Genomic DNA, 72,089 nt, shown 5'->3' on the forward strand with positions numbered 1-72,089 from the left:
TGTGCCATCAGTGCCCACCAGTGTCACTACAGTGCCCATCTGAGCCACCACAGTGTGTTAATGCCACCTATGCCCATCAGTGCCACTACAGTGCTCCTCTGTACCATCAGTGCCACTACAGTGCCCATCAGTGCCACACCTGTGCCACATCAGTGTAACTACAGAACTCATCTATGCCCTACAGTGCCATATGTGCCACTACACTGCCTATCAGTGCTACATTAGTGCAACTACAGTGCTCATCTGTGCCACCCTATTCGTGGATCCTCATCAGCGCCTGTCAGTCCTGCCTCATCATTGCACATCAGTGGCAGCTATTCAGTGCAGCCGCAATGCATTAGTGCACATCAGTAAACCCTCATCAACACCCAGCAGTGCACCTCATCAGCACCCAGTAGTGCACCCTCATCAGCACCCAGTAGTGCACCCTCATCAGCACCCAGTAGTGCACCCTCATCAGCACCCAGGAGTTAGAAGAGACACTGCGTATTATTGTCCCCAATGTCCTTCCCAACTAGGCCTTTGTATAGGTGACTGTTTCCACCATTACCATACTTCTCTACACTATTAAGCCTCATACACACAATCTGATTTTCCAACGGGAATTGTCCCCTCAGGGCACAGCCTTCTTTTTCAGAGGAATCCAAATGTAATAAATCAAAGAGAATGTCAGATGAAAAAATGATAAGGAGTCTTTCTTGTTTGTTACAGCAAACAGGGCAGAGGTCAGCCAATGCGTTTTGGGGGTCACACAATCTCCCTTCATCAGGACTGGAGGAAGAGTTTCACAATAACACACATAAAAATGATGGTAAAACAAAATTGCTATTAAAAATACACATGTATAAAATAAAAATAAACAAAAATATTATATGTCCATTGAGGGAAAAAAAGTGCAGTTTAGTTCTAGTTCTAAGCGACAGTTGGATGCCATCTGTGCCAACTCCAGTATGGACAAGAAGTTGTGAAAAATCATCATTACGGGCACGGACCAATAGCGTGGAAGGGATAAAATGTCTGATAGCTTGTTTTTGCTGTATGTATCTTCCTGTTCCAGCAACAACTATTTACCCAGGAACTTGTACAGGTATTAGCCCCTGTACACACGGTCGGAGATTTCGACAACCAAATCCGTCGGATTTTGTCTGTCAGATTTTGTCCGTCGGATCTTGTCCGAAACTGTTGCATACACACGGTCGGACTAAGTTGTTGAAAAATCCGATCATTCAGAACGTGATGACGTAATTTCGTTACGATGGGACTACTTTCAGGCTAGTAGCCAATAGCTTTGATGTAGGAATTTGATCTGAGCATGCGTGGCACTTGGTCCGATCAAAATTCTCTACACATGATCGGAGTATGTCCGATCGAACCAGTTGGTCGGAAAATATTTCCAACAAGTTGGAAAATTGGGTCCAACGGATATTACGACGGAATCAGTCCGATGCATACCACACACAGTCGGATTATCCGACAACACGGTCCGATAGGACACATTCCGACTGATTCTCCGACCGTGTGTACAAGGGCTAAGAGGGAAAGAAAATACAAAAAAAATCCCCCAACTTTGTTAACAGAACAAAATATAAATTTTGATCTCCAGTCGTCCATTTATTATGTTTTTCATCAGCTTATAATTTTGTCGATACCCTCACTGAGTTCCCTGACTATACTTTCCGTCTACTATATATAGGATGCATGTTACAGTATCCAATAAATTGCTTATTGTATTTCTCAGCTAACAGCAACATGTGGTCTGTATGTTAGGCCTTCAGATTTCTCAGCTGCATACCTGCACTGCATCTAGATCATGGGTCTCAAACTGGTGGCCCTCCAGATGTTGTGAAACTACAAGTCCCATCATGCCTCTACCTGTGGGAGTCATGCTTGTAACCATCAGCCTTGCAATGCCTCGTGAGGCTTGTCGTTTTGTAACAGCTGGAGGGCCATCAGTTTGAGACCCCTGATCTAGATAAACCATTCTTTATTGCGCATGTGAGGGAGTGAGCTGTGACCATGGTAACTAGGCACCTTATGATTTTAAAGTGTTGTTTATAAAGCTTTCAACCTCTTATAACTAACATTTGCATTTAAAAGTGAATGTCATGGTGTGACATACAAAGTATTTACTGTATATAAAATCAGACACAGAAAATGTAAAATGTGACTGTGATATGCCCTATATTGTCAAAAGTATTGTGACACCGGATTTTACGCACATTAACTTTAATGGCATCCCAGTCTTAGTTCGTAGAGTTCAATATTAAGTTGGCCCACCCTTTGCAGCTATAACAGCTTTAGGTCTTCTGGGAAGGCTGTCCACAAGGTTTAGGAGTGTGTTAGGGGAATGTTTGACTATTCTTCCAGAAGCGCATTTGTGAGGTCAGACGCTGATGCGAGAAGACCTGGCTCGCAGTCTCCACTTTAATTCATCCCAAAGGTGTTCTATGGAGTTGAGGTCAGGACAATCAGGTTCCTCCACCCCAAACTCGATCATCCATGTTTTTATGGACCTTTATTGCATTATATAAGATTAAAGTCTTTACAAGGTTGCCCACGCAGGGGTTTCAGCTTTACAAAGCAACAACAAGTAACCGTAAATGCTAGTCCACCTGGCTACACTTCAGCAGCTCCACTGCTATTGGCGGTGGTTCTCCAGACCACAAGTTTATCAGCCTATTATCACAGCACCTTGCTGTATGGGCCCACTCCTGGCCTCCAGAGTTCTCCCAACACCCAGGGCTCTACCTTTTGTCAGGAACACAGGACTTCCTCCTGTGCCTTATGGGGACACATTAGTTAACTCAGCTTACTCTAATCCCCCATCTTGTCTCCCGAGTAGGTCATATGTTCTGGCTGGAGCACACCGTTATCTTCACAAAAAGACACCAGTTCTTAGGTCAATAGATCCTGGGATTTTAAATGAGGTACAGTACTTCACATATACAAACATTGTAATGGATGCATATGATTGCAAATTCATTTTTCCATAAATAACCACAATAAAAACCAGTAAAAAAATAGTAATGAGACACTTTATAGTATTATTAAATAAATGTAGCAACAACATACATTCATACAAAGTCTTAACCGAGTTTTTACATTTACATTACAAATATTGATGCATGGTGGTATGACATATTATATTCAGGGACTCATTGGGGTTGATTTACTAAAGGCAAATAGACTGTGGTTGCATTTGACGGGCACAAATGGCTGCATATTATGGGCACAAGTGACTGCATCTGATTGGCACAAGTGGCTGCATATGATGGGCACAAGTGGCTGCATATAATGGGCACAAATGGCTGCATATGATGGGCCCAAGTGGCTGCATTTGATGGGCACCAGTGGATGCATATGACGGGGCATAGTGGCTGCATATGATGGGCACAAATGGCTGCATATAATGGGCACAAGTGGCTGCATATAAAGGGCACGATTGGCTGCATATGATGGGGCACACGTGGCTGCATTTGATTCACACAAATGGCTGCATTCGATGGGCACAAATGGCTGCATATGATGGGAGATAGTAGCTGCATATGATGGGCACAAGTGGCTGCATATAATGGGCACAAGTGGTTGCATATGACAGGCACAATTGGCTGCATTTGATGGCCAAATTTGGCTGCATATGATGGGGCATAGTGGCAGTATATGATGGGCACAAGTGGCTGCATATAATGGGCACAAGTGGCTGCATTTGATGGGCACAAGTGGCTGCATATGACGGGGCACATTGGCTGCCTATGTTGGGCACAAGTGACTTCATATGATGGGCACAATGGCTGCATATGATGGGCACAGTAGCTGCATATGATGGGCACAGTGGCTGCGTTTGATGGAAACAGTGGCTTCTTCTTCCTTCTTCTGTTCTTCCGATGTTCACATGACGCTCTCTCCTGCTGTAAGTCTGTGGACACGGTGCACAACGACTTATATAGGCATGGGACGGGGACTGTGCCCCGGGACTGTGACATCATAAGGGGTGGGTTCACCAGGTGACATCACCCGATGACCCCGCCCATGCCTATATAAGTCATTGTGCACCGTGTCCACAGACTTACACAGAGGCTGGAGAGAGCAGAGGAGTCGGAAGAGACCCCCGAAGACAGAAGAGACCCCCGGAGCTGCCTAATAAACTACTTTAACAACCTGTCTAGTGTGATTTTATTGACTTTCTTTCCCCCAGGTTAATGGGTAGGGGTACGATGTACCCCATACTTATTCACATAGGGTGGGGTGCCGGGATCTGGGGGCCCCCTTATTAAAGGGGCTCCCGGATTCCGATAAGCCCCCAGCCGCAAAATCCAACAACCAACGGCCAGGGTTGTCGGGAAGAGGCCCTTGTCCTCATCAACATGGGGGGGCGCAGCCTTTCCTGGACAGCTGGGCTGCGTGCTCGGATAAGGGTCTGGTATGGACACTCTCTCTGGCCTAAAAGGGACACTGTCGCATCTCGAGCGCGCTCGCTGCAATAGGAAAATGTGTTTTTCCTATTGCAGAGAGCGCAAGATGTACAGTGCCCTGCAGCCGAGAACCAGCGTGATAGGATTGCGCTGAAAACATTCTCGTGGGCAGGTGCTGTAGCTGCCCTTTTGATCGTATTTGGTCCATCGGACCAGCATAAAGACAAACGAGTTTCCTGCTAGGTTCTGGGTCCAGCGAAGTTCCGGCGGGAAAATTTAAAACATGTTCTATTTCTAATGTCCGTAGGATTTTTGACAAGCAAAGGTCTAATGGAACCCACACACGATCAAATTGTCTGATGGATTCGTTCCCTCGGACCTTTGCTGTCAAAAAGTCCAGCCATGTGTAGGTCGCATAAGACTTTTATCAAAGTATCTTCTTTAGAACCTTGTGAGGACTGAAGTGAGGACCCAATGATAGACTTTTATCACAGGAACCTGCGTTAGAACCTTGTGAGGACTGAAGTGAGGACCCAGTGATAGACTTTTATCACAGTATCTTCTTTAGAACCTTGTGAGGACTGAAGTGAGGACCCATTGATAGTCACTCCTCCTGACAGCCTTTCCACACAACAGACCAAAACAGAAAGGACCTGGCTTGTCACCTGACCAGAATTTTAGGGGAATAACTGGAGTCTTTAGGTAGATGCTATTCAATGAAATATATAAACTATGTTGGGTGGAGTGGAGAGGGTTTTTTTTTTTATTCTCCCTGTAGATGAGCTTTAAAGCTATTTAGTCCACACATATACAGTAATTAGTAAAAATGTTTACTAAAATCCTTTTTTATAACTTATAATTCCAAAAATAAAAAAAAGTTGAAAAAGTTGAAATGTAAAATTATCATCACAATACAAGAGCCCAGACTTGTTAAAATAAAGGGAAAGTGGAAGAATGAAGCAACTCCATCTCAAATATATTTAATGCTAGTGTTGACCAAAGCTCATTAACAAACAGCAGTTAAAAGTGACGCAATGTGTCAGCACTGATGACAGGTGAGGATAAATCTGATTATTCTCACATGAATGGTATGCTATTCAGACAGATCCAGACAATTTTCATTACCAACTCAGATGGCTAACAGATAAAGAGCAAGCACAATAAATTGCCTTGTTCCATTTCGGCAAAGAAATAAAAATGAACGCCAGGATTTACATGAGTGGCTGGAGACTGTTCAAGTTCTACTTTTCCCTGAGGTGTACACTTTGCTGTTTTCTTCATCACAGTGCAATGGGACATGATTCTTGTGCTTGTAGGTGGAAGTGGAAGAGAACACAGCTATTATTATTATTATTATGCAGGATTTATATAGCGCCAACAGTTGTCACATTTAGAAAATGAAGGGCGACATTACAGTTACAATACAAGTACTTAAAATAGCAATCAGAGGGCCCTGCTTGTTAGAAATATTAGAGATCAGCCAACCCTTAAAGGTAGGCATAAAAGTCGAACCAGTTCTGGCAACATTGGTCTTGGCCTCATTCAACTTCAATTGTTGAGATATAGAGACTGATTTACAAAAGGGGTTGACAATAGGGATAGGGATGAGTAAATGGTTCAGTTCAAACCTAGGCTTGGGCCAAACTTTGGCTGTTCGGGTGAACTCCCAAACTTCAACCCATTTGGCCCCCTGTTTGACAGGAGCTGGAAAACATATATAGAAGAGCTAAATCAAAAACACATGCAGTCCATGCTCTTATTTTGGCTACTAGCCAAAGCACCTAGCCCGAATAGACAACAAATTATGCTTACATTGAGTGTCTTCTACTCAAAGGGCCAGATTTTTCATTTAAAGCTGAACTCCAGGCAGCTATAAAAGGCACAAATTAAATCAGCTTTGTTAATCAATAAATGTATTTTTTTAATGCATTTAGTACGAGTAGCTTAATTTGACTTGGTATCATCCTCTTGCAGTCTACTATATAATCTGTACAGCCAGAGGCGTAGCTTGAAGCTTGATGCAATAGTTGACCTGGAGCCCCCATCACTACCACCCACTGCTTCCACCACGCCAAGATACTCCCACCTCGTGTCAAGCTACTCCATGTGGCTAAAGAGTTATTTCAGATCTTTATTTATATATTAACTGGGTAATTCAAAAAATGTGGACATTTTGAAGAAGCTGTCCACATTTTGACATACCTTTCCAATTTTTTTTAAATACCTGGAGACCTACCTGAACAACATGAAAGAGATTGAAGATCACTGGGGTTCAGCGCATTTTTTTTCCTTCCAAAAAGTAACTAGTAAGGCCTAACTAAATAGTAAGGAAAACATATAGGTAAAATATATTAAAACAAATGTCACTATAAAAATATAAACTTAGCCCATCTTAAAAGTGAACGGTGTCAGTCAATAGAGCAGTGGATAGTGTCAGAAGGGCAGTGGAAAGTGTGTGGACAGTGTCAGTAGGGTAGTGGATAGTGTCAGTAGGGCAGTGGATGGTGTCAGTAGGGCAGTGGATAGTGTCAGTAGGGCAGTGGATGGTGTCAGTAGGGCAGTGGATGGTGTCAGTAGGGCAGTGTACAATGTTAGTAAAGCAGTGGATGCATCAATAGGGCAGAGGTTTGTGTCAGTAAAGCGGTGGACGGTGTCAGTCAGTAGTAGAGCAGTGGATAGTATCAGTACAGTGAAATTTGTCAGCGGGGTAGAGGGCGGGGTTGGTAAATCAGTAGATGGTGTCAGTAGAACAGTGGATGTTTTTTTTTATTTGTTATTTAATTTTTTTGCCATTTTATTTTTACAATTTTATTTGTTATTATTTTTTTTTAGCATTTTTTATTTGGGAGGCTTTGGTGAAATATCTGTTTAGACCCCTGATGTCTCACTTTTGGGACAGAAAAAGGAAGTTTGAGGACACAGCCCTCAATCTCCATCTGTGTAGCCTCAGCTGCACAGAATGAATGAAGAGGATTAGCTCTGTACAGAGCTTCCCGCAAACCATAGTAAATGGTAGCATAGTAAACACAGTTGTGCTTCAGTTATGAATGAACACAGTGAGTGATCGGTACCGATGGTTGCTGCCTGGCTTACTGGTGCCCATCAATGCTGACGACTAAACTTACCTGACTGCCACACTGACCTACCTACCAAACATACACTGACCTACCTACCTGACACACACTGACCTACCTACCTGACACACACTGACCTATCTGACATAAACTGACATACACACACTGACCTACCTACCTGACACGCACTGACCTACCTGACATACACTGACATACATGCACTGACCTACCTACCTGACACGCACTGACCTTCCTGACATACATACACTGACCTACCTAACATACACTGACCTAACTACCTGACATACACTGACCTACCTGACATACATACACTGACCTACCTAACATACACTGACCTACCTTTCTGACATACACTGACCTACATACACTGACGGTTGTGACACACACTGACCTACCTGACCAGGAGACTTCATGTGTCCTGCAGCAGCAGCTCAGCTGTGGTGTGTAGTGGGTGCCCATCTTCACAGCAGGCAGCTGGAGGAGAGCCGTGCGGGGATCTCACACGGCGGCTGCATTGTAATTCCCGCCTTCTGGAGCCTGCAGCTCCTATGATGGACGTCACACATCCCACGGTCCCACCATTAGACCAGTGGGACATCCATCAGCGTTGCAGGCTCCAGAAGGTGGGACTTGCTATGTGACTCGGTGGCACTCGGCGGCGCTCGGTATAAGATCGGTCTACGCTCGGCGGTGCTTCGGGCTATAAATGGAATGGTGCCCACTCGAGACTCTGGCTTTTCGGGACCCACTCGGAGCTTCAGCCACGGTGACCCCCTGCCGACGCCACTGCCCCCTGTAGCCACCATCTGAGCAGTGGAGTATTTCTGCTCTTTCTGACTATCTGTTCTTGATTACAGATCCAAAATTGAAAAATGGTTTACTCTTTCAAACATTGCATTAATAACAAAAGTCTCATTTTTACTTTGCAGGTCTGTTAAGTTTTTGCTTTTGTTTAGTGAAGTTAATGTTTTATTTTATTTTATTTTGTTTCAGTACCAGGGACAGTACTGACTTGAATGATGAGTGAATCGCTCTTCTGGTGTTGAGGGGGTATCCGGTTTGGAACTGAAGAGTTCAAGGAACAGAGCAGCCACTAGCATAAGGACAATTATCATTACTGCTGATTAAAAAAAACACTAAACTTCAGCTTTAAGCAGTCTTTTAAAACATATCTCAAGTCAAAAACAAAAAGTAATATAATGCATCATACAAGTTCAGATGTTGTGATTTCCATTTTCACCTGATGATCGATCTCAATCACTCCACTGTATTTAGGGAGGAGCAGTGTTGTCACCATCGGAGAGGACCACAGATCAGCTGTGAACAAAATAACTGATAACAATCAGCAGATGCAGAGAGTACAGGAGGTTATTGGCTCACAATGTTTCTGGCATTTCTTGCACTTACCAAAAATGACTAAATGCTTTTTATTGTATAGATATGTAGATACTATATTTCATTTAAATATATTTCCTAATAGCCACAATAGATATGAATCCATTTTATTTTAATTGCCTATAAGGCGGTTCTTCAGTCGTTCACTGCAAAAACTGTAGCGGCTGACTTTTAATAAACAGACACATCTGTCCATGGATCCAGCACTATCTTCACCTGAGCCAGCATGTTAACCATCTCCTTGAGGCTTCACATCTAGCTGTCCACTTCGCATGCGCGAGCCGTGGTGCGCTTTGTGAATGATTGCGCAGCCTTCTGGGACCTGTGATGTGTCCCTGAAGACAGCGGGCAGGGAGAGGGGGAGGAGAGTTTTCGCTCGACTCGCCTAGGCAATCCAAGCAGATGTGGGAGCAGGTACCTGTCAAAACCAGATACCTGCAACCACCTCCAAAAAATATGTGCCAAATATGTCAAAGGAGGTGGGGAAGGAGGAGAAAGAGCAAAACATCCCCTTCTTTGAGGTGAAGTTCTACCTTACCAACTCAGATACAGTAAAACCTTGGATTGCGAGTAATGCAATTTACAAACGTTTCGCAATATGAGCTGTTTTTAAAAAAAAAATCCCGTCTTGGTCTTCGAGCGTTGTCTCACAAGATGAGCAGGATTCAAGCCTCTGGGGTGTGCAGCACCGCATGTGGCCAGAGTGTGGGGGCGCCAGTGACGCTCGGAGAAACTCAGATCCACTCAGAAACACTCCGTTTCCGTGTATCTCCAAGTGTCTCTGAGTGGTCTCCGAGCTTCTCTGAGTGTTTCCGAGTGTCTCCGATGCCCCCCCCCCCCCCACCTCTGGCCACATGCGGTGCTGCATACACTAGCAGTGACACTGGAACCGTATTATCTTGTAAAAGTAGCAGTGACATCATCAACGGGCTTTACATAACCTGCTCAGAGAGCAGAGCTGTGGGAGCGACCCAGCAGACCTCACCCACTTCTAAAAACTACAGGGGGGACGCAGATACAGGATAAGGAGGTGGGGGGTGGGGAGGGGTCTGTATTCTTTGTATTGCATCAGAGATTCAGTAGTCAGGGCTGACACCACATAGGAAGTCAGAGCCAAAAAGTTCTGTCTGGTCAAAGAGAGTAGGAGTACACTTTAACAAACCAAAGGGGAGAAAAGATAAATGAATGGTTAAGCTTTACATAAAATTTACTGGCGTGTCATGACTTTATACTGGAATGCAGAACGCTTTATAATCAGCCAGGACTATCATTAATTTAATTAATTTGAATATCTTGCACGCTGTGGTATTTGTTTGTTGAGTTCGTTTGAAAGGGAATTCACCTCTGTAAAGAAAATTGGCAGGTGTTTGCTGGAACAATATTAAAGTTGCAAATCTCAGCCATTTGTCTCTGCATGCAAATGTTGTTACTATGTAATTATATCGGGCACTTCTTCCTGATAATTTACGTGAACTGATCTGTGATCATGAGAAATCCAAAGTCATTGTTTCCCTAAACTCTGATTGGTTACTGTGCCAAGATCACAAGAAAAACAAATAATGCCCGCTTTACAGCAAGGCTTGTTCAGAGAAGGAAGCTGTAGCACTTTATAGTTGAAGTTTAGGTATGCATTTTTTTTTTGCATTGTTCCAGGTTGGAACAAATAGAGTATACTGTACATATGCCATACCTGGCCAATCCCCATAGATGATGGAAATCCCTGACATCAGATCATGATTAAGCCCTGTCAATTTACATTCCACTGTCCATAGTAAGAGTAGACAATAAGAGCTGTACTTATCTCTGTGGGTGAGGGGTTCTCAGTGCCCACGCATTTGGTGCAAATGTCCAGGTACTTGAGATCCCTGCTCTTCTCCCTCTTCTTTCTAGAGGACTACAGTTGGGAAGGCCTGAAAAAAAAGACATAAACACTGAGAAAAAAAACTTTTTTTTCCCAAAGCTGTTGTTTTTTTTTTTTTCCGGTAACATTTTAAAAAAAGGAGTGTGGAATAAGTTCTTTTACAATGTGTATCAGATCCCTGCCTTCCTTAGACCCCTTTCACACTGGGGCGCTACATCTCTGAAAACAGAGCCTGCAAAGCACACTGAAAGAGCCGCTCTTGTGTCTCCAGGGCTTTCACACTGGAGCCGTGCGCTGGCAGGACGCTAAAAAAAAGTCCTGCTAGCAGCATCTTTGGAGCGGTGAAGATGCGGTGTGTATACCACTCCTCCACCGCTCCTGCCCATTGAAATCAATGGGGCAGTGCAGCTATACCGTCGGCAAAGTGCTGCCGCAGCTGTGCTTTGCGAGTGGTTTTAACCCTTTTTCGGCCGCTAGCGGGGGTTAGAATCACCCCACTAGTGGCCAAATACCTCCGCAAATACGACGTTAAATCACCATTAAAAATAGTAGCGATTTACCGCCGCCGCCCTTGTGTGAAAGGGGCTTTACTAACTTATGACAAAAGACTGGCCAATCTCACACTGCGCTGTCACTTGCATAAAAATACCCCTCTCAGCTGCACCCTGCACAAAAATGTTCCTGCGGCACAACAATCTGTGGCACAACAATCTAGGTGCTAGCAACCTGAAAGCGATTGGCACTGGGCTGCATTAATTAATAATTAACCCTTTAGCTACCATCACCCCCTTTGGACCAAGCAAGAGGAAACTTGTAATAGTAGCAATACCAATTAGGATTTTAGAATAAACATCTGTAACACACACTGTCACCGCAGACAGGTATGTTCCTGAGATTTATACTGTACAGTAGCACTCTTCAAGAAACAGATTCTTTTTTAGCTTGCATTAAAAAAATTAGGGACAAAGTTAACACTTTTCAAAATAAGGTTTTAATAATAAAAAGGTCAAATTGGTGCAAATAAACATTTACAGAAAAAAAAAATGTGTTTCAAAGAAATAAAGACATAATACAGCAACAGAGATATAAAATAGTTGAGAAAAGGGGTCCTTGGGTTTAGCACAGTTCAATTGATGAGCCAGGTATTATCGGTTCTCAGACTTGACAGATGTTCCTGATTTGATGGTGCATTAGAACTGTCAACTGCCTTGACGTCTCCCTTTTCCGCTTGGATCAAAGGGATGTGGACAGAGGCCTTCAGATCAATTAAGCGTCTGAGGAGTGGCCATCGTTTTTTGTGACAGTATCATGGTCCTGCCTTACATGCAGTTTTACACCACTATTCATATCGCCCAATATGTACCAGTTGCATTCTTGAAACTGATAGATTATTGTTCAGCATTGAATTTCATGACCAGGGATACTAAACATGGAGCAGCTCAGATATGCTTGTCACCCAGGAGATAGGAGACTGCCATCTTCCCTTCTGTAGGTGCCAGCTTAGTCATGTATGACCTTGATTTTTTTGCGTATGATATTTCCCATGGAACTATATACTTATTATTAATGTGTTGTGTTCCTGTCTGTTATGAATTGTGTGTGGATTTGACAAGTTTTGAATTGGGCAGAGGTCTCTGAAGGGTCAATTTCTGGCTCTGAATGACTTTTACGATACCCATTAGTTCTGGGTTTCTTTTTATGGCATGTTATATATTTCTAATGTATTTGGACATAGTTTTACCATAGGTCTGGTTCAGCAGAATTTAACAGACATCCTGCCAGAAGGACTAATGCCGCATACGCATGAGCGGAATGTCCAACAGAAAAAGTCAGACGGAAGCTTTTCATCGTATATTCTGATCCTGTGTATGTCTCATCTGACTTTTTTTAATGAAAATTCTGACCGACCTAGAAATATAACATTTTTTAAAATAATTCCGCCTGAACCAATTCCTATCCTATCCAATTCCTTGTCTGTATGCTGTTCCGACAGACGCAAGTACTGAAGCAAGTACGAGTCGGAAGCTATTGGCGAATGGCTATTGAACTTCCTTTTTCTAGTCCCGTCATACATGTTGTACGTAACCACGTTCTTAACGATCGGACTTTGATGTGATCATGTGTATGCATGACAGTTTCAGTGAAACTCCATCGGAACTCCATTGGATAAACCTTCAGAGTTTATTCAGACAGAAAACCGGTCGTGTGTACGTGGCATAAGTGGCGATAAGTTAGTTTGAAGCCTCAAGCGCTTGAGTACTCAAAGGACCCATTGAACTGTAGCTATGTTTGGGGGGGGGGGGGGGGGGGACAAACAGAGCTGCTGGATCTTCAAACAGAGAAGTGAATGACAAAATAAAAGGTACAGTGCCTTGAAAAATTATTCATACCCCTTGAAATTTTTCACATTTTGTCACGTTACAACCAAAAACATAAATGTATTTTATTGGGATTTTATGTGATAGACCAACACAAAGTGGCACATAATTGTGAAGTGGAAGGAAAATGATAAATGGTTTTCAAAAATGTTTACAAATAAATATGTGAAAAGTGTGGTGTGCATTTGTATTCAGCCCCCCTGAGTCAATACTTTGTAGAACCAACTTTCACTGCAATTACAGCTGCAAGACTTTTTGGGGATGTCTCTACCAGCTTTGCACATTGAGGGAGCGACATTTTTGCCCATTGTTCTTTGCAAAAAAGCTCAAGCCCTGTCAGAATGGATGGAGAATGACTGTGAACAGCAATTTTCAAGTCTTTCCACAGATTCTCAATTGGACTTAGGTCTGGGCCATTCTAACACATGAATATGCTTTGATCTAAACCATTCCATTGTAGCTCTGGCTGTATGTTTAGGGTCGTTCTGCTGGAAGGTGAACCTCCGCCCCAGTCTTTTGCAGACTCTTACAGGTTTTTGCCCTGTATTTGGCTCCATCCATCTTCCCATCAAGTCTGACAAGCTTCCCTGCCCCTGCTGAAGAAAAGCATCCCCACAACATGATGCTGCCACCACTATGTTTCATGATGGGGATGGTGTGTTTAGGGTGAGGTGCAGTGATAGTTTTCCACCACACATACTGTTTTGCTATTAGGCCAAAAAGTTAAATTTTGGTCTCATCTCACTAGAGCACCTACTTCAACATGTTTGCTGTGCCCTCCACAAGGCTTCTCGTGAACTGCAAATGGGACTTCTTATGGCTTTCTTCCTGCAACTCTTCCATAAAGGCCAGATTTGTGGAGTGCATGACTAATAGTTGTCCTGTGGACAGATTCTCCCACCTGAGCTGATCTGCAACTCCTCCAGAGTTACCATGGGCCTATTTTAATTTGTAAAACTATTCCATCCAGAAAGAAAAAACAGGTAAACTTTTTTTCTCATGGCTTTAAAATTTCCAGAAATTTTACATCTCTCTCCAGGACAGATCAGAGTGATGCTCTATCCCAGTTCTGACCAACCAGAATCGCTCTGATCCATTGCAGAAGCCCTGCAAAAAGAAGAAATGAATGGACTCTTACACTGGCTGCATGAGCACCGACAGCTCATCACCCACGGAGGTAGGTGCAGTGGGTACCAGGGGTGGGGGGATGTAGGGTGTTAATTAAGCTTTTTAGATTTTTTCTGAACTTACACTTTAAAACCTAATTGAAATCTCAGCAAAAATAATTATTTCAGAGCAGAATGCTGAAAAACTATGCTTATAAGTGGGTTACTGTTATGCTTTTTATAAGTGTACTTCTAGCACCAATCAAAACTCATCTCCCCAGGCTGCTGGTGTCAGAGAAGGACTGCTGCTCTCACATAGACACGCCTCCTGACCTGAGTGACAGCTGGGGGTCCCCAATCAGTTCTTCCTACTGATTGGAGAACTCTATCTAGGGGGTGGAACAGGGTGTTTATGCTGACAGATTGCGGCTCTAACACAGAGAGCAGCATTCTTTTTCTGAAGCCTGCGGGAAATAATTTTTGACAGGTGCTGGGGTTTTCTTAAAAAGAACATAACAGTAAGACGCTTATAAAGGTTAATTGTTTGTCATCTTTTATTTAAATCGGTAACAAAAGGGTACAAATGAAAAAAGGGTAAGAAACATACAAAGAAAAGGTTAGTTTGCATAATTGTTGAATGTAAGAACGAGAGACTATCAACCCAGAATTCTTAATCACAACAGTAGGTTGTGCTGTAAAATACCCAGTGTAAGCTGTGTCAGTGCTTAGAGGAAGCTGTGCCATCGTCCAATTGCCTGCTAGAACCAGACGCTGCATCATAATAGTAGGTCACATGCTTTCCCATACCTGGAAACACCAGGCAGTTTTTAGCGGCAGCCATTGAGGATGGATAGGCAATAGAGAGCTGGAAATTGAGTTTAACCAGTTCCCGACAGTCTCACGTACATATACGGGACAGAATGGCTCTCCTGTGCAAAACCCCGTACGGGTACAGGGGGCATGTGCACATTTCCCGGGAAGGGTGCACATGCCCGGGGGACCCGGTTCACGTGGTCGGAAATCGTGATTGCCGCCGGCCATGTACGATCGCATGCATGAGTGTCAGCACAGGGATTTGTGTGTGTAAACACACAAATCCCTGTGCTGTCAGAGGAGAGGAGACATGTCGTTCGTTCCTACTGTGTCAGTCCTATCCCCATACAGTTAGAACACACTGAGGGAACACACAATTAACCCCTTAATCACCCCCTAGTGTTAACCCCTTCCCTACCAGTGTCATTTACACAGTAATTGAAAGAGGGTTTCTGATAAAGATGGGACATTTTTGGAGAGGCTGACGCTGGACTATATTCATTGAGACCATTATCTCATTGGTCTACAGCACTCTGTGCTCTCCCTATGTTCCCACCCACCTGTCTGCCTGTATTTGATGTCACTGCTCCACTTAGATTCTCTACTTGCCGGGCCTCAGTACACACGCTGTTTCTGTTGTATCTGGGTGTCCAGATTTCAACTCTTTTTGGTGTGATTGGGGACTTGATCCCCACATAATACTTGGCTATTCCCCCATCTAAATACATCTTAAATTAAAGCAACAACTATGTGGACAGGATACGCAGGGAATTCCATGTAATAGTGTCCTTTCTTTTTTAATTAATATGGATACTCTTATTATATTTTCTGTGAAATCCTCCTGATGAAGGAGACAGCATCCATCCCTGAAACGCGTTGTGTTCAGGAAGTTATATCTTTCTTTGCATTTTTGTATACACTGTATCCACGGTCATGTGCAATATTTTATATATGTTTTCTAATAAATGTTCAATATTTTTCTACTACTTCTCAATGTTTATGGGGTAGTGCCTTTAAAGTCCCACCCTAGGGGGCTTTTTCCTCTTTCTTTACACAGTAATCAGTGCATTTTTATAGCAAAAAAAGTGTCAAAAGTGTCCGACGTGTCCATCGCAATGTCACAATACCACTAAAAATCACAGATAACTGCCATTACTAGTAAAAAAATAATAATACAAATTCCTTAAAAATGCCATAAATCTTTCCCATAGTTTGTATGAGAACTTGCGCTGCAGGCACTGGTGTGTGCTCAATCCAGAGCCCCTCCCGCACTCTCGCCTCATTGGCTCCCTGGCTGCGATTGACAGTAGAAGGAGCCAATAGCTCCTGCTGCTGCCTCGGCCAAAGAAGACTGAGAGACTCAGGAGAAGCTCAGCTCTCGTGCACATCGCTGGATCAGGAGGGAGCTCTGGAGAGTATTAGGGGGACTTGGGGGGGGGGGGTGTTGCACACAGAAGTTTTTTTTTACCTTCATGCATAGAATGCATGAAGGTAAAAAACCTTGAGTCTTTACAACCACTTTAAAGTAGTAGGGGGAATTTAGACGGATCCCGTGACTTCGACCTGAATAGTCAAGATGGCAGGATCTCTTTAGGTATAAAGCACGAGGATGATAACTGTAAAGGTATTTGAGCACTTATAACAATAGAGTTGAATAATGTAAATGATGCTGACATATTTCAGGGCAAGATTTTGAGACACTTCCTTTCAGTCCAAGTAGTTCTGTACTTTACATTTAGCAAAGTGGCAAAACAAATTCTATGATAACAATCAAGAGTGAAAAAAGGAAATGAAAACGTGCAAGATGAAAGCTGACAAGTCAGAGTAGGCAATTAGCTGCCCCATTTATTTTATATAATGTGGTTCAGTTAACCAATATTGTTACAGTTGCCCGTTTGTCTTCCTAAGAAATAATCCAGTGATGCAAAATATAAGTTCTAATTATTCAGATCTATAATTATTTTATTATGGAGATGAAGTGAATGCTTACTAAGACAGTTTCATTTTTCCAGTATTGTGCAACTATGGGTGGAATCTCATCCTCAACTTCATGCCAAAAATACAGGAGATATTTTTGCGCCAAACCCGGCGATAGATACCCATCTCAAAATTATACACATATTTTTAAAGTCTTAGGTATTATTATATACTGTATATTGTGAGGCATGGGCTAGCAGTATTATGGAAGGTGGGCATGTGTCATCTTGGTTTTTCACATACACATGGCGAGGTACTCCAAGGTTTATAAATGAAATGGAGAAAACAAACTCATAGTTTTCTCAGAATTTTAATAGGGCCCATTCTGAGTGCTTGGTCCTGGAGGTAGATGTTTGGGTGGAATAAAGTCTCCATTCCTAGGTGGACATATTACTTGGTAGCTAGACCTCATTAGTAATCTCAGCTGTCCACAGGCCTTTACAGTAGCTTACAAAAGTGCAGTGCAGAGTGGATTTTCCTTTAGTAAATAACCCCCTTTGTCTTGATTTCAGCCCATTCAAATAAAGACTGCATTGCTGTGTAATTCAGATGTGAACTGGGCCTCAGTTGTGATATGTGGTGAGTTTAAATAGAAACTATACTTAGCAAAGGCCTTCATAAAACTGAAATTTAGGAAGAAAAAAACATTAATATTAATAAATGTATTTTTATATTAATTGAGCATTAGTGCATGTAATGTAAGCAGGTTACATAGTTAGTCAGGTTGAAAAAAGACACAAGTCCATCCAGTTCAACCACAGATTAAAATAGCTAGTTAGATGCTGTCCCGGCCAGGAGGGTAGGAGTTAATGCCTTTCCTGATTGTTTGGTCTTTTTTGTTGGTTCTTCTGTGGGTCCAACCCACTGAGCCTGTGATATAAATTGGGACAGTGGTCTAGCACAGAGAGCTTGCAAGTGTGAAACCAGAGTCCCCTGAGGGAGCCGGCTAAGGTCGGTTCGGGTTTGAGTTATCTCCAACAGCATGCTCTCGAGAAAGGCCTAGTGGAGAGTTAAGACCGAGGCCCATAAGGGAATGCGACGAAGAACAACACCTGCGAGGAGAACAAGAATTTTGCTCATCACTGCCTGGATGTAAAGTCATCAGAACCCGAGGTCTGGCCTGAAGACACAAGCTCTGGAGGAATGCCTCTGTTGGACTCTTTGTTACACGAACACTACCTTTGCGGGTTTGTCAGGGCACTGCACAGCCTGTAGTTTGAGTTAGGGAGTTAAGGAAGAATTATGCCTTTGAATGTTGGACTCTGTAATTGCCTATGCACTTTTCTAAGTAAAGAATTTGAAATGTTGTCCCTGCCTGGTCTGAAGTTAATGAAAGGGATGTAATATAAGTAACCGACACACACATAGTCAACCAAGTGGTTTTATACACATTGGGGTATGAAGACATCGGTGTGGAGTGGAGTAGTGTAAAGACACAAATGGCTACCTAGGGAAAAGGAAGTTTTACAGCAGCCTGTTGATAGTGTGTATGGTACCTGTTATAGGTGTAATGGCCTCTAGCAGCAATGGAGATGTTGTCAGCACTCCTTCAGCCGAAGGTCTGTCTCCCAGAGTAATGGAAGTGAATTTGCGCAGCTACTCATCCTGTATAGAGGTATGGAAATTCAAGCGTTAAGTTAAGTACATGTGTTGAGCCCGCACAGTGTGCACGGTGGGACCCAGTCAACTACTGGGGGATGGTAGTGAAATGCTGGTACAGATGGATATGGACAAGGCTAAGCATGTTCCTCCTAAATACAGCTTACAAAGAAGGTGCACAGGGACCCGAGAGTTAACTGAAAAACAGTTTTAGTGCAATTGTACATGGTGTACGTTTATCTCTAAGAGTAGAGACCTGCCTTAAGGTCATGTGTTAGCCCACAGCAGCCTCAGCCTTGTCCAAGGGCATTAATTTTGATGAAACTGCACAAAGCAAAAGGTAGTAAAGTGACCCTGTGCACGGTGCCTAGCATAGCCTGGAAGAACACACCCTGGGAAATGGTCACAAACACAAAAATCTCCTGTGCTTGAGAGTGGGCCAAGAAATATTCCGAGGAAGAGGCAAGTTCAATTGGATCAACACTTTCTCCTGTTATGTTTTTGTTGTACTGTGCACTGATATATGCTAAACTATGATGCAATTGTCATTTTGTGAGTATAATATAACTTTTTATTAATAAAATTGTTGTTGTTTGTTTTGTGTTTTACCAGAACCCACCCTAGGGTAGGCCTCATGTATGACCCTTACTTGGCACCCAACGAGGAGTGAAACATGGAGAATGTGACAAACAACTACCACCCTCCCAGAATTTGTGTAATTAAAAAAATAAGAAACCAATCACACTCACCTATGTGGCTGCAAAATTGATCCAATGCCGCCCGCAGCTCTCCCTTTCTGGCTCTAAGACTAAGAACTGATCGATCACAGGACCTCTGACCACTCAGTACTTGGTCTATGGTCTTCACTGATCAGAGAGCGGTGACTGTCAGTCATTGCGCCAGTGGCCAGTCAGGCATCTGGGTGGATCCTGACATTATTGTCGTTTGTGGAATGGCGCCAAACTACGTTACTTAAAAATCTTCATAGTGACGCTTTAAAGGCCTTTACAGGTTACCAGTTTGGAGTTTCAGAGAAGGTCTGGTGCTAGAATTATTGCTCTTGCTTTGAGATTGAAGGTGATGGTGATGAAATGTTCATCACTTCGGGTTTCCTAGACCATAGATCTAATCAGAACCATTCCAGTCTCTGACCAGCTCTGAACACACGGGTCTACTCGTGGGACGGGAGAGCCCAGGAGAGCCACAGAAGGTGTTAGGAAGGGGGAGGGGGCGCCCTACTGCTTGTACAAGCAATTTCTTACTTTTACAAGAAAGCCAACCGCTGGCAGAAAAAAAAACAATACCAGGATGATGCCAGTATAACCAGTCAAAGTCCAGCGATGTACTGGTACGTCGCTGACAGTCAAGTGATGGTTTGTTGCAGACTTGCAAATAAAAAAAAGCGGCACCTCATCCTCCTTACTCAATTTGGGGGTCATTATTTGTCATAGTGTCACCCTCCTGCCTGTGCTGGCTTGATTCACAAAAGTAGCTGGACAGAATTAAAATCATTTGACAGATCAGGAATTTCACATACTATATGTGCATTTAGCTATTTGGCTGGAGTCCAGCATTAAACTCTTGGCTCTGGAACCTCCCAGCCCTTTAAGAGGTATAGAATGGCGGGAGATGGGGTGGGGTTAATGATCACGTGACCACTGGGATTAGCTATCCAGGTAACTGTGCCAGGAGCATGCAGGGTGCACGCTCTCGGCACAGCTGTATTTAAACAAATTCACGCAAACTTGCGGATGCTTGGCTCCAATGCCCACCCGCAGAGAGACCGCATATTTGTGTGCGGCCGGTGCCAAGGGGTAAAATAAAAGAAATATGTCATAGTGCTAGAGTTGCATTTTGCGTTAGGGGCTAGGAAAGTCGATCTACGCATCATCATAATGTCACAATTTACTGCTCATCTACATAGTGTCACATTTCAAATATTATTCTTAGAAGTATAGAGAGATTTCAAAAAAGTGTACTTCCCTATGCAACTGTCTGGGAGTATTACCGACTAACAAAAGTCTGGTTACTAAGCAATGTACACATAATTCTAGAAACAGAAACATCTTTGCTAAAGACTGTATTTCACAACATCTCTTCTACGTAGCCGACGTTGTTTTCACTGACTGGGTGACTTGTTAGTCATGATTCAGATGAAGTTTCTCATTACAAATCACTGTAAGCGCATAAACACTCTCAGCTGGCATAGAATTAAGGAACAGAGTTACGTCCTTTCCCAGAAATGTATTTAAATTGAGAAAACTGTTAATTAAACCCATCCCAAACCTTTTTTATAGTTTTAAATAGAGCGGAGAATGTTTGAACCTCTTTCAGGTTTTCAGATTTCACTTTGATTTCGCTTCTGTAAGATACATATCAAATAAAATGAAGAAGAATTTCTTCCAATAATGAGTAGAACATTAAAATACAGTACCCAGGAACCTTAGAGAGAACAACCCAAAAATACAAAAACATAATGCACTGATGCAAAAAATTATGACATACATATATCAATATATATACAACATAATTAAAATGATTTTGTTTGGTACATAAATGTATCTATCAATAACCACCAATCCATATAATTAACATTTATTCGGCACTGTTTTCCCTCTATGAATTGGCCAACGCCTTTTGCATAAGTTCATGCTTTCTGAGGACCAAGGTACATACCAAAGTACATACGGTGCACTACGTTGTTATCTATCAACTTCCATATGGTGATAAATGTAATCTATTAATGTGATATAAAAACACCTTATTCGTATCAACCCATGAAAGTTTTCTCCACTGGAGTGAATAATGTGATGCAATCAAAAAATTATGATTCTAAAATAATTTAAATACGAAGATGTGCATAAAGCATATAAACAAATTTAGAGCTGTCCCATATAGAAATCACCCTAAATTTTTAAACTCATATTCGGTTCAGAAAAGCCAAAGGGAATATAAATCTAGTCCCAAAACCAAATAATCAATCTTTCTCTCAAAGTTTGGTAGTGCTTCCAAATCTTGAACAATTGTCTCTTCCCGGTGTTGCAAAAAAAGGTTGGACTGATGGACTCCAAACAAACGGAGTCAATAGCGCCAGCAGAAGGAACCCTCTGCAGGGATTGCCGTATATCATCCGGGTATACATTCCGCTACAATCTTGTAAGCCACCAGAGTGTCCTCCCGGAGATTCCAGACAGGAGCCGACGACTTCTGAAAAGAGCCAGTTCACCTTCCTTCGTCTCGGATTACGCTGAGAGGATGGACAGGTTAGCTGACCAATCTCTCCCAACCTCCAATAACTTCCTGTCACGGTTGGAAGAGCTCTCCGATGTAAAGCTACACGTGGAGGCTCCTCAATGTACGAACCTGTAGTGAGTCACAAAACACTCGGGCCACCAGGCCGCGAGTGGAGGGGAAAAGGGGGGAAAAAACCGGCTCCAATCGTGAACGTACCGTTTGAAAAAATGGGCTTATTTATTTAATTAAAATCAGATAAGACCAGGGGTATGAGCCACCATGGCCGAGATAAAAAAGGTTATTATAGCAAAAAACAATATAAAAAAAACGGTTAAAATAAGAACAAATATACACCCGTGCTAGGGGATCATCTAAACGTGGTGGTATAAGCTGTTTATGCAGAGGTGAACCTGCAGAGGTGATCAAAGCTCTATTTGGGGGATAAAAAGGACATTCATTTTGTTTGGGTTCAGTGTCATATGACCGCGCAATTGTCATATAAATCAGCGCAGTACAGTATCACAAAAAATGGCCTGGCCAGGAAGCTGAAGTGGTTAATCATAGTGGAGTAGTGTGGTGCCTTCATTCTGAATGGCACCCCAGTGCATATTGCTGATGGAGGTGGTTCGCACAGCAGTGCAATGTACAGCAATGCACTAGGGTGTGTTGCACTACTAAATATGCTATATGCCACTTTTTGGTGTGTAAGGCCACATGGGTCAAGTTTCAAAAGAATACTTTTTCGAAAATCTTATATAAGAATTTTAGTTTCGCACCATTAGTGGGCTGCAGCAACAGACGATTTTCGTGCAGTCATCAAACTTGAGTAATCAGGCATGTTGGAAATTTTTTGAAAAGCTAACGATTTTCTAATAAACGGTGGGAGAATTGTGCGAGAAATGTAATCAAAAAATAAATGCACATGTGCAAGAAAAGAAAATTCCCGGAAGGAAAAGAAGATTCACAGCCATGAAAATTGTTTTCTGTAGCAACATGCGGTGAAATTGAAGGTTTGATTGGTCGAATTTCAAAATCAATGGTGGCACCATCGGATCACAAAAAGCACAAAGTTTCTGATTTTCAAAAGAATATTCTTTCGAAATTCGACAATGAATGGCCAGCCTTACGCAACCCATTCAAATGAATAGACTGCCTTAACATAACACCTATCGACTAACGCAGTGCAACAGTATGAATGGGCCATTAGGAGAAGTTCATTTGGAAGTAATATTTCAGTTATTTTAAGTGCTGAAAGATTTAATGATTTGCAGACATTGGGGGTTATTCAGGAAAGGCAAATCCACTTTGCACTGAAAGTTCACTTTGAAGTGCAGTCGCTCCAAATCTGAGGGGTAGATGTGAAATGAGGGGAAGCGCTGCTGATTTTATTATCCAATCGTGTGAAAGCTAAAATGCTGTTTCTTATTTTTATTTTTTTTCCTTGCATGTCCCCCTCGGATCTGCAGCGACTTTCCTTCCAAGTGCACTTGCAGTGAAAAGTGGATTTCCATTATGTCTGTGAGCTAGCCTCTGTGCATTTAGTCTTGCCTGTTATTATGGGTAAGTGTCACTTTTAGCACTGCACAAAAAACTGCTCCCGTGGTTGTTTAGATGCAAAATAGGGTCTTTGGCTTTATCTTAAGATACGTGTGACCACACATTTTAACTTTTTGAATTATTCTACATGTGAATGATTGTTAAAGCTTTGGGTCTTCTTCAATCGAGAAATTGTTTCTTTCTCTATCTGAAATGGTTGTGTTCTTTGGAGGAAAAGTTTTATTGGCGCCAAGGATTCCAACTAGGAGATGGTACATATAGAGTCAAGGAAGAATAAATGAAAGAAGTGGTTGCTTCAATACATCCCTTCTTGGGTCCGGCATTTAACCAATTCAATACAGGGCACGTTCACCCCCTTCCTGCCCAGGACAATTTTCAGCTTTAAGCGCTGTCGCACTTTGAATGACAATTGCGCGGTCATGTAACACTGTACCCAAACTATATTTTTATAATTTTCTTCCCACAAATAGAGCTTTCTTTTGGTGGCATTTGATCACCTCTGGGGTTTTTATTTTTTGCTAAACAACTAAAAAAGACCCTTTTCTTTGTTCCGGTTATAAAATTTCGTTTTCTCCTTCACTGACGGACACTAATTAGGTGGCACTGATGAGTTGGCACTGATGGGCACTTATGAGGAGGTACGGATATGTAGAATTGATGGGTACAGATAGGCGGAACTGATATGCACCACTGATAGGCACCCATATGCAGCACTGACAGGTGGCACTGATGGACACTAATAGATGGTACTGGTGGGCAGCACTGATGATGAGGTACTGACAGGTTTTATTGATGGGCAATGATTGGTACCGTGGTGGGCACCAATTGGCACTGTTGTGAGCACTGACAGGGGTTTCTGATGGGGCACTGACTGGCAGCTGATGGGCACTTATTGGCATGGTTTGTGGCACATTTGATCGGGCTATGCTGATAATCAATATGCTGATAATCAATATGCTGATTATCAGTGCAGACCACCCCTATGACAGGGAGAGCCGCTGTCAGCACGAACTGAGGAAAGCCGTTTACCGGCACTTCCAGGTTCACGCTGTGATCAGCTGTGATTGGTCACAGCTGATCACGTAGTAAGGAGCCTCCATCAGTTCCCTTACTTAAAGTGTTACTAAACCCACAACAGTAAAATCTGTCTGTATATGCAGAATAGCATGCTTGTTATACTCACTGTATCACAATCCTCTGCATTGTGTAAAAAGGCTCATTTATGCTGTATAGACAGATCCACCCCCTCCTGTAGGGTCTCTCTTGCCAAGGCCAGATAATGCACAGTAAGAGTAGTTCTCCTGCACATGCTCAGTTTGGTCTCTATTGCTGGTGAGAACATTTCCCGTTTTTAGCTGAGCTTTTCAGGTCACATGATATGATATCACACATGTGGAGAATTGGCTTGGCTGAGGACAACATTGGATCTCTGGACAGGTAAGTGTCCTTTTATTAAAAGTCAGCAGCTACAGAATTTGTTGATGCTGACTTTTAATTTTTCTGCAGGAGACTGGAGCTCCTCTTTAACTTCAACAGAGAGAAATCAGGTCTGCTGCCCATTCGGGCAGGGCGGTGCTGTGTGCCAAAACTGTGTTAATCTTAAGACTGGATGGACAGAAATATAAATCCTTTGGCAAGTAAAACAGCTCCCATCAGGGACGTGCAAGGAGGTCAGTGGCTGGTGAGGCACTGGCTAATATCAGAGCCAGATACACACAGGTTACATACGTCGCAAACGTTTGAGAACAATAATTCTAGCACTAGACCTCCTCTGTAACGCTAAACATGTAACCTGTAAAAAAAATTTAAAGCGTCACCTATGCAGATTTTTAAGTACTGAAGTTTGGTGCCATTCCACAAGTGTGTGCAATTGTAAAGCATAACATATTAGGTATCTATTTACTCGGCGTAACGTCATCTTTCATAGCATACAAAAAAAATCGGGCTAACTTTAATGTTTTTTTTTTATAATTCATGAAAGTTCCTTTCCAAAAGAAAATGCGTTTGAAACATTGCTACGCAAATACCGTGTAACATAAGAACTTGCAATGACCACCATTTTATTTCCCTAGGGTGTCTGATAAAACAATATATATAATGTTTGGGGGTTCTCTTTTCTAGCAAACAAATGATTTTTACATGTAGGAGAGAAGTTTCAGAGTTGGCCTGGGTAACAAGGGGTTAATTACCATAAGTAAGCAATATACAAATTATTATATATTATTTTTAAGGTAATTTACTATATTTTCAAAAACTGTACTCAAGTAGGTGGCTTAACGGACAAATTACTGATGTTTGAAGTTATAACTTCAAACCAGTAATTTCACAGTAAATAGATAAATAATAAATCATTATCATATAACATATAGCATAATAATATCTGATTTAGCTTGTACCTTTACAGCAGCAGCAGCAGATTCTCATTCTCTCTCTTAACTGTGTGAGAAAAACATGGGATTATGGGTAAATCTTATACACATAAACCCATGTTTTTTCCTTCTAGCTAAGAGGGCTGGGCTGGAAGGGAGTATTTGTCTTTTAGACACATGCCCCCTTCTATGACACTGCAGTGAGAGGCGTGCCTCGACTGCAGCATTTTTATTGGACAGCTTGGGCCAATGGTACTTTACCATTGGTCGAAGACTCCAAGCTGTCCATTGAGCTCAGTGCTTCTGACAAGAAGTGAGGAGAGGCACTGTGAGCTCAACCGCTCAGTTTGTTGCAAACAGAGTGTGCCAGCTTGCATTTTAACTGGCCGCTCTGTATGTAGCTTCTGATAGGCTGCACAAGGAACCATAGATGATAGGAGCCCGAGCTACGACCCTCGAAGTCGATAATTTTTTAGTTGTTTTTTTTTTTTATGCTCATGGCCTCACGCGTCCCTGAACCCCAAATATTTATGTCATCTGCATATTTAGCTGTTTTCGCTTTAACTTTCTTGGTAGATAACTAAAGAAAAAAAGAAAACAATAAATCCACAGAATACATGTTCAGATTTAGTTTTTTTATTACAAAAAGAAAAAAAACAAAATCTATTTTAAAAACCAGACTATGTCAGAATGAGATGCGAGTCAGAAGCAGTAAATTCTACTCTGCCATTAACACCCGAGACCCATTCACGAACAACGAGCAAGTGGTTTATTCTGTGTGTGCGTATAAATCGTAGAAATTCTGAGATTCACAGGGAGGAAAAAAAAATAAAATTCTTCTTTTTCTTCACAGAGCACTGAGTATAATTATTTGCTGGTACAGAAGTGATCAGTGCACATTAGTTAGCAACCTACTATACATACCCTAAGAGCAAAGATTAAATATTAGCCCAGCTCTTATCACTCCAAAACCTTTGGATGCGTTTCTTGGTACATCGAAACATGATCCATCATTATACAATGTGAAACTGACATACAATTATCACAAATTCCAAAAAAGTTAGATCCCTTATTCAAAAGAAACAGGACAATAAAAGTTTGGCTGACAACAAAAAAAGAAGCACAAAACAGGACTGCAAATATCACAGGTTGGTGCGTATGTCCTGTTTCCATTTTGAATGCCACAGGAGAGAGATGAGCCATGTCAAGACAGTCTTCAAGTTAATTTTAGCAGGACTCTTCTTCAGTTAGTCCAATGATGATTCCAGAACACTGATCAGTCAAGGTTCAAAGAATACCACCGCTCTACTTCCCGCTGAGATGCTTTACTTAAATATAGTGTTCCATAATTTTTGAATTACTCTCCCCCACAATTCTATTTAGCACCGACATAAACCTTGACAGTTTTATATTATTATTACTATATTATATTCCAAACCCCTTGATAGATACTATAGATACGATAGATCTCCTGATCATCATCTCTCCATGTCTGTAGATTAAAATTACATGTAAATAGAAAAATATTACACCAATGGACCCAAATGACTACTAAGATGGAGACACCCATGTAAAAACAGCCTCAAAGACATCTAGACCGATACAATGACCTTGAGGTCACTTGAAGGATCAGACTGTATCCTGCTCTATATGTATATATTACACAGGAAACGCCTAGAACATGTCAAATGACTGACTACCTGGTTGGAGTTTAAGGGTAAAAAGATATTCCCCTCTTTAAGATCAGTGGTTATCATAGGGCACAGTGAGGCGAAGTTCAGTGGCTCACCCGCCTTTGTCTCTTTTCCATTTCTCAATCACCTTACTGTACCTTTAAGTGACAAAGTGGGCTTATTCAATAAGTCAACGGCATCAATTATCTGCAAAGAGCAATGACACATATCAACCAATCAGAAGCAATTTGTTTACTAATCTGACTATAGTAAATGGAAGTCTGATTGGCTGCTATGGATTTCTACACCTCGCACTGCCTTATTAAGCAAGTCCACCATTGGTTTATTCAGTAAAGCAATACCAAGAGCAATGATGAGCAATCACTGGTCTAATGACGGAAAACTAAAGTTTAATTAGTGCCAATAGGTTCCTGAACTTTGCATTGCTTTATTGAATAAACTAGTAAGATAAGAGATTCTGTTGATCTATGCCTAGTCTTAAGTAGTGTTTTTTTTTTTTTTTGAGACGTTGAGTTGGATCAATCCTAGCTCTTGTACACACGGTCGGAGATTCCGACAACCAGATCCGTCGGATTTTGTCCGACGGATCTTGTCCAAAACTGTTGCAGACGGTCGGACAAAGTTGTCGGAAAATCCGATCTTTCAGAATGTGATGACGTAATTTCGTTACGATGGGACTACGTTCAGGCTAGTAGCCAATAGCTTTGATGTAGGAATTTGATCTAAGCATGCGTGGCACTTTGTCCGATCGGAATTCTCTACACATGATCGGAGTATGTCCGATCGGAGCATTTTGTCAGAAAATATTTCCGGCAAGTTGGAAAATTTGGTCCGACGGATATTCCGACGGAAACAGTCCGATGCAGACCACACACAGTCGGAATATCCGACAAAACGCTACGATCGGACACATTCCGTCGGAATCTCCGACCGTGTGTACAAGGGCTTATAGCTGATCCTGACTCAGGGCAGAGCCCATTAGGATGTGTATCAGTTTGATCTGTAAAAGCTTTTTCCAGCCAGTGGTGCTTCTAATCTTCACTACATGCTGTATTGACTAGCTTTAAAGTCTTGGCCCCACTGGCGTGAAAGAGATAGGGCCAGTCCTGTTTCTTATGTCTGATTCATATCAAATTTTGAGGGAGCAAAAGGCATAAGTACCTGCTATGAGTTTGTTTTTGAGTCTACTTACGTTCTTTTTTTTGTCTTAAGAATGAACAGAGGTAGTTCATGACAGAATCAGACTATAAAGAATTGATAAAAAATCCCACATCCTACTCGACCCCCTTTACTAAATCTGTCTAGGTGATCTCAGGATACGGAGTTAGACATGACTTAGGCATAGGTGTAGAGACAAGAAACAGGACTGGCTAACAAAGAAGGTTTGATCGTTGTCTATTTCTTCCTTTAGTTTTTATAGTCCACAGGCTCGTCTCCAGATTCTTTCAGAATGGTGGTCCGAATGATGGCTTCTGTCACAGCATAGGGGTCACAGTTGGCTGATGGACGGCGGTCCTCCAAATATCCCTTCTGGTCTTGCCCGACCTGACGTGGAATACGGATACTTGCAGAACGGTTTGCCACTCCAGCTGAGAATGCGTTGATGTCGGAAGTTTCATGATGCCCAGTTAAGCGGCGTGCGTTGTCTGATCCCCCTTTGGGGTCGTAAATTCGAATGTGATAACCATGACGCTTACTAAGGCATTCAATGGCCTCTTCAATATGCCTGTAAGAGAAGCATAAATAATTCAGACGGGCCCTTGATATCTAACATATTACACTCCTTGAGTCAATAATTTCAGTATAACATTTGTGTGCAGCTCACTAAACAGTGATTCATGTCAGTGGAATGGTCAGTTGGCTTGGAGACTGAAGCTTTTTGAAAGTCTTATGCCTTGTACACACGGTCAGACATTCCGACCACAAAATCCGTCTGATTTTTTTCCAACGGATTTTGTCCGAAACATGTGTTGCATACACACGGTTGGGACAAAGTTGTCGGAAAATCTGGTCGTTCGGAACGTGGTGACATTCATTGCATGCGACGGGACTACGTAGAGGCTAGTAGCCAATATCTTTGGTCTCGTAATTTGATCTGAGCATGCGTGGCACTTTTTCAGATCGGAATTCTCTACAAATTAGATCAGATTTTTTTTGCCGAAAAATTTAGATCCTGCTTAAATTTTTTCCGTTGGAATTTCCGTTAGAAAAAGCCGATAGAGCACACACACGATCAGATTTTCCGACAATATAATGCGATCGGAACTTTTCTGTCGGAATTTCCAAACGTGTGTACAGGGCATTACTGGTTAAGATGTACAACACCGTAAATGTAAGGGCCTGTGTAGACAGGGTTTTGTTCACATCAGACAGGTTTTGTCTTCCTTTACAAGACTATGAGAATGCAAATCCTGCTTAAAACAGGTGAAATGCAGGTTTAGGAGGTTGACAGCAAGCCTAATGCAGCTGTCAATGAACCCTAAATTATCTTATAAGCATGTAAAACTGATGCCATCAGACACAGGCCAAAAGACAATCAGCACAGGCCCTAATGCAAGCCCATAGTTTAAACACGATATGTTGCTGTTCCCGTCAAAGTGGTTTTATGGCAACATTAAAATTAGTTTTACCATAAAGGTAAAAGAATCCCTTTACAGCCAATATAAAACCATAAAAAAACATGCATAAGGGAGCTCAGAGAGGTGAGGGAGGAGAAACAGCATCACACTGAACTTCCCAGTGAATGGCTGTGCAGGTGGGGGTGTCAGGACAGGTCTGATTGTTGGAGTAGAGCAGGCCTAGTTATCAGCACAGCTAGAAAACTGACCATGCTGTGCTCTTGTGCCTTGCCTGGTCAGTTTTTAATAGGAAAGCAGAGGGATTGTCAGCAACACCAGTTACTTTACACAAAAAAAGTAATATAAAGAGAACAGGAGACTTTTTCATACAAGTACATGGTACAGCAGACACATATCAGGAATATGAAATGTTATCTTAGCATATTTTTCAGGGGAAAAGTACAGCCAAAGCTTGTTTGGCTGTGCTTCTCCTGAGGCTCACAGCAGTGCAGTTCATTCTGAACTCCTACTGAAGCCCACTGTTGGCTGATGTCACAGAGCCGATCCAGGCTCGGGCAAGATGGCGACAATGAAGTCAGGATCTGCCCACATGCATGGACCGGCACCCAGTTCAGCCTCTCAGAGATCTGCTCAGAGAGCCCTAAGAACCAAGCGATTGACAGTGTTTGATTGCTTGGTTCTCAGCCTTACAGCCGACGGGGGACTCACCTGCATCCACCTAGGTATGATTTGGGAAAAAAAACTCTGTACTTCACTTTTAATTGTAAAATGCAATAATGTGATATTATCCCAATAAAAATGTATCTTGATTTAGATCAATTCTGTTAGATTGATTGATTGCATGTCGTTCTTTGTATATTGGTATGTGCTACTTGGACTGCTTCTTCAATATGCCATCTAATGAAGCAATGCTTCGTAATGCAATCCAAATGTGATTTTTCTAGTACTAGCTATAACATAAAATCTAACAGCTGTCTGGTTACTATAGGGAGCAATACTGATAATATACTGGCTACAAAGCTACGAAAGAATTCACCCCTAAACACATGTCTCCATTTCTTATATCACCATGTCACGTATAATTCCTTTGCACCTAAACTCCAGCTACTTTATTCATGCACCCTCATTTACAAAGACTTGACTTACTTGAGGCCTCCGTCTTCTCGCATTTTCTGTGTGCTGTAGTTGGTATGGCAACCAGCTCCATTCCAGTTTCCTGTAATTGGTTTAGGATCAAATGAAACTACGAGTCCAAAGTCCTCACAGACTCGATGCAGAATAAAGCGAGCGATCCACAGATGGTCTCCCATATCAATTCCTTCACATGGGCCGACCTGGAACTCCCACTGTAAATTAAAAAAAAAGGTTTTATTAATACATTTATAGGCATGTGATATTATGCCTCCAAATGGAGCTTTTACTTTTCTCAAAAATGTTCCAAGACAGTGCATGCGTGTGCTGCACACACATGTATCAGTGCAGGATAAAGCTGCACATTTATACTGTTAAAATCTATTAAACTATGTTTGCCCAGTTGTGTCCTTTTCAGTACACAATACAGATGGGGGTTAATTTACTAAAGGCAAATAGGCTGTTGCTCCAGAGCTTAGTAAATTAGGTAAACCTTCACTTTGCAAAGAATATCCAATCACGTGCAAGGAAAAAAAAATAATATAAAAAAAAACAGCTGTTTTGCTTGCACATGATTGGATGATGAAATTCACCAGAGCATTTGCCCATTTACTTAAGCTCTTGCAAAGTGCGCAGTCTGTTTGCTTTTTGTTTAATCAACCTCATTGTATCCGACATACTGGTGTTAATTTACTAAAGGCAAATTTACTGTGCCCTTTGCAGTTGCTCCAGAGCTTTAAAAATGAACAGAAGCTCTGCTGACTTCCTTCATCCAATCATGTGTAAGCAAAAATGCTGTTTTTATTTTTTATTTTGCTTGCATGTGATTGGTTATTCTTTGTAAAGTGTAACTTTATCTCATTTACTAAGATCTGGAGCAACTGCACATTTGAAAATTGGACAATCTATTGGCCTTTAGTAAATCAACCCTTTTATGATGACTGATCAGACCTCTCAGTGACGGACATAAGAGTCAGCAATTAGGAGAATCTGTTTTTATATCTGTCAGAGACTATTCTATGACATTCCTTTACAGGGGTGCTTTGCTGTTCAATGAAGAGTTTAAGTAATGTTCAGTTCCTTTATATATTGTATTTTTTCCCTGGGTTCATCTTTTATGGTGCAGAGAACATTTACTTGCTCTCGGATCTAGCCAGGTCACATAATATTGACATCACACATGTGGGCGTGTATACAGGCTGTAGTGGAATTCTCCTCCTACCTGAACTCTCAGCACTGGAGAAACTGTGCAGTTTATCACTGACCGTGGTATACAGATCATCCAAAAAGGTATATAGTGGCATTATTTTAATGTAAAAAGAAGATTTATAAGCTGTGGGCACTGCGGGGGATGAACTATTTTCATATTAATGGGTTTAGCAACACTTTAAGTTCTAACTTCCAACTCTCTTTCACTTCATTTTTTCAATGGTTCATTAGGTTCAGTAAAGGAACAATAATAAAATAATCCAATATCTAATCTGCTCTCTAATCGGGATGTTTTTCTTACAATTTAGTGCCTATCCAAGCACATCATATATTAAAGTGGAACTGAAGGCAAAAAAATAAAATGTGCGCATAGGCAGGCTCTTTATTGCATGCAATGGGGTTGATTTACTAAAGGGAAATCCACTGTGCAGTACAAGTGCATTTGGAAGTGCAGTAATGTAGATCTGAGGGGAAGATCTGAAATGAGGGAAGCTCTGCAGATTTCTATCATCCAATCATGTACAAGCAAAAATGCTGTTTTTTATTTTCCTTGCATGTCCCCCCTCAGATCTACAGTGACTGCACTTCCAAGTGCACTTGTAGTGCACAGTGGAAATGCCTTTAGTAAATAACCCCCGATGCCTCTTCTGCAATCAAATACATGTATATGCCTGTTTGCACTCCCCTACAGAATGTAAACTGAGATGCACATGCACAGCTCAGTTTACATTCTGGTACACTTTCACTGTGCCAGGATGACTGCACTCCCATGCATGTGCAAAAGTGACATCATCCTGCTCCAACCAACCAAAACAGCCAATGACCGGCAACTGGAAGAACATGGGTAAAAGTTGGCGCATAGGTGAGTATGTGTGTCCTTAGTTCCGTTTTAATTATTCCACTTTGTCCAAGATATCTTATGCCGCGTACACACGACCGGACTTTCCGGCAGACTAGGTCAAACGGTCTTCTCGACTTTTGGCGGAGTTCTGACGGACTTTTCGAATGAACGGACTTGGCCACACACGAATGGACTAAGTCCGTTCGTTTTGAACGTGATGACGTAAACGGGACCAAACAAGGAAGATCAATAGCCAGTAGCCAAGAGCTTCCCTTGCGTTGTATTTGGTCACACAGGCACACAGACGAACGGTTTTCCCGATTTTAGTCCGTTGGAATTGAGTCCCTCGAATAGATTTGAAACATGTTCTATTTTTAGGTCCGTCTGATTTTTTTTTAAAACAATCGGACTAGCCCACACATGATCGGATTGTCCGACAGACTAATCCCTTCGGACCTAGTCTGCCAGAAAGTTTGGTCGTGTGTACGTAGCATAACGCTTGATAAGCAAATATTATGCATGACTGCATTTTGCCTTATTCTTGTCAAGTCTAGAACTTTGATATAAGTGGCTGGGGTGCAGGATTTTTGGGCAAAGTAAACATGTGCAGACTATCAGTGGTACTCAGTCTTTTTTGTTTTGAATGGGTCAGTGTGTGACTTACTATAATTAGGTTGGCTGCATGTTTTCCCTGTGCCTGCGTGGGTTTCCTCCAGGTACTCCAGTTTCCTCCCACACTCCAAAGACATGCAGGTAGGTTAATTGGCTTCTGTCCCTAATTGGCCCTATTATATGAATGGGGACCTTGGATTGTGGGCTCCTTGAGGGTAGGGACTGATGTGAGTGTGCAATGTACAGGGAAAAGGGCAATTGTAGACACTCACTCAGGATGGACTGGTGTCTTTATTCAACTTTACTAACTATGTAACTATATATAAAGGCAAATAGACTTTGTAAGGAAATTTCCCCCAAAGGTTATTGAATGAGAAGAAAGCTCTGCTGACTTCCCTCATCCAATCACATGCAAAGTTGATGTTTTTTTACATTTTCTTTGCATGCAATTGCAAAACAAACAAAGTGAAATTCCACCACATTGGGGAAAATCCCCTTGAAAAGTGCAACTTCCCATGAAAAGTGAACAGTTCTTATGACTTTAGTAAAGCAACCAGAACACGGAATAGAGGTGTGATTCTCAAACCATAAGGCCTGCTACACAAAGTAGTAATGCTTGAAAGTCTTTAAGGCAGGGGCAGACTGACAACTCATGGGGCCCCCGGGCAATAGGAGATTATGGGGCCCCCGGGCAATAGGAGATTATGGGGCCCCCAGGCAATAGGAGATTATGGGGCCCCCAGGCAATAGGAGATTATAGGGCCATCAGGCAATAGGAGATTATGGGGCCCCCAGGCAATAGATTATGGGGTCACACAGTATATACACACACAGAATACACATACACACACTGAAAAGGTACTGGAGAGGCAGAGCAGCTATAATCTTTGGATTAAAAAAAAATAAAAATACAGATTTTTACATACTGTCCCTGGTTTTATTGAGGCTGGCAACCCTGCTGGGGCCCCTTAGTGGCATGGGGCCCTTGGGCAGTGCCCGAGTGCCTGAATGGTCAGTCCGCCCCTGCTTTAAGGAGATATATCTCCTATCTACACTGAATGTCTAAAACAGGGAATACAGATCTGAAACCTTAGTGTGTAGATTCGCCCGCCCCCTCCGATGGTCTCACCTGTGCTGGCATCACTTCGGCATTTGTTCCTGCAATCTTCACACCGGCATACAGACATGCCCGATAATGAGCCTCCACAACATCCCGTCCATAGGCTTTATCTGCCCCGACTCCACAGTAATATGGACCTGGAAAAAAGTGGAATGATTTACGTTAGGGGCACACACTGGCTTCTTTAATAAAGCAAAAGTCAATATGCAAAGAAAAGGAGACCATAGCATGGGCAGAGCTCATTAAACTGAATCATCCTGAAAGAAGAGTGGAAAATTGCTTCCAGACAGCTGCTTTAATGGTAATTATACATTACATACGGTAACTACTTACTTACAACACTTTTAACACTGAATTATAGAAATATGCCCACTGGATGTACAAAACATATCTGACAATATAATAAGATCATTATATCTGAACAAACCAACTAGGTTAAACTGTATTGGCAGTCCAAAACTACTACATACGTTTTAAAGTGATATTAAACACACAATGTTTAACCACTTAAGGACCGGGCCTCTTTTTTAGATGTGTTGTTTACAATTTAAAAAATTGTTTTTTTTTGCTAGAAAATTACTTAGAACCCCCAAACATTATATATTTTTTTTCGAACACCCTAGAGAATGAAATGGCGGTTGTTGCAATACTTTCTGTCACACCGTATTTGCGCAGCAGTCTTACAAGTGCACTTTTTTTTTTAAAAACACACTTTTTTAAATTAAAAAATAAGACAACAGTAAAGTTAGCCCACTTTTTTTATATTGTGAAAGATAATGTTATGCCAAGTAAATTGATACCCAACATATCACGCTTCAAAATTGCGCCCGCTTGTGGAATGGCGACAAACTTTTACCCTTAAAAATCTCCATAGGCGACATTTAAAAAATTGTACAGGTTGCATGTTTTGTGTTACAGAGGAGGCCTAAGGCTAGAATTATTGCTCCTGCTCTACTGATTGCGGTGATACCTTTTGAACACCGTTTTCATACGTAAAAGCGTATGCGTTCGATTCTGTACTCGACCTCAGCGGGACGGGGCAAATTTAAAAATGTTTTTTTTTCTTATTTATTTCATCTTTTATTTTTACAAAGAAAAAAAATGTGTCACTTTTATTCCTATTACAAGGAATGTAAACATCCCTTGTAATAGAAAAAAGCATGACAGGATATGAGATCTGGGGTCAAAAAGACCTCAGATCTCATATTTACACTAAAATGACGCGGAAGTGACGTTTAGATGTTGCTTCTGCCCTGCAGTGTCATGGAGACGGGTGGAGGCCATCTTCCCTTCACTCATCTCCATGCACAGAGAGGACTGGATTGCCTCCGCCGACGGCTATGGTAAGTGTCGGGGGGCACCGGATCGCAGCAGGGGGGGGGTAAAAGAATCTTGCAGCAAATCCGCCGCAGAGACCACTTTTATCTTGTACCGGACCACCGGCTAAACACGGCAATACCGGGGTTATGGCAGCTAGCTGCTGCCATAACAAAGATATCCGTCCTCAAAGTGAGGACGTACATCGGTGTGCGGCGGTCCGGAAGTGGTTAATTTACATTTTCCCTACTATTTTCTGTATGTGGATGATGGCACTGTAATTATTTTAATAAAAAATAAATAAAAAATCGAAGTAAAAAAAAAAAATCTAAGTTTTCCTAATCAATGTACGGTTGTCACATGATCAGCTCTCTCCCAGCTTGTCTACAGGTGAACATAAGCAGGAGGAGCTTCTAGCCCTCTGTGGGCATGGAGGAGAAGGAGGAAGGGAGCCAACATGTGTGACTCTATAGTCACATGAGCTGCTCAGATGTGATAGGGAGGAAATAAATGCTCAGCATAAACACTCACTGAAAACTGAGCATGTGCAGAGTTGCCACCACAACTGCAAAATCCCTAGCTAAATTTGGGGACATGGACAGAAGGTGGAGATAGAGCGCAGCAGGGTCAACCAGGTTTTTTTTGCAGAATACAGAAAACAAATCCTAACGTGACTGAGCATGCACAGTATGTAATACAGTAGTAATTGATAGTTTTTTATGATGTGCGTTTTGTGACGCATTAGGCAAATGTTAGCAGCAGACTAACTGAAATAACACACAATGCTGAGGCCCCATTTTGTCATCTACAGATCACCGTCCTTCTGCAGGAACTGCAATTTGCCACAAAGTGTGCTGCAGCCATTTCTGTTACAATTATATTAAATACTATATCATTAAAAAATTTTGCCCATCGCCACCAACTTGCTCATTCTTTTTTAAACAATTGAAAATAATTTCTTTTACGCGACTTTACCTTGAGGTCCTGGGAAGCCATTAGAAGGCCATCCAAAGGGATGTCCATCCACTCCAAGCAAGGTGTATTCCTGTTCCATGCCAAACCATGGATGTTCATCCGCCGCCATATCCATGATCTGCTTGCATGTTTTTCTCAGGTTGGTTTCTGCGGAAGGAAATGTCGGGAATTAGCAGGGGGCATGCTAGCTGAAATAATCAATACAGCCATACTCAGAAACGTAAAATGTTCAAGTGATGTTTTGACACAACTGTGAAAATACTTCTGATTGCTTCTATTGTTATTGCTCTGTATTACAGGGCTTACACTATGGGGTTTATTTATTAAAGGCAAATAGACTGTGCAGTTGCTCCAGAGCTTAGTAAATGAGGGGAAGCTCTGCTGACTTCCATCATCCAATTATGTACAAGTCAAATGCTGTTTGTTTTTTTAATTTTTATTTCCTTGCATGTGATTGGGTATTCTTTGTAAAGTGAATATTCAACTCATATACTAAGCTCTGGAACAACTGCCCTTGCAAAGTGCACAGTCTATTTACCTTCAGTAAATCAACCCCTATGTGTATTTCGGAATGCAATATGGTTAATAAGTTATGTCTCGTGATTGACATTTCTCATATCTGCTGAAAGGTCATTAAAAAAGATATGTGTGACTTTCATAATAAACTTGAGTATTTCAGAGAAACACCTGCAATGTAAACGTTCCACAGAAAATAATATTTTGCCGCTGGCAGAAATCTGAGCTTGAAACAGGAACAAACTCAGCCTTGTGGTCAGACATGGCAAAAAACAATAACATTTCAAATAAATATGATTACTAAAATTTCTGTGCTTTAATATTCAGAAGGAAGAACTAAATGCCAAGTTAGCATTTATTTGGAATGTTAAATGAAACATTCTTTGACCCCATAAATGATCCCACTAGGCCTGAACTTGGCAAGGAAATGACAGTTGGTAGCCAGTTCATGTAAGTATTTCTGCTGTTGTCAAAGGACGAGCACGCTCTATGCTTCCTCAAACACAAAGGCCGTCTCCTATATTTCTACAAATGGTTCCTGAAGCCTTATATCGCATTGTCCATTCCATTTTGAAACCACCAATCAGATAACAGATGCCCTGCTTAGCCACTATCTACCACACCCAATCAGAGTTCAATATCACCCCATCAATCAATCAGTATGCATAACTATTTTTCTTTTTTAAAGATGTTGGTTGCTTGGTGGCTCCTTACCAACCCTTTGCTTTATTGGAGAAAACTAAACATATTAGAACCCTTTTTCTTTAATTTCCTATCACCTCAGTCCGTGCCCTGAAGAAGCTCGCAATCAGATGTCCCAGACACAAACTACAGCCAATTTGGTTAGAAGTCTTAGCCTAGTACACACTATCAGATTTTTTTGTTCACGAACAAAAAAAAAACCCTGACAGCTTAGGTCAGAGCCGCTGTACTAACAATCCAACGTTAGTACAGCAAAACTATTGTCTTCTGACAGGGCGACCCCCCCCCCCCCTAGAACACTCGCTGACTTCTGTCGGACCGATTGCCATACACACGGGCCCAATGTCGGTTTTATTGAACCGCCCGATGTTGACTGACATTCAACCCGTGTGTACTAGGCTTTAGAATACCGGCATGTTTTGAGGAAAACCACAGTACTTCAAGTAAATCAAGGCAGACACAAGGAAATTGTACAACCACTTCTGTGCTTCGTATAAAGAGTGTGACGAGAGTCAAGCCCAGGACCTATGTGCTTCATATAAAGAGTGTGACGAGAGTCAAGCCCAGGACCTCTGTGCTTCATATAAAGAGTGTGATGAGAGTCAAGCCCAGGACCTCTGTGCTTCATATAAAGAGTGTGATGAGAGTCAAGCCTAGGACCTCTGTGCTTCATATAAAGAGTGCGATGAGAGTCAAGCCCAGGACCTCTGTGCTTCATATAAAGAGTGCGATGAGAGTCAAGCCCAGGACCTCTGTGCTTCATATAAAGAGTGCGATGAGAGTCAAGCCCAGGACCTCTGTGCTTCATATAAAGAGTGCGATGAGAGTCAAGCCTAGGACCTCTGTGCTTCATATAAAGAGTGCGATGAGAGTCAAGCCCAGGACCTCTGTGCTTCATATAAAGAGTGTGATGGGAGTCAAGCCCAGGACCTCTGTGCTTCATATAAAGAGTGTGATGGGAGCCAAGCCCAGGACCTCTGTGCTTCATATAAAGAGTGTGATGGGAGCCAAGCCCAGGACCTCTGTGCTTCACATAAAGAGATTGTGATGGGATGCAAGCCCAGGACTTCTGTGCTTCATATAAAGAGTGTGTCAAGCTCAGGACCTCTGTGCTTTGTATAAAGAGTGTAATGGTAGACAAGCCCAGGACCTCTGTGCTTCGCTTCATATAAAGAGTGCGATGAGAGTCAAGCCTAGGACCTCTGTGCTTCATATAAAGAGTGTGATGGGAGACAAGCTCAGGACATCTGTGCTGCACATAAAGAGATTGTGATGGGATGTAAGCCCAGGACTTCTGGGCTTCATATAAAGAGTGTGTCAAGCTCAGGGCCTCTGTGCTTTGTATAAAGAGTGTGATGGTAGACAAGCCCAGGACCTCTACACTTCATATAAAGAGTGTGATGTGAGTCAAGCCCAGGATTTCTGTGCTTCACATAAAGAGTGTTATTCGGAGTTAAGCCCCGGACCTCTGTGCTTCCTAATGAGAGTGTGATGGGACTCAAGCCCATGACTTCTGTGCTTCGTATAAAGAGTGTGATGGGACTCAAGCCCATGACTTCTGTGCTTCGTATAAAGAATTCCAAGTGCTCATCATTGCCTACACAGCACCTAGTTTGACCTGAGGCTAAGTTATCTAGGTCAGTGCAGACAGTATGGCTGAAAAATATGTTCTTACATTTGATCTGTTCATTCTGCATGAGACTTGCAAATAAAGTCTGGACTGAGCAACATGAACAACATTTATATTTTTATTTAACATTTCTGTATACTATTTAATTGCCTTTCTTCTATTTACTTTACCCCTTAAACATTAAGGACACAGCTGGCCTGAAGGACAATGTCTGGCTATATGCAGATATGTCTCAATTGCTGGAAGCAGAAGACATACATAGTTCTTTAATCTTATTTTCCAGGAATAAAAAGAACACATTATGTAAGACCAAACGTGTTGCTTTCTGCAAGAAACCCAGATTTTTGCATGTTCATTTATTGTGCCCATTCAAAAATATGATTTTATATCAAGAATCACGAGATTGAAGCTTTTCCCTCCAGTAATTAATTCTCCTGCAAGCTTTAATACTTATTGTAGAAACCTCTGTTACCGCACACTTTATATTAACCACTTGAGCTCCGGAAGATTTTACCCCCTTCATGACCAGGCCATTTAGCACTGCACTACTTTAACCGGTAAATACGCAGTCATGTAATGCTGTATCCAAACAACATTTCACACAAATAGAGCTTATTTTGGTGGTATTTGACCACCACCAATTTTTTTTTTTTTTTGGGCTATAAATGAAAAAAGACTAAAAATGTGAAAAAAATTTTTTTTTACTTTCTGCTATAAAACATATACATATACAATAAAATGTATTGGTCAAAATGTATTCTGCTACATGTCTTTGATAAAAAAAAAAATCCCAATAAGTGTATATTGATTGGTTTTCATGTAAGTTATAGCACTTACAAACTATGGTAGATATACTGGATTTTTTTTTATAGTACCAATGGCAATGAGCAACGACTTATAATGGGACTACAATAGTGCAACTGATAATCTGAAACTAACTGACACTGGGGGGCAACTGTCTAACTGCCACTGATATCACCAGTGACATTAATATAGGTATCAGTGATAATACTATACACTATCACTGTACTAATGACACTGGTTGGGAAGGGGTTTACATTTAGGGTGATAAGGGAGTTAAATGTGTGTTTTTGTGTAATATGTGTAAGGTGTGCTGCCTATTAATGGGATAAGGAAACAGAAAAATTGTTCCCTATGTACAGAGCTGTGTGCTGATTATTAACACACAGCTCTGGGCTGTGATTGTACACAACTGATCAGCAGGTGAATCATTGGACTTTTACAGGTAAAATGGATCCAATATATATGCATTTGATTCTTGTATTTGCCTGGAAGTTCAATTTTAATCAATGGTACTATCTTTAACCTTAGGGACTGGCAGACCATATCATCTAACATGAATACTGTACTATATAATGTCTATGGGGCACTAGAAGATACTGCCATCCCTGACTTGGTAAGGGGGGAAGCCAATAGACAGACTTAAAAAACCTTGTACAGTGCCCCCCGATAAGCTGAGTCTGAAGATGCCTACAGTACACCTGTGCCATCCCTATATACGCTTCAGATGCCTCAGAACTTCTGTCAATGACTTTTAGGTCATGTTGATGGCATCAATTTGACACATTTGTGAGATCATTCAGAATCAATAACAGTTGCTTTTAACCCCCAATTTACTTCCTTCAGACCGGCAGCTGACCATCTCCAAGTCAATTTTGCCTTCTCATAGACCAGCCATTCCCAACCAGGGTTCTGTGGAACCATGGGGTTCCTCCAGAGGTTGCTAGGGGTTCTTTGAGCTGTGGCTAATGAACCACCTTTTTGATGGTGCCTACAGAGTTCAAGGTTCACCATCACTTAGCAAAGCCAGCAGCATGACACAAAATATATTTTTAGCTGTCTTTAAGGATGGCATTCTGAGCACCATTTTAATGGGAACATTCTTCCTATTGACCACCAGTATAAGGTGCATTGTTCTATTGACCCCTGATGAATTGGTTTTAGTAAGGGTTGCTCGAGACCTGAAAATTATTTTTGGGGTTCCTCTAGGGTTAAAAGGTTGAGAAAGCATGTCACAGACTATAATGGGAAGGCAAAACCCAATTGATGTGAACAAAAGTCATAGGCCTTACCGTGGTCAGATGGCAATTGACCGTCCTCTAATGTCTACCTTTATAGAGTGACCATCCATACACAAACTGGGCTGAACAATTTAGCTTTAGCCTGAGCTTGGGCCCCTTAACTGAGAATTTTGTATCTGAGTAGATATCTGCTATCCTTGAGAATCAGGAATCTCAGACAGTCAGTATGTGTACAGGGCACCTTTGGGATTACAATAATCAGATTATGTGACAATCAGTTAAAAAATCAGAGGTATGGCTCTGTGGCAACCAATCAAAACCAACACAGTTTAAAGTGGGGAGATTACAGAAAGTTCGTTCTTGATTGGTTCTTTGGTGTTACTGTACACTATTTCTATGTACTATGTACTCTGTAATTTAAAAAGCTCACATCCTTTTTCTGAGCTGTAATACTCTTCCACCTCTATGAGTTGCTAAGCCCATCTGTTGAGCACAACAGACAACACACAATGTTTAGGTTAGTGGCACAGAACACAATCTGGACCGCCAGATGTCCGAAAACGGATAAAGCTGGGATTTTAAGACTCTACAATAATGAAACAAAATATTTCAAATGCAGCCAAGACCGTAAATGCAGAATTGAAGAAAATGGTGACTTTTAAAACGTGGTTATGGAACGAAGAAGGTGTCATGCAATGGTGGTCCATCCTCTAATGTCCAATTATATAGTAATCCATAACCTGCTGCTTCATGGGGGTCTTTTTTTTGAAGCAATGGATTGTGGTTTTCACCAAATGTTCTTTAGTGGAGAATCAATTGGTCTCATTTAAAAGACATGTGCCTGGAAGATTCCCCTGTAGAAAATGCTTGCTGAATATCAGATTAAATATATATATATATATATATATATATATATATATATATATATATATGCCCAATACTCAACCACCTTACCTAACACCCTGTGTTTGCTGTCCCTGTTTGCCAATCCCTCCATTGGCTCCCGATCACCAAGTGAAAACAATTCAAAACATTAAAAATGACGTACAAAGCCATCCACAACTCTACCCCAGCCACATCACCAACCTCATCTCAAATTATCACCCAAAACGCCCTCTTTACTCTTCCCAGGACCTCCTGCTCTCTAGCTTTCTTGTCAGCTCCTCCCATGCTCACCTCCAGGATTTCTCCAGAGCCTCTCCCATCCTCTGGAACTCCTTACCTCTACCTTCATGGCTATCTCATATTCTGGCTGCCTTTAGGTGATCCCTGAAAACTCATCTCTTCAGGGAAGCCTATGCCATCTCTACCAAACATCTGAATTTTACTTTCTTGAACAACTCATATCCCACAGTTAATATCTTTTGAATCATCTGTCCTTCCCTTTAGATTGTAAGCTCTCGTGAGCAGGGCCCTCCTAACCCTTCTGTCTTGACTTGGATTGTACTTGTATTGTCTTCCTTTATTTTGTAAAGCACTGTTCAAACTGTTGGCATTATATAAATCCTGTATAATAATAATATAAATGTCGCTTAGACTAAAATATATAAACAAAGCAACAGAGCCATTACTGAATTAAGTGTCTGAAAAAATCTGTATGAGGGTTTAGTCTAAGGAAAAAATATTAAGCTTACCCGCTAATTTCCTGTTGTATTTCAGTACTTCGCACATCACCAGTTTGTTGGGGTCTTTCCGGAAAGGATCTCTAAACATGGCCACCGGGATCAGAAACATGTCACTGTTTGATCCCTCCGACTGATAGGTGCTAGAGCCATCAAAGTTCCATTCTGGCAAATCTGCAAATAATGAGAGGTGGTGAAACATTTACACACCTAAAGCCTGATGATTTGTTAAAATTTTACATTAGTATTTTATAGCTGCGGTTTATGTATGTGTATAATGTAGCTGCTAATGTGTTAGTTCTCCCATAGACAAGCCAATCTCTCCCTTGCAATTTTGGGATAACCCGACCTTTCCTATTTGACTCACTGCACTATCCAAATCTTCCTCCAAATGTAGCTGACAAATGAATGCAGCATATAATTAGCGAAAATCTGTTCCCTTTACTGCAGCTGGTCAAGCTGCGACTTTCCAACATTGTGTTAAAATTGTGGCATGTGAGCAAGGAGGCATCAACCACGTAGGTTTCCTTGTGTCGCAACAGATTTCTGGCCAGCAGCCTCCACCTAACTGGATCATAACAGGTGCATGTGTGTACGTCTGTAGTAAGGGCATTGGGCTATAAGCTCCTTTGGGATACAAAAGAATAAACATACTTTTGTAAAGTTCAACCAACTATGTTGCTGTTTAAAAAATAAAGGTTAAACATCCATCACTAAGCTTTAAAACCTGTGGAGGTTGGTGTGTGTTGTGCAGGGACAGTGTTTTGCACTGTTACAATGCAAGGCACCGTTTACCTTCTTTAAAGTGGTTGTACAGCCTTAAAGTGGAGTTCCAACCAAAAGTGGAAGCTCTGCTTCTCTCTGACTCCTCCCCCACCCCCGGTGCCACATTTGGCACCTTTCGGGGGGGGAGCGGGTACCTGCTTTTAACACGTACCTGTCACCACTTCAGAGAGATCTTGCTACGGCGAGATCACTTGGAAATTCGGCCCTCTCCTCCTTCCCCTGCGCCATTCAGAAAGTGCAGCACGCTTCTCGCATGTGCAGTAGCGAACTGGCTGTGAAACCACAGCACTTCACTGCCAGTTTTCCTTACAGTTTTCCTTACAGACAATGGTGATGGCAGCACCCGAGGACCGATGCAAACATCGGCTAGGGAGCCGACATCGCTGGATTCCAGGACAGGGAAAGGTGCTTATACTTACGCTTACAGAACGCCCGCCGTGGTTATAAGTCGGTACTTTGAAGAGGGATATCGTTGTTATGGCAGCAGCTAGCTAACATAACCCCGGTATCCTCTTCTTCAGCAGGCGGTTCACTTTCAGATTACCACAAGATCACTTTTATCGGCGGCGGGAGAGGGCTTCCCACCACGATTCAGTGCCCTCCACTGCTTACCGGAGCCATCGGCAGCGGCAGAGGCAATCGGGTCTTTAGGTATGGAGATTAGTGAGGGGAAAATGGCCCCCCACCTGTCGCCATACCATTACAGGACAGAAGCAACGTCAAAACGTCATTTCTGCCCATAGCTCTTAAAGTGACTTTTTTATTTTTTTCAAACAAATTATTTATTTTTTAATTGCATTTTAGTGTAAATGTGAGATCTGAGGTCTTTTTGAACTTAAATCTCATATTTAAGAGGTCCTGTCATGCTTTTTTTTATTACAAGGGATGTTTACATTCCTTGTAGGTAAAAGGTAAACTAAATAAGAAAAAAAAGTTTAAACGCGCCCCGTCCCGCCGACCTCATGGGCAGAGGCGAACGCATACGTGAGTAGCGCCCGCATATGAAAACGGTGGTCAAACCACACATTTGAGGTATCGCCACGATCGGTAAAGCGAGAGCAATAATTCTAGCAATGGACCTCCTCTGTAACTCAAAACATGCAACCTGTAGAATCTTTTAAACATCGCCTATGGAGATTTTTAAGGGTAAATGTTTGTCACCATTCCACAAGCGGGCGCAATATTGAAGCGTGACATGTTGGGTATCAATTTACTCAGCGTATCATTATCTTTCACAATATTAAAAAAAATGGCCTAACTTTACTGCTGTCTTATTTTTTTATTCAAAAAAGTGTATTTTTTCCAAAAAAAGTGCGCTTGTAAGACACCTGTGCAAATACAATGTGACAGAAAGTATTGCAACGACCGCTATTTTATTCTCTAGGGTGCTAGATAATATATATATATTGTTTGGGGGGGTTCTATGTCATTTTCTAGCAAAAAACAAACAAACTGTTTTTAACTTGTAAACACCAAATCTCAGAAAGAGGCTCGGGGACTGAAGTCGTTAAAAGTCAGCAACTACAGTATGTGTAGCTGCTGACATAGGGGATACTTTTTTCTAGAGCAGGTAAGTTTAGCCATGTTTGCTATTTTAATACCAAATATGGTGTTAACTTCAGGCTTGCTCAATTAGGGCCCTTTCATGTGTATGGACCATTCAGATCCGGCTGTCAGTTTTTTCAGCGGACCTGAACGGTCGCTCCATACATCTCTATGGAACGATGGATGTCAGCGTTGACATGTCCGCTGACATCTGATCCGATCCGCTCTGCAAAATCCAGACAGATAGAAACCCTATTTTCCATCCGTCTGGCAGATCGGATCCGTAATCATCCGATCCCCCCCACAGAGAAGAGCGGAGATCTGATAGGTCCGTCCCTGCACAGTGTGCAGAGACGGACTTGTCATCCGCCGCCTGAGCAAGCGGATGGCTGAATACGGATCCGCACATGTGAAAGAGGCTTTAAGCTTTGACGGAAAAAACAAAAACAAACTGGAAGTTGATTAGCATCTATGCAGAGCTGCACCAGGTTTTGCACTCTCCAGGTTTACTACCCCCCCCCCCCCCCTTGTTCAAGTCTATGCACTGCAACCCACATCAACACAGGATTGTGGCATAAACAGGACACACAGAAAATTATTGTTTTCTATGTGCCTTTGTGTTAAGCATGTGGTCTATAGAGATTAATGCAGCTCAAAGTAGATAGTGTGAGCAAGCACTAAAAGTTTATCAGTTTACCAGAAACTTGTGACAGATCTGCCACAATCATATCACTAGCATTATGTGAAATCCACAAATTCTATTCTCAGCAAAATTGCTGTTACCGTGGACCAGGCAATGACAGGAACACTTTGACAATCTATTTTGTAGTACCAGTTTTGGATTGTAGGGGGTGCTATGCATTGAAGGGCAGAAAGCTTGGTTTGTAGAGCTGCATTTACCTTCAATAGACTTGGGTTCGCTGTCCAGTGTCCGAGTCTTGCAACGTAGACCTTCTCCTGTCCCATCTATCCATATATACATAGCCTGGACCTTATCTCCTTGTGGCAACTCCATGTAGGTCTTCTTCACTTCCTTGCATAGCGTTGAGCTGGCTGACAGTGCCATGGCTGTAGGTTAATCAGACACTGCACAGAAAATAAAAGCAAACAAGTAGTGAACGCTGGTGGAAGTATTAGCATTCTAGCAGTCTGACAAGCCGAGTAGCGCTGATTCTTTAAGAACAATGCAAGGCTTTCCAGAGAGGTCCACAGTGGGAAGAAGCAGAATAAGCAATGTGGAATTAATTAAAGCTCCAGCTTTCCTCCACAATCTGATAGAGATCACTGATAGTGTGGCAGCTCTTTTTATTATACAGATAAAGTCAGCAGCAAACACTGATGCATTTGGCATGTTAAGGCAGATTGAATGACTGGAGCCATTATCAGATTCAGAGTCATTTGGAGCAAAAATGGAGCTGCTACCCATGAAAGTATTACATTTTTATACAAATTTTAAATTAACTGCATTTTTGTAAAAAAAAAAAAAAAGAGAGAGAGAGAAAAGAAAAGTGGTTGTTGTCCATGGCAACCAGTCCGGTTCCTTTTGTTTACCCAATGTAATGCAAATCCTGAATGGCAGTATTATATTTCCTAAGCCTTATTAATCATGAATCACCTCTGTGTCAGAAAGCAATGATGTTGTCAGCACACCACAATAAACCAGTTTTATTAACGACTGTTCAACTTGTTATACAAAAAAGTGCTGAACTAGGCTGGCAACATATTTGTTTCTGCTTGCTGTGGCACCATCCACTAGTTGCTTTATGCCCTCCATACTCAGGGACTCCAGATTTGGTGTGCAACAGAGATATGCACACAACTTTGATCAGCTGACTCCATATCTGCACATTTCCTGTATGACATGTTGACCCATGGTCAATAAAGGTGGTTTCATTGCAATAAAAATGAGGTGTGCCAGCAGTATATTTTCTTCTGCCAGCTGTGACGCCATCCACCAGTTGCCTCATGAACTCCAAGTTTGGGGACTCCACTTTTGGTGTGCAATGCAGATATATACAGTACAGGACCCCGTATGCAATTCTCTGAAATAACTGTTTTGTATTGGCAGTAGCAACCAGATCTATTCTTATTATATTCCTAAAGTGCACTGAAGACATGGCGAGGGGACTCTGGAGTTGATTTACTAAAGGCAAAGAGACTGTGCACTTTGCAAATGCAGTCGTACTCTATAAAGTGCAGTTGCTCCAGAGCTTAGTAAACGAGAAGGAGCTCTTCTGATGTCCACCATCCAATCATGTGCAAGCAAAAATGCTGCTTTTTTATTTTTCTGGCATGTGATTGGGTATTCTTTGCAAAGTGAAGCTTTACCTAATTTACTAAGCTCTGGAGCAACTGCACTTTGAAAAATGTAACTTAACTAAATCAACAATTTAAATCAACAAGATGCTTGCTATGGACAACACACAAACACACACACACAAACATTTCCTCTTCTAGACCATCCTTTCTCAACTAGGGTTCCTCCAGAGCTTTCTTGGGTTCTTTGAGCAAGTTCTGCTTCTCAGGTTACCACAGACTTCAATTATTTTTTTAATCTAGTTGTAAAGAGGGCATTTCCCCCACTGACTACCAATGTAAAGACATTCTGCCACCGATCCACCAATGTAAGGAGCATTCTTTCTACCTAGACTTTCAATGTAAATACATTCTTACCACTGACATCCAATATAATGGCATTTTTCTCATTAACATCTAATGTAAGGGACATTCTTCCCTTTGGCACTCAATGTAAGGATATTCTTCCCATTGACCACCAATGTAAGGGACATTCTTACCACTGATGCCCAAAGTAAGGGACATTTTTCCCTGTGACACCAAATGTGAGGACATTCTTCCTACTGACACCAAAAGTAAGGGACATGCTTTCCTCATTTTTCCAATGTACGGACATTCTTCCCACTGACACCTAATGTAAGGGGCATTATTTACACTGACACCCAATGTAAGGAGCATTGTTCCTACTGACACCCAATGTAAGGAGCATTCTTCCACCGGTCCACCAATGTAAGGGACATTCTTCCCACGGACACCTAATGTAAGGACACTTTTCCCCTTGATAATTAATGTAAGGGACATTCTTCCCTCTGGCACCCAATGTAAGGGACAGTCTTCCCTCTGGCCCCCGATGTAAGGACATTCTACCTTCTGGCACCCAATGCAAGGGACATTCTTCCCTCTGGTATCCAATGTAAGGGACATTCTTCCCTCTGGTATCCAATGTAAGGGACATTCTTCCCTCTGACACCCAATGTAAGGGGCATTCTTTCCTCTGGCACCCAATGTAAGGACATTCATCCCTCTGGCACTCAAAGTAAGGGACAGTCTTCTATCTGGCCTCCAATGTAAGAACATTTTTCCTTCTGGCACCCAATGTTAGCGATGTTCTTCCCTCTGTCACCCAATTTAAGGGATGTTCTTCCCTCTGGCACCCAATTTAAGGGACATTCTTCCCTCTGGTACCCAATGTAAGGGACATTCTTCCCTCTGGCACCCAAAGTAAGGGAGAACCTTCCCTCTGGCCCCCAATGTAAGGGATGTTCTTCCCTCTGGCACCAAATGTAAGAGACATTCTTCCCTCTGGCCCCCGATGTAAGGACATTCTTCCTTCTGGCACCCAATGTAAAGGATGTTCTTCCCTCTGGCACCCAATGTAAGGGACAGTCTTCCCATTGACCACCAATGTAAGGGACATTCTTACCACTTTTTCTAATACTTCCCCCCCCCCCCCGTGGCAGACATTTTTTTGCCCCCAGCCCCCCTATTCCCTGGGGTGCATACTAGGAGGTTGAGAATGATCACTTAGCAAAGCTGAATGCTCCTAACTGTTATGATGCCAGGGGACCAGAGGGTAGCTACAACCGTAGGCCTATTTAAGCTGTTTATGCTTTAAAGAGAACTTGTCACTTGAACAAAGAGGAGCTCTACTTTGTGAACTCAGCTAACTTTCAGCCCACATATTACTAGTAGAATCACTATGGGTTAGCAAGGACTAGAGAAGATACTCTTTATGGCACATGTTTTGGTTACCAACGTCAAAAAGAGTCCAAAAGAAGAATATTCTCTTGCGTGATATTAAAAGCCCCCCTCAAAATTAGGGCAAAAAAATTGCACCGAGTAGAAGCACACACAGGAAAATGTAATTTTGCTTATGCAGCTAGTGTTGTTTTGAATTGCAAATCAAAGTTAGGAACATTGCTCAAAATGGCTGCCCCCACCACAGGCACATACAAATGAATGAGGCACGGGCAGCTGCACCCTTCCATAGGGAGATGCACTCCGTAGAAACAGAAGAATACATTGAGGCTGGAGACATGAGAAAAACAACATCATGTAAAAGAAGGAGCAACCATGAGACACTGATAAACATTACATAAGAGATAATAGGAGCAGGAGACCACCTATACAGGACAGACCGGGGGGATCCAACGCCTCCTGTACCCAATATAAGAGGTATGGAGCCAAAGTCAAAGGCTAATAAAGTGCATTGACCCCAAGTCAGCTATCAGCGGTTGGTTGGTTTGTGATTGGTTGCTATGGGTTTTCGTACACCGCCAAAATTACCGCCACTTATGCAACCTTCTGACAATCTGTTTTAATGTATCAGCGAAATAAAATAGCATCATTAAGTACCGTCAGATTAACGTGCAGATACACAGACTAAAGATAAACACGAGGAAGCAGGTGCAGGACAATAATATGACAAACAGTTGGACCGTGTCAGTCACGGTGCGTCCGAAAACGCACAGCAGCGGAACAAAACAGGTGTCATTGTCTGGGGGCCCATTCACATTGATGTAAGCCATTAATACAAGTCTCTGTGGTAATGTGTGTTGTCCACTGGAAGTTGGAAGAGGCTGCCAAAGCTTTACAATGGACAAAAAATAAAGTTCATGCCCATTTTTTTAAAAACGCAGCACACCACAACGCACAGTATGTGCCACACTCTACCGTACTGTGAATTGGTGCCCCCCCTCCACCACAACATGCCACACATAGCACAGGTGCATTGGCATGCGTTATGGCAACACGCAATTTAACCCTTATTTGTATCTGAGTGTTCCGTTGCGCTTTTTTTGCGCATTTTCCTATGCATGACAACACTCAACATCAAGAGTCCCATTGTGGCTGCTCACATTTCTGCACTCAGCCTCACCAAGCTCCAAAACCTACCTTTGCTTTTTTATGTGGAGCTGTAGTGCATGTTTTTTTTTAGCGTCTGTAAATGTGAAAAACATTGCGCTTTTTTTTGTGGTTTTGCGCTGCAACATATAAAAACGCACATCTAAGCCCACAAAACATGCAAAAAAATGCTTCCAAAATGCCCAAATTACACTCAGCTTGGGTGTGATTGGGGGGCTTAGTGTAATTGCCACAATAACCAGCAGAATAAACCAGCAGTCTTCCTATTGATCTGTTTATTGATCTATCTATCTGTATCTATTAATCAATATCTATCTCTCAATCTATCTATCAATATCAATCTATCCATATATCTATCTATATATATATTTATCAATATTTATCTATCAATCTATCTATAGCTATCTATCTATCTATCTATCTATCTATCTATCTATCTATCTATCTATCTATCTATCCATCTATCAATATCTATCAATCTCTATCTATCAATCTATCTGTCTCTATCTATCAATCAACATCTATCTATTGATTGACTAGTCTCTCTATCTACCTATCTATTGATTGATCAATCTCTCTATCTATCTCTTTATCGATCTGTCAATTGATCAATCTATTGTCCCCAATTATTCCAGATGTCCATGCACAATTGTTGGAAATGTGAATATTACTGACATTTAATGACACCCCTCATTTCTACACACTGGGGTGAATCATTATCATGCGTCATCGCTCTCATGACATTTAAAAATCAGGAAAATATAAAATAAAATACCCCAAAAATAATGTCCTGTACGATGTTCTTTGGTCCTGTAATTGGAGGGTGAGGGTTTGGATGTCCCTGGTGATTCTTCTAAAATATTAGTATCTATAATACCACCCCTGCACATTACAGGCTCATTCACACCATAAACTGCGCATATTTTAGCCTGCGCGCTGGCATGCGTTTAATGTGCTTTTTCATGCACGTTTACATGCGCTTGTCCCATAAGTGTTTGTCCTTTGGGCTTTTTGTTGTTTGTGCACTGCGATGTGTTTCTATGCGTTTGCGTGCGTTTTTTTTTCTTCTGTGGCCGAAAAATGCTGCTTGCTGTACTTTCTTTCCTCTGCCCTGCGTTGCAATGGTGTGAACTATGTCCACAGAATAACCTGGATTTTAGGCTGACCATGCAGTGGAAAGAAATGCAGTCACAAATGCATCCGATGTGAATGGACCCTACACTGTACATTGTATACATTGTATCCTTATGTGAGCAGACCTGATCCCTGGGAGAGATGAGGACACACCGGGTCACATACCTGATGAAGGGGTCCAGCGTGGCTCCGAAACGTCGCTTTTATTTTTTTTATATTATGTGATTACAATTTTGGACAGAATTATGGAGATCCTGGTGTGCTGGAGACCCTTCCTTCTCATGATGAGAATATAGAACACACTGAGCTCTCTGAATGGATCCTAGACCTGATCCAGGCTCATGTGCAGCATCCTCTCTGGGCATGCTGAGACATGTAGTTCTATAGAGGCTGACCACTCACTGATGGGGGAATAAGCCTAGACTTATCTAGATTGTATATAATAAAGTATGGAGATGAGTGCTCACCTGTGTCAGAGGAGGATGGAGATGACAATGACAGTCCAGGCTCAGTGGGTGTTCCCAATTCTGTTGCTAGGTATCACTTAGAAGCTCCCATTCTCAGCTTTGCCGCTGGCTACTTAGCCCTGTACATATATTGAGGAGTGCAGGGCCCGCCTACAGCTGGCTGATTGGCCGCTGGCAAACGTGATCGCTACATGCCATGCTAGCCACGCCCTCGTGGCGCCGTGCCATTGGCCGCGGACCGGGTAGGGGCAGGTCCGTCCAGGGAAAGGGGCGCACACCTCTCCTAGACCGAGAAAAACAAGAAGAGGAGGAAGGAGGAGGACAAAGGAGAGGGGGGCAGGGGAGAGGAGGGGGTGCAGGGGGCACACCGAGGAGAAGAGGGGGCACAGGCTGGGGGGGCACAGAGGGGAGAAAAGGGGGCATTGGGAAACATCCAGAGAACATGGAGGGTGGGGGGCTGGGTGTCAGCTGTTGTGGGCTTTCCTAGTACAATAGTGCTAAATCATGGCTTTGGTCTGTGTGAGAACATATTACATAACCTGGGCTCCCGTCACCTCAGTGCAATGCACATTTCTATGTAGACAGGAATATAGAGGCTTCTCTTGAAAATGCATGTCGCCTGGCTGCCATGCTGTAGCACTGGCCACAATAAAGTGCAATTAACCACTTCGTATCCGGGCCAAATATCCGACACTTCACTCCGTGTAAAAATACACTTTTTTTTGGTAGGAAATTACCTAAAACTCCCAAACATTATATATAGATATATCTATCTATCTATATGTATATGTATCTATCTCTCTCTCTCTCTCTCTCTCTCTCTCTCTCTCTTGCTATCTCTCTCTCTCTATATATATATATCTATATATATATATCTATAGATATAGATATATATATATGTAGCGCCGGCTCCTGAAGTGCATTCACTATTTTTTTCCCCTCCATTTAACGTTCCTGAAACCGCAGTTTGGTTTTGGGTTTAATTACACCAAATTATGGTCTCAGTACCAATCTGGCTGGATTGCACTGTGTTCTGCTTGGCCATAGGTGGCGCTGTCATCGCTGGCAAGTGTGAGAACGCAGTTCAGCTGGGCGCATTGAGTGCCATTTTTCTCTGAGCCAGCCAAACGGGAGTGTCATTCTGCTGTGCATTCTGGGAGAGGGTACTGACATCACGTGCTTCTGGGTTCTGGTCCAGAAGATCTTTCTGTCTGTTTGGTCCCGGTCGTCCTGACCAGCCCCCGTGGCTCTCATGGCCTGGGGTGCGGATCCATCCAATTCTGAGTCTCGGGGCTGGATAGCCCGAGGCCAAGTAACTGGAGGGAGGTTTCAGAAGGTGGTCCGGTGCTGTCTCATCTGTGGAGTGGCCCAGCAAGTCTCTATATATATATCTCCCTCTCTCTCTCTCCCCCCCCTCTCTCTCTCTCTCTCTCTCTCTCTCTCTCTCTATATATGTGTGTGTAGTGGCGGGCTCCTGAAGAGCACGCGCTATGTGTTTTCAAAATTTAACTTTACCCAAACTACAGTTTGGTTTGGGTCTATTTGCCTAAATTTGACTTCTGTGTCAGTCTGACTGGGCTGTGAGATGTTCAGCCTGGCCACAGGGGGTGCTGTCTCTGGTGGCAGGCGTGGAATTATGGTCTGGTGGGGCATTTAATTTACTCTCTCTCAGAGTCAGGTCAGTGGGAGTGGCCCTCCCGCTGTGCCCTCTGGGAGAGGGTATTTAAGATGCGGACATCACGTGGTTCAGGGTTCCGGTCCAGTATGCTGTGCTGATTACATGGTCCTGGTCCTCCTGACCAGCCGCTAGGAAAGCTATGGCCTGGGGTGTGGATCCACCCGACTTTGATGCCTCGGGGCTGGCTAGCCCAAGGCAAGGGAACTAAGGAAGGATTCCAAGATGGGTGGCTGCTGTTCGGGAGAGACCCATTGAACTTCAAGCATTCAAGGGGAGGACTCTTTAGAAGAACACCACGTATGGGTTGGTTTTCTTAACAAGAGCCTGGAAGGGCTGAAGTAACCAAGACAATCCTGTCTTGTGGATATCGCCAAGCTGGCTGAAAGATCCAGGTATCCTACAAGTGTTCTACAGCTTAGTTTCCCTACATGTTCTGCAATAGTGATGGACGAACTTCCGACGGGACGTTTCGCGAACGCGAAATGCGAACGGACCCAAACGTTCGCGAAACAGAACGTTCGCCGCGGGCCCCATTGACTTCAATGGGAGGCGAACTTTGCAAACCTTCATGTCGAATTTGCGGCCACGTGGTAATTATTAGGGGGTAAAACGTAGTCCCACCATCTGGACAATGACATAATACATGTATGAGGTGAATTTGGGATCGATAACTACAAGCATTTTTATTTTATTTGGGAAATTGGTCTAACAATTCAGGACTATGGAGCTAATGAAGGCAATGGAGGAGAGGGAAGGTCAGGGACCAGGGTAGGCAAAGAAGAGGGTGCAGGAGATGATCACCAGCAGCGTGACATACCGGAATGACACATGCACCGTGATAGAGGCATCTGACAGCAGCACCGTAATACAGAGCACTGACAGCAGCACCGTGACATACAGCGCTGACAGCAGCACCGTGACATACAGCGCTGACAGCAGCACCGTGACATACAGCGCTGACAGCAGCACCGTGACATACAGCGCTGACAGCAGCACCGTGACATACAGCGCTGACAGCAGCACCGTGACATACAGCGCTGACAGCAGCACCGTGACATACAGCGCTGACAGCAGCACCGTGACATACAGCGCTGACAGCAGCACCGTGACATACAGCGCTGACAGCAGCACCGTGACATACAGCACTGACAGCAGCACCGTAAGCAGCCCCAGGAGGAAGTCAGCACAGCACAGGGATGGTGTGATCCCCTCATAATAAGAACCCCCAGGAGGAAGTCAGCACAGCACAGGGATAGTGTGATCCCTTCATAATAAGAACCCCCAGGAGGAAGTCAGCACAGCACAGGGATATCATAAGCAGCCCCAGTAGAAATATGACACCGCTCAACCTCTTCAAAGAGGAGGGTAGGGGCATATAGTACGGTGTGCTTTTTTGGGTCAAGGAAGTGAGCCAAATGAATTAAGAAGGTCTGTGTGCTTGATTAAAAAAATAGTTTATAGACATATACATGGTCTACTGGTCACATGTGTTGAATTCCTCCGAGATCCATGCCTCATTCATTTTTAGAAATGTGAGGTAGTTAACACTGTGGTGAGCTAGGCGAGTACGCTTATCGGTCACAATCCCCCCTGCTGCGCTGAACGTCCTTTCGGACAGGACACTGGATGAGGGGCAAGCCAACAGTTCGATTGCAAATTGGGCAAGCTCTGGCCAGAGGTCAAGCCTGCCCACCCAGTAGTCTAGGGGTTCATCACTCCTCAGAGCGTCCACATCGGCCGTTAACCCAATGTAGTCGGACACCTGACGGTCTAGGCGTTCCCTGATGCTGGATCCGGATGACACCTGTCGATGGGTCGGCTGAAAGAATGACCTCATATCCGAAGTCACCAACACATCTTCAAACCGGCCTCTTCTTGCAGGCGCTGTTGGATTGGTACCCGCAAATCCTTCTCTGGGAGTGGGAATTGCTCCTCTGCCAGCGCACGCAAAAGCAGAATGCAGCATTTCTCGAAGCAAGGCCTGGAAGTGCTGCATTCTGACAGCCCTCTGCGACGGCGGTAACATTTCCGCCATTTTGTGTTTGTACCGGGGGTCTAAGTACGTTGCCACCCAGTACTGGTCCTTGACCCTCATGCTTTTTATACGGGGGTCCCTATTAAAACACTGGAGCATGAAGGCCCCCATTTGCACTAAAGTGGAAGCGGTGTGGTGGCCTGGCTCCTGCTCATCATCCAGGATAATGTCGTCCTCTTCATTCTCCTCTCCCCATCCACGCACAACAGGGATCCCAGAAAGGTTTAAAGCATGCTCTTCTTGCTCCTGCTCATCCGCCCCGGCACCATCCTCCTCTGACTCCTCATCAGACTCCTGTTGTTGACTTGTCTCAGATAGAGTAGCCCCCCCTGGGAATTCATCCAGCATTGCGACTTCCTCATCTTCCCGCTCCTGCTCCTCCACAGCCTGATCAATGACACGACGCAATGCACGCTCCAGAAAGAAGGCATAAGGTACCATGTCACTGATGGCGCCATGGCTGCGACTGACCAGTTTGGTGATCTCCTCAAATGGCCGCAGAAGTCTGCATGTGTCGCGCATGAGCAGCCACTGGCGCGGTGAAAAAAAACCCAGCTCCCCAGAACCGTTTCTTTCGCAGAGTTCATACAGGTAGACGTTAACTGCACGTTTCTGCTGGAGCAGCCTATCAAGCATATAGAAGGTTGAGTTCCATCGCGTCGGGCAATCGCAAATAAGACGTCTGACCGGCAGATGGTGTCGCCGCTGAATGTCAGCAAGGCGAGCCATGGCCGTGTAAGATCTTCTGAAATGGGCCGAGATTTTCCTTGCCTGCCGCAAGATGTCCTGGACCCCAGGGTATTTGACAAGGAATCGCTGCACGACCAAGTTTAAGACGTGTGCCATGCACGGCACGTGCGTGATTTTGCCCTGTTTCAATGCGCTAAGCAGATTGGCACCGTTGTCACACACCACTTTACCAACTGTCAAATTGAGCGGTGTTAGCCACTCATCTGCCTGTGAACGCAAAGCTGAAAGGAGTGCCGGGCCAGTGTGGCTCTTTGCTTCCAGGCACAACAGACGCAGCACGGCATGGCAACGTCTCACCTGGCATGTGGAATAGGTTCTGGGGAGCTTGGGCGGTGCAGTGGAAGAGACGCTAGCAGCGGAAAAGGAGGAGGCAGCTGAGGAGGAGAGGGAGGAGGATGGAGTAGGAGGAGGAGAAGAAGAGTCAGGCCTGCATGCAATCCGTGGCGGTAAAACCAAATCTACACGGGTGCCACGGGTTACATGCTTGACGGCCGTCAGAAGGTTCACCCAGTGGGCAGTAAAACTGATATACCTTCCCTGCCCGTGTTTGCTAGACCACGTGTCTGTGGTCAGATGTATCTTGGCACCGACACTGTGTGCCAGAGATACATTCACTTGCCGCTGAACATGGCCATATAGCTCTGGGATGCCCTTCTCTGAGAAATACTTCCTTCCTGGGACCTTCCATTGTGGTGTTCCAATGGCCACAAATTTGCGAAAGGCCTCCGAGTCCACCAGTTTATATGGCAGTAGTTGGCGGGCTATGAGTTCTGACAAGCCAGCCGCCAACCGTTGGGCAAGAGGGTTATCCGGCATCATCATTTTTTTACGCTCAAACATTAGGCCCACGGAAGCCTGCCTTTTTGCAGAAAAATGTGAGCTTGGCGTGATGGAAGGTGGAGTGGAGGACAATTGTGAGGAGAGAGGAGAAGGAGAAGTAGAAGACGAGGCTGGACGGTGAGAGCCTGCAGTGTGGCTTTGTGTGTTCCGTTGCTCCCACTGGGCTCGGTGATGGCTGCTCATGTGCCTTCTTAAGGCGGTCGTCCCTAGGTGAGTATTGGGCTTACCGCGACTAACGCGTTGACTGCAAAGATTGCAGATGGCAACGCTATTGTCAGCAGCGGACACGTTAAAAAAAGCCCACACTGCGGAGCCATGTGCCGGTGTCCTGGGAGCGCCAGATGTGACCGTACATGGTCGATGACTCGCTCCTGATACATTTGCAGTCTGCTTTGTCCCTGCTGTGCAATGTAAGTCATTGCTGCTTCTCCTCCCTATCTGCTGGTCCATATCTCCCTCTGAACTCCCCTCCTCTTCCTCTCTTGTGGGCACCCACGTGACATCACTAGACACGTCATCATCAACGTCACCTTCCCCACCGCTATAAGTAGAGATCTCGGAGTAGGCAGCAACACCGGGGACCAACCTCCTCCTTGGGCTGATCTGGGTACTGGCGTCAGACTGCTGAGTAGCGCTTGTTGCTACCTCCTCTTCCTGATCCAATACCAAGAGTGGCTGCGCATCAGAAATGTCCTCTTGATATGGATCGGAAAATAATTCCAGTGACTCAAGCGGAAGGTATGTGGTGGTGGTGGTGGTGGTCGTGTTGTTGGTGGTAGTGTCTTTGGGGGTGCACATAGCAGAGAGTGAAGAAGAGGGTGCAGATCGAGAGGATGAGGAGGGTGCAGAAGAGTAAGGCTGAGCGAGCCACTCAACCAAGTCTGGTGCATCCTTTAAAGTAATTGAACGCACCTTCTGCAACTTCCCACTTTGGCTCAAGCCTGTTGCTCCTGCCCTACCCCTACCACCCCTGCGGAAGGGCCTGCCTCTTCCTCTGCATGTCATTTTTTAAATGACCCTGTGACAAAACTCTTAGTCCCTATACCGCTGAAGGACTGCTGCAGTATAGGTGAGCGGTCAGCAGTGGTGCACGTCAACCCTATCTATTGTGGACCTATAGCGGTCCTTACAGAACAGCAGACTGTACCGCACTCAAGCCTATGTACCGTAGCACCCTATACCAAGTTACCAGTCCTTATAAGAACTTTTGTGGACCAAGCAGGTTGTGTATTAGTGTTTAGCAGACTGTACGTCAGTCCCTATACCGCTGAAGGACTGCTGCAGTATAGGGCAGCGGTCAGCAGTGGTGCACGTCAACCCTATCTATTGTGGACCGATAGCGGTCCTTACAGAACAGCAGACTGTACCGCACTCAAGCCTATGTACCGTAGCACCCTATACCAAGTTACCAGTCCTTATAAGAACTTTTGTGGAACAAGCAGGTTGTGTGTTAGTGATTAGCAGACTGTACGTCAGTCCCTATACCGCTGAAGGACTGCTGCAGTATAGGTGAGCGGTCAGCAGTGGTGCACGTCAACCCTATCTATTGTGGACCTATAGCGGTCCTTACAGAACAGCAGACTGTACCGCACTCAAGCCTATGTACCGTAGCACCCTATACCAAGTTACCAGTCCTTATAAGAACTTTTGTGGACCAAGCAGGTTGTGTATTAGTGTTTAGCAGACTGTACGTCAGTCCCTATACCGCTGAAGGACTGCTGCAGTATAGGGCAGCGGTCAGCAGTGGTGCACGTCAACCCTATCTATTGTGGACCGATAGCGGTCCTTACAGAACAGCAGACTGTACCGCACTCAAGCCTATGTACCGTAGCACCCTATACCAAGTTACCAGTCCTTATAAGAACTTTTGTGGAACAAGCAGGTTGTGTGTTAGTGATTAGCAGACTGTACGTCAGTCCCTATACCGCTGAAGGACTGCTGCAGTATAGGTGAGCGGTCAGCAGTGGTGCACGTCAACCCTATCTATTGTGGACCTATAGCGGTCCTTACAGAACAGCAGACTGTACCGCACTCAAGCCTATGTACCGTAGCACCCTATACCAAGTTACCAGTCCTTATAAGAACTTTTGTGGACCAAGCAGGTTGTGTATTAGTGTTTAGCAGACTGTACGTCAGTCCCTATACCGCTGAAGGACTGCTGCAGTATAGGGCAGCGGTCAGCAGTGGTGCACGTCAACCCTATCTATTGTGGACCGATAGCGGTCCTTACAGAACAGCAGACTGTACCGCACTCAAGCCTATGTACCGTAGCACCCTATACCAAGTTACCAGTCCTTATAAGAACTTTTGTGGAACAAGCAGGTTGTGTGTTAGTGATTAGCAGACTGTACGTCAGTCCCTATACCGCTGAAGGACTGCTGCAGTATAGGGCAGCGGTCAGCAGTGGTGCACGTCAACCCTATCTATTGTGGACCGATAGCGGTCCTTACAGAACAGCAGACTGTACCGCACTCAAGCCTATGTACCGTAGCACCCTATACCAAGTTACCAGTCCTTATAAGAACTTTTGTGGAACAAGCAGGTTGTGTGTTAGTGATTAGCAGACTGTACGTCAGTCCCTATACCGCTGAAGGACTGCTGCAGTATAGGTGAGCGGTCAGCAGTGGTGCACGTCAACCCTATCTATTGTGGACCTATAGCGGTCCTTACAGAACAGCAGACTGTACCGCACTCAAGCCTATGTACCGTAGCACCCTATACCAAGTTACCAGTCCTTATAAGAACTTTTGTGGACCAAGCAGGTTGTGTATTAGTGTTTAGCAGACTGTACGTCAGTCCCTATACCGCTGAAGGACTGCTGCAGTATAGGGCAGCGGTCAGCAGTGGTGCACGTCAACCCTATCTATTGTGGACCGATAGCGGTCCTTACAGAACAGCAGACTGTACCGCACTCAAGCCTATGTACCGTAGCACCCTATACCAAGTTACCAGTCCTTATAAGAACTTTTGTGGAACAAGCAGGTTGTGTGTTAGTGATTAGCAGACTGTACGTCAGTCCCTATACCGCTGAAGGACTGCTGCAGTATAGGGCAGCGGTCAGCAGTGGTGCACGTCAACCCTATCTATTGTGGACCGATAGCGGTCCTTACAGAACAGCAGACTGTACCGCACTCAAGCCTATGTACCGTAGCACCCTATACCAAGTTACCAGTCCTTATAAGAACTTTTGTGGACCAAGCAGGTTGTGTATTAGTGTTTAGCAGACTGTACGTCAGTCCCTATACCGCTGAAGGACTGCTGCAGTATAGGGCAGCGGTCAGCAGTGGTGCACGTCAACCCTATCTATTGTGGACCGATAGCGGTCCTTACAGAACAGCAGACTGTACCGCACTCAAGCCTATGTACCGTAGCACCCTATACCAAGTTACCAGTCCTTATAAGAACTTTTGTGGAACAAGCAGGTTGTGTGTTAGTGATTAGCAGACTGTACGTCAGTCCCTATACCGCTGAAGGACTGCTGCAGTATAGGGCAGCGGTCAGCAGTGGTGCACGTCAACCCTATCTATTGTGGACCGATAGCGGTCCTTACAGAACAGCAGACTGTACCGCACTCAAGCCTATGTACCGTAGCACCCTATACCAAGTTACCAGTCCTTATAAGAACTTTTGTGGACCAAGCAGGTTGTGTATTAGTGTTTAGCAGACTGTACGTCAGTCCCTATACCGCTGAAGGACTGCTGCAGTATAGGGCAGCGGTCAGCAGTGGTGCACGTCAACCCTATCTATTGTGGACCGATAGCGGTCCTTACAGAACAGCAGACTGTACCGCACTCAAGCCTATGTACCGTAGCACCCTATACCAAGTTACCAGTCCTTATAAGAACTTTTGTGGAACAAGCAGGTTGTGTGTTAGTGATTAGCAGACTGTACGTCAGTCCCTATACCGCTGAAGGACTGCTGCAGTATAGGGCAGCGGTCAGCAGTGGTGCACGTCAACCCTATCTATTGTGGACCGATAGCGGTCCTTACAGAACAGCAGACTGTACCGCACTCAAGCCTATGTACCGTAGCACCCTATACCAAGTTACCAGTCCTTATAAGAACTTTTGTGGAACAAGTGAGTTGTGAATGTTTAGCAGACTGCAGCAGAAGGGCAGCAGTCAAGTATAATATCCTTTCTATATTTGGAAGAAAGAATATTATACATGTACAAGCCTATTACTGTACCACTGATACCAGTCCTGAAAAGAACCTTTGTGGAACTAATAATAACAGCAAGTCTTTAAAATTACCCTCACTGCCTGACAACACTGCTTCCTTCCTGTCCCTATACAAATTGGCAAAAAAAGAGAACGATTAGTGGTTACTGGAACAGCTCTTTTGTGGACCTTGATAGTAACAGCTAATGATGATGATGATGATGATGATGATGAAAGACTAATCTGGCTGTCCCTGTAGCATACACCGTCCTTTCCCTTTCTCTAAACTAACAAAAGACACTCAGGCTGCTGCAAGAATCAGCAGCACAGCAAACCTATCAACACCTAACACCTATACCAGTCCTGAAAAGAACTTTTGTGTACCAAATAGCTAGTGGTTTATCTCTCCCTACTCCACACAGGAACCTGTCCCTATCGTAACAGAAGAAAGAATGTAAAATGGCCACCGGATCGGGTGTATTTATAGGTTAGGGGGAATGTACAAGTGTCCATGTGCTGTCATGTCTCAATTGGCTGTCCTGTATCACATGATAAACGTGTCACCAAAGGTTAAAGTTCTTGTATACATTAAACACGTAAGTCCGCCGCGGCGAACGACGGAAAAAGGCGTTCGAACGTGCGGACCGCGAATGTCGGAAATTCGCCGCGAAACGACCGCCGGGCGAACCGTTCGGCCATCACTATTCTGCAACATTGTCAGTGATAAAGACTTTGTTCCTGAGTAAACACCTGGTTGGCTGCTAGGCCTTGTGAGAAAGGGACTGTCCAATCTGAGTGTTCATCCAGCTGTGAATGGCTATTCTCTGGATGCAGTCAAAGTAAGCAAGTTCTTTAATGTTTTTGGACTTTGACATTGAGAGTACCTGAACTTCCCTTCCAACCCTCTGATCCCAAGTTGAAAGACTTTTCAATGGTTCGAGTTTTTGTAAATAAAATCCATTCAAGTGGATCTATTGTCAGTCTCAAGTTGCTGGGCCATCTACCACGGGACATCCCCTAGACGTGAAACAAGGAGAATGAAAGGTAATGGTAAGCCCAAAAATAACCAGCAGCTCCTTCGGGGGTTACATATATCACTTGCGATACACATGTTTATTCCCTTTGTGTGTATTGGAACAAAACAAAAAAAGGGAAAAAAAAGCAAACGGACATAATGTCACACAAAATTCCAAGTGCGCACACACATTTGTATGGGTGCGCGAGTGCACACGTTCGTTTCAGAACTCGTTTGCCTCTGTCGGGGACACTGCCCATGCCCATTGGCATTAGCGGAATGGGAATTAGCCATTGCTGCACAGAGACTGGCATTAGCACTGTGAGTTCTCTGACGTTCTGCCTTTCCCCTCCCTCGTCTTCTTCCTTTCAGGTGCCTGATGATGCTCTTGTGTTGCTGGTTAGTGTGCCACCTGCTGGTTCGGATGACCCAGAGGTTCCTGATGTTTCAATCGCATCTACACAACATACTGTTGGTGAGTCAGGTAATTTGTCTTTATTATTAAATCATTTAACACATTTTTTGACAGATTTAAAGGTTGGGTCCCTGATCAATCACAACTGCAGTGTGGCACTGTCTCTGTTTGGCAAGACTCCAGTGCTGCAACCCGGGTTCTTGCTACTGCCTCTTCTGTTGCTACTGGATCTATTCCTGCTGTGCCTGTGCCAATTGCTGCTTCTGTTCCTGAGAGTTGTCTGAGGGAAGCACTGACGTGAAAACTTTTGCCTTTAGGTTTTCATTTAAGTCCTTCTGTTAAGGGAAGATCTGGAATGAGTATTATATTGATATTTTATCATTGTTGTCCTCTAAGGATGTTCGTTTTGATAGGAAAGATTATGAAAAAAATAAAGATGATACGTGCAGAGCCGCCCCACGTTCTTTTAATAATTGGTTGCAGGCTTTCTGCATATACGCTGGTGTGATGGGTGAGAAACATCCGGAGTGTTGCTGTGGCTTATTCCAACATTTGGAGATTATTTTGGAGGCCTATAAACACTTTAATGGCCTTTCTTGGTTTGTCTACGACGAGTTTTTTTATCGAAAGATTTCTGTTCATAAATCTTTATGAAATTATCTGGCATCCCTTCATGCCTCAGTTTTTTCTCTGTAAGGCCCCTTTCACACATGCGGACAGTATGTCCGTATTTCATCCATCCGTTTGCGGATGAAATACGGACATACATGCATCCCTATGGGACAGCGGATGCACATCCGCAGACACCCGCTATTGTCCGCCTCCGCAACAGTCCGATTCTGCAGATGGAGGAAAATCCTATTTTCTATCCGTCTGCAGAGTGGATCGGATGAGCACGGACAGACGGTCCACGCTCGTCCGATCCCCATAGAGGAGAGCGGAGAGTTGACAGGGCGGTCCCTGCACAGTGTGCGGAGACCGCCTTGTCCGTCGCCGGCTCAGCGGGGACAACGGAGCGATCCCCACTGAGCGAGCAGATCATCGCGGGGCGGATCATTACTGATCCGCCCGTGTGAAAGGGGCCTTAAACAGGCATTGAGAGGGTATAAGAGACAGCATACTTCTATTGATTCTAGATTAAATACATTTTATCTTCAAATTTAGAACGCATTTGTGCAGTAATTTCCGAGGTTTTTTTTTTTTTAGTACATATGAATATTTGTTGTTTAATGTAGCTTTTAGCTTCTGTTTTTTCGGAGTGTTCAGAATTTCTGAATTGTTTCCTTGCAATTCACATGGTTCTTCTGTTTTTTTTTTTTTTTTCTAATTTGGTTCAGCTTTTCCTTCATCACAGTAAGGCGGATCAGTTGGGACGGGGTCGCTGGACCACTCTTCGGCATTTTCCTGGTTCTCATATGTACTAAAACAAACTTCAGAAGTGACCGCACAAATGCGTTCTAAAATTGCAGCTGAAATCTGTTCAGTTTCCCTGCTTCGCAAGTATTTGGCACTTCACCCAGCTTTAGGTGCTCTTCTTCTTATACATTCCTCCACAAATCACTCCACTTCACACTTGAACTCATCAGATGCCAGAGTATACCGGGGCATTGTCGGTCACGGCGGACCCAATCCCATGAAGAAGTCAGTGTATGACGAAACATGCCGGGGCGTGGCTATCTGGCAAACATAGCTTAGTAATAAGTTTGAGTACTGGACGGCATGAGATGGCGCTGGACGGAGAGAATGAAAGGAGCTGGCTAAGGCGCTCAAACTGAACACGGATCCGCTGTGTGGGACCAGGCGTGACGTGTGAGGAGGGGTGAGAAGGAGCTATTTGTTTCCCTATGCAGAGGTCCGCCGTGACCACCAATGCCCCGGTATACTCAGGCATCTGATGAGTTCAAGTGTGAAGTGGAGTGATTTATGATTTGGCTTGTACTTTATACTGTTCATGTGAGTGCATTGAGATTGGTTTTATTTATTAAAGTGCTGAAACTGTATTACGCTATTGGAGGCTTCCATTATCATTTTTTCTGCAAGGTACATACACACGCACTTTACCAAGAAGAGATCCAGGTGTATGGGCTTCGCAAATTTGATGTTTTACAGCTTTCGCCTGTCTAGAGGATTTAAAGCTTTATTGGCCAAACACGTGAGTGTGAGGCTTATTAGCTGGTGAGTGTACTCACAACGGGGGGTTCACATTCACAGAAGGTGTGGTGAAGGAGCAATTAAGTTGTTTGGACACTGAGCATCACTTTCACGTGGACTACATGTGTTGGACTGATTCAACTTTATTCTCATTTTCATTTTTATCTTTATTTTTATCTTTGTGCGTTTTTTGTATAGTTTATACATGTAATTTATCACATCTATTTTCACTTGATTATTTTATGTGGTAATTGGTGTTTACTATACACTTAGGTATAGATATATATGTATATATTTTTTGTATATATATTCTTTTGCACCTTATATTGAATGCACCTTTAGCACTTTATAACTTATATTTCATATGTATATGTGAGTGTACATATTGTTATTTCCACATATTTGAGTATGTGTGATTTGAGTAGGTAGGTAGTGTGAGTTGAATTATTCACATGTTTAGCGCTACGTGTTACATTTTTTCTTGGTTTAAAGGAAAATTATTACACCTATTTGATATAATTTTTATATAAGTAGCAGCTGAGGTTAGAGGTTGGGAGTGATTCTAGCGCAGTGGTGATACACAATTTGGTGGGAATGTGAGTGGTGTATCTATTTTTACAATGATATCGGTTGTATATAATTTCTATTATATATAATATAATCAAATTAAATTGGATTTTCTACAGTTACATGCTATTCTTCCTCATACTATCCTTGTTTTTTAGGAAATCATTCCTCGTCTTCGTGGTCTTTATGGCCAGAGCTTCAACATTGCAATAAAATTCGTAAACGTATTAATGGGGCTATAGCTAGATTTATTTATTTATACTGTTAATGGTGTTTCTTATCACCATGTTGATCTTGAGGGTGATTTACCTGTTATTTTCCGGTCAGATAACATTCATCTTTCTGAAGTTGCTCTGGATATTTTCAGTCTGGGTTTACAGAGTTGTGTTGAACTGGCCTCGGTTTGGAGGGGGGTGCCAGGCCCACTATATTTGAATAGTGAGCCTGGCATGTGGACATTTAATCTTTGTTTTGTATTTTAATGGCTGAGTAAAAATAATTGTAGATTTTGGTATTTGATGGTATTTATTTACATATTTATTAAATAATATTGGATTTTTTATATATATTTTTGTGTATATATATATATATATATATATATACTAGCTCACAAAAGTGCATCACTCACATTTCTGTAAATATTTTCATCTATCTTTTCATGTAACAACACTGAAGAAATTACACTTTGCTACAATGAAAAGTAGTGAGTGTACAGCTTGTATAACAGTGTCAATTTGATGTCCCCTCAAAACACCTCGACACACAGCCTTTAATGTCTAAACTGCTGGCAATAAAAGTGAGTACACCCCTAAGGGAAAATGTCCAAATTGGGCCCAATTAGCCATTTTCCCGCCCCTGTGTCATGTGACTCGTTAGTGTTACAAGGTTTCAGGTGTGGATGTGAAGCAGGTGTGTTAAATTTGGTGTTATCACTCTCACTCTCTCATACTGGTCACTGGAAGTTCAACAAGGCACCTCATGGCAAAGAACTCTCTGAGGATCTGAAAAAAAGAATTGCTTCTCTACATGAAGCCTAGGCTATAAGAAGATAGCCAAGATCCTGAAACTGATCTGCAGTACAGTGGCCAAGACCATACAGTAGTTTAACAGGACAGGTTCCACTCAGAACAGGCCTCTCCATGGTCGACCAATGAAGTTGAGTGCATGTGCTCAGTTTCATATCCAGAGGTTGTCTTTGGGAAATAGGCGTATGAGTGCTGCCAACAATGCTGCAGAGGTTGAAGGGGTGGGGGGGGGGGGGTCAGCTTCTCAGTGCTCAGACCATACGCCACACACTGGATCAAACTGGTCTGCATGTCTGTCATCCCAGAAGGAAGCCTCTTCTAAAGATGGTGCACAAGAAAGCCCACAAACAGTTTGCTGAAGACAAGCAGACTAAGGACATGGATTACTGGAGCCATGTCCTGTGGTCTAATGAGACCAAGATAAACTTATTTGGTTCAGATGTTGCCAAGCATGTGTGGCGGCAGCCAGGTGTGGAGGGCAAAGACAAGTGTGTCTCCTACAGTCAAGTATGGTGGTGGGAGTGTCATGGTTTGGGGCTGCATGAATGCTGCCGGCTCTGGGGGGCTACAGTTCATTGAGGGAACCATGAATTTCAATATGTACTGTGACATACTGAAGCAGAACATGATCCCTCCCTTTGGAGACTGGGCTGCAGGGCAGTATTCCAACATGATAACAATCCCAAACACACCTCCAAGATGACCACTGCCTTGCTAAAGAAGTTGACGGTAAAGGTTATGGACTGGCCAAGCATGTCTCCAGACCTAAACCCAATTAAGCATCTGTGGGGCATCCTCAAACGGAAGGCGGAGGAGCGCAAGATCTCTAACATCCGCCAGCTCTGTGATGTTGTCATGGAGAAGTGGAAGAGGACTCCGGTGGCAACCTGTGAAGCTCTGGTAAACTCCATGCCCAAGAGGGTTAAGGCAGTCCTGGAAAATAATGGTGGCCACACAAAATATTGACACTTTAGGCCCAATTTGGACATTTTGACTTAGGGGTGTACTCACTTTTGTTGCCAGCAGTTTAGACATTAATGGCTGTACACTCACTACTTTACCTTGTAGCAAAATGTAATTTCTTCAGTGTTGTCACGTGAAAAGATATAATAAAATATTTACAAAATTGTGAGGGGTATACTCACTTTTGTGAGATACTGTATATATATTAAATAAATATATATATATATATATATATATATACACATTCTGCATCCAGTGTAGCCTATATCTACAGGGCATTCCGTGGTCTATTGTTTCTAACACACTTCAGGTGGTGTATTAATATATATATACAGGGCTCAAGTCCTGCGGGAACGCATGGGAACGGAGTTCCTGTACTTTTTCCACAACAGGAACTCAGTTCCCATTAGCAGCCATGTCTTGCAAGACTTTGAAGTATGTGAGGTGTGTGGCAGGTGCTACACCAGCAGCTGCCGATACAGCTCGCAATAGTAAGTGCCGCACACCTGACCATTCCGGCATTGCCAGTAGGGGGCCCCATATCAGCTTCCTCTTCGATCTACCTGTCAATCACAGCTAGGTCTAGCTGAAGGGTAGATCAGCTATTCTGCTCACAGGACATGCAGGGAGAGAGGTGAGCTGAGGGAGGAACATCAGTTTGGGGTGGTAAGCTGAGCACAATACCTGGCAAAGTTTAATGCCAGGAAGGAAGTTTATGTGGAAATATGTGAAGGGTTGGAATAGCAGCGCGTGTGTGTTGGAGCCCTGCAGTGTTTGCAGCCCCACCAAGCTAACATACATCTCCTAAGCAGGAACACATCACTATCTCCCCAACATTCTGTCCAGATAATGTGCAGTTAATTTATCACCTTTCCGTTTAAACCTGTGTTATCCAAACTCTGTTCAATGAAAAGTGTAAACTCACCACATAAACACTCTATATACAAAATAAATAGAAAAAATTCCCCAATAAAGATCAAAACATGATGTTCACATTTGCATGGAAGCATAATTGAATGAATGCTGATTATTCAGAGAATTACCGAATTTATGTTTATTGAGGATTGTTTTTTTATGTAATAACAGTTAAGCTTCATACACACAATAGGAAAATTGGATGAGTGTATTTTTTATTTTTTTCGGTGGGGGAGTGGATCTAGGGTGGGAGTTCCCACACTTTTTTCCCCAGGACTTGACCCCTGTATATATATATATATATATATATATATATATATATATATACACACACACACACAGTCTCATATATATATATATATATATATATATATATATATATATATATATATATACACACTCTGCATTCAGTGTAGCCTATATCTACAATGCATTCCGTGGTGTACAGTTTTTTATTACACTTCTGGTGGTGTACACAGTACACAATACAGTGCAGCCGTAGTACAGTTAATACAGTGCAGGCAGTGTGCACAGTATCTAATACAGTGTGTGCAGTGTCTACTACACTTCTGGTGGTGTACACAGTATAAAATACAGTGCAGCCATAGTACAGTTGCTAATACAGTGCAGGCGATGTATACAGTGTGTAGAGTTTCTACTACACTTCTGGTGGTGTACATGGTATCTAATACAGTGTAGTGTGGCATTGCAAAACAAAATATACATCATGTCCAGAAGGCCACCAAGGAGAGGCAGATGCTCAGAGGCCACTAAAAGAGGGCAACCAGCCTCTGTGTCTACAGTCAACAGTGCTGGTCTTGCATCCTCTGCAGCTAGTCGTGGGGCACCCTTGTCCTTTTTGTTTGCTGCTGGCCAAGTTATTGAGCTAGAACATGCAGGAGAGTTGGTGGAGTGGATAACAAAGCCTTTCTCATTCTCCTCATCCTCTGTCACCCAGGCTCAGAGTAGTTTGCCTTCCAATGCAGCTGCCAAAGCAGGCCCATTCCACCGGCTCCTTATCCACAGTCACTCCTTCCGTAGCCCCACCATCATGCACGGAGGAGTCCCCAGAACTATTCAACCACAGTATCGGGTACATTCTGCTGGAGGATGTGCAGCAATTTGAAGGCTCCGATGTGTTGGTTCCCAGGTTGGGGAAGGGAGTAACGTGAGCCTAGAGAGAGGGGATGCTCAAGTAGAACGAGAAACTGCCAGTCATGTTCCCCCAGCTGCAGCATACTGCCAAACTTGCTCCACTGATGAGGGGGGAAGGGATGATGAGGTCACTGAGAGGAGGAGGAGGCCCAACTCCGATGTGGCAAGATGTCCTCTAGGGGGCAGCTTAAGGGCAGCCACACTATTGCATCACGCCGCAGAGCTCCGCAGGTGCAGGGCGCTGCTGACTTTTAAAAATTCCTTGGTGTGGGCCTTTTTCGACACGTGTGCAGCAGATCACATTGTTGCTGTTTGTAACCTATGTCTGAAGCAGATCAAGTGTAGCCAGATCAGCAGCCGCTTGGTCACCACATGCTTGACCAGACATGCGATGACCTGCCATGCAGTCTGTTGGCAACAGCACTTGAAAGAAAAAGGTAGACTTTTCCTTGCTCCTCATCTGGGATCTCCAACCCCACTATACCTCCAGTTCTCTTATAAACCAGCACTGAGAGGAATGAAGGTATAGCAATATGTGTCCCATGTACTTGCAGCCAATCTGCTAGCAGTAAACCACAATCTGATTTTAGCAGGCAAATTTCCCTACCCCGGTTGCTGAAATGTAAAAAGAAATTCGGTCCCAGCCATTCACATGCTCAGCGTCTGAATGCTAGCTTGGCGAAATTGCTAGCACTGCAACTGCTGTCTTTTATCAGCTGGTAGACTCTGCCCCTTTTGTGAATTTGTGAAATGTGCTGTACCACAGTGACAGGTTCCAAAACGCCATTTCTTTTCACGAAAGGCCATTCCGGCTCTCTACCAGCATGTGGAAGGCAATGTCTTGGCCTCGTTGGCCTGGGCGGTCAGCAGGAAGGTGCATACTACCGCTGACTCATGGTCCAGGGAGGCATGGGCAGGGATGTTACCTTTCCTTCATGGCGCACTGAATAACTATGCTGGCAGCTGGGAATGATGCAGGACATGGTTCAGTATTGTTGGAGCTTGTTCCGCCAACACGCCTCCAAAATGCTAGTGGTGATTCTGTCACAGCTCTTTCCTCCACCCTCTCTTTTTCTTCTTCCTCTATGACCTCTTGTGCAGATCTGTCCTCTGAATCAGCTGTGCTCCCTAAGCGTTCAAGGGGCTATGCAAGCAGTCAGGCAAAAAGATGCCATGCAGTGCTTGAGTTGGTCTGCTTAGGAGACAGGAGCCACACTGGGGCAGAGATTCTATCAGCTCTGCAGGGGCAGGCTCAGAGGTGGTTGACGCCATGCCAGCTTCAGCCAGAAATGGTTGTATGTGACAATGGCACCAAACTTTTCTCCACCCACAGGGACACTTGACCCATGTTCGGCACATGTCTTGAATTTGGTGGTGCAGCGGTTCTTGAACAGGTACCCAGACTTACAGGATCTCCTGAAGCAGGCCAGAAAAGTCTGTGGTCATTTCCGCAATGTCAGTGCTTGGCTGGCTGACATTCAAAGGGAAAGCAGCCTGCCCACCAACCGCCTCATTTATGACATGCCCACCAGTTGGAACTCA

At 43.3% G+C, this 72,089-nt stretch overlaps 1 protein-coding gene across 1 annotated transcript; it reads right to left on the reverse strand.

Annotated features, from left to right (window-relative positions):
- Positions 1–26,416: 26,416 nt before the first annotated feature.
- Positions 26,417–53,035, reverse strand: GLUL (glutamate-ammonia ligase). Its single transcript, XM_077453114.1, has 7 exons — positions 52,879–53,035; positions 47,018–47,203; positions 43,799–43,960; positions 37,275–37,421; positions 34,992–35,119; positions 31,216–31,415; positions 26,417–29,216 (listed from the first exon to the last, which is right to left on the reverse strand). Exons 2-7 carry the CDS (start codon positions 47,181–47,183, stop codon positions 28,898–28,900), a joined length of 1,122 nt encoding a protein of 373 aa, XP_077309240.1. The 5' UTR covers positions 47,184–47,203; positions 52,879–53,035; the 3' UTR covers positions 26,417–28,897.
- Positions 53,036–72,089: the final 19,054 nt, after the last annotated feature.

This window comes from Lithobates pipiens, unplaced genomic scaffold (assembly GCF_037356315.1).
Source record: "Lithobates pipiens isolate NorthernLeopardFrog02 unplaced genomic scaffold, aLitPip1_a1.2 Scaffold_23, whole genome shotgun sequence".
Taxonomy (NCBI): domain Eukaryota; kingdom Metazoa; phylum Chordata; class Amphibia; order Anura; family Ranidae; genus Lithobates; species Lithobates pipiens.

Coding starts and splice junctions, on each gene's coding strand:
- GLUL (XM_077453114.1), bottom strand. CDS start 47,183: ATGGCACTGTCAGCCAGCTCAACGCTATGCAAGGAAGTGAAGAAGACC. Junction 43,961..47,017: donor CGAACCCAAGTCTATTGAAG/GTAAATGCAGCT, acceptor CATTATTTGCAG/ATTTGCCAGAATGGAACTTT. Junction 31,416..34,991: donor CCGAAGTGATGCCAGCACAG/GTGAGACCATCG, acceptor TTTAATTTACAG/TGGGAGTTCCAGGTCGGCCC.